This window comes from Bidens hawaiensis, unplaced genomic scaffold (genome assembly GCF_021521415.1).
Source record: "Bidens hawaiensis isolate Kalapana, Puna unplaced genomic scaffold, B.hawaiensis_p1.1 tig00035945_1, whole genome shotgun sequence".
In the NCBI taxonomy this organism is placed as follows: domain Eukaryota; kingdom Viridiplantae; phylum Streptophyta; class Magnoliopsida; order Asterales; family Asteraceae; genus Bidens; species Bidens hawaiensis.
The window spans coordinates 31,445-102,896 of record NW_027505390.1 but is presented as its reverse complement, the minus strand read 5'-3'; the positions used below and the strand labels follow the sequence as shown (position 1 = coordinate 102,896).

Sequence of the window (71,452 nt, the reverse complement as noted above, 5' to 3'; positions counted from 1 at the left end):
AAGACCCTTGGTGAGGGTAGACCAATTTCGACCGGGACCATGGCTTCAGTGCCATAAGTGAGGTTGAACGGGGTTTCTCCCGTACTGGCCTTTTTCAGCGTTCTGTTTGCCCAAAGGACGTGTGGAACTTCGTCCACCCAGCCGGATCTGTGTTCCAAGAGTCTTTTCTTTATGCCGTCGACGATGCTCTTATTTGCTCTTTCCACCTCACCATTACCCTGCGGGTGCGCCACTGAGGTAAAGGTGTGGGTGATATGAAGTTCTTTCAGCCACTTTTGTAGCTTCTTGTCAGCAAAGTTGGTGCCGTTATCGCTCACCAAATTCTGGGGAAGTCCAAAACGACAAATAATAAATTCTCAAATAAATTTTTTGATATGTTTTGCGGTTGCTTGGGCTAAGGGTTTTGCTTCTATCCACTTGGTGAAGTAGTCGATGGCTACCACTAGAAACTGAACGTTCCCTGCTGCTGTGGGAAATGGGCCTGTCACATCAATGACCCACTTCTGAAATGGCCATGAAGAGGTGACTGGAACAAGTTCATTCTTCGGGCGATGCGTGTTGGGTGCGTAGAGTTGGCAAGACCTACACTTTCTGATGTATGCCAGTGCATCCGTATGCATCCCCGGCCAAAAGTATCCCGCGTTGTTTAGCTTAGCTACGACAGCGCGTGGACCTGCGTGTACTCCACAGATGCCCTCGTGCACTTCCCTTAGGAGGTAGCCAGCATCTTGGTTGTCCACGCATCTTAGGAGTGGGCCAAGAAAATTACGCCTGTAAAGGATGTCATCGATGAGTTGATAGTTCAGTGCTTTACAGCGTATTTTTCTTGCCTGTGTTTTTGACTCTGGTAGTATACCCGCCGCAAGGTAATTTATTATTGGTGTCATCCATGTTTCTGTGCCGGTTTGGATGACACAGATTTCCTTGTGCGGGACTGATGGTGCTCCAAGGAGTTCAATGCGGATGTCCTTTCCCAAGTGGGTGAAGGCTAATGATGCAAGCTTGCTTAACGCATCCGCAGATTTGTTTTCGCTACGCTTGACGTGTATGACCTTACAATCGTTAAAATCACGCATAAGGGTTTTTGCTTGTGCGAGGTACAGGGCCATTGTGTCGTTCACGGCCGTGTACGTCCCGTTTATTTGGTTGGCTACTAACATGGAATCCACGTGGGCTTCCAAGTTTTTCACTCCCATCTTACGCGCAATTCTCAGCCCGGCCAAGAATGCTTCATACTCCGCTTCGTTATTTGTACTTGGAAAATCCAGTCGAATAGCGTAAGTGTATTCTTGGCCTGCTGGGTTGGTTAGTTTCAACCCTGCGCCTGAACCCTCGTTACTGGCTGCTCCATCAGTGTAGAGTCGCCAGACATCATCGATATCCTGTGCTGGAGAGGGTTGAGCCTCCTCCTGGCACTCTTTCTCCCGCGAAGCGGGGACTTCTGCAATAAAGTCGGCCAAGACCTGGCCTTTTATGGCTGGTCTTGGCTTGTATTTTATCGCGTATTCTCCCAATTCTATTGTCCATTTGGCTAAGCGTCCCGACAATTCGGGTTTGCCCAGAACGTTTGCAAGTTTGAAGTTGGTGAGAATGGTGATTGGGTGACCTTGGAAATATCGTCTTAGCTTGCGTGAAGCCTGTACAAGTGCTAAGACTAATTTTTCCAGGGTAGAGTACCGGGTTTCTACGTCTGTTAGGACACGGCTAACATAGTAGATTGGCACCTGGATGCCTTTTCGCTCTACTAGCAGGACTGCCCCGGTTGCTCTATCTGTGGCGGAAAGGTATAGAATTAATTCCTCCCCCGCTTCTGGTGCTGTGAGCGTTGGGAGTTCGATCAAGCGTGACCGAATTTCCTGAAAAGCTGCTTCCGCTTCTGGTGTCCAGCGGAAGTGCGTTTTCTTTAAACAATTTCTCAATGTTGACACGAATGGGAACGATCTATCCGCATGGTTTGCCAAAAGCGGTTAAGTGCGACTAGTCGTCCATTCAGTGTCTGAGCTTGCTTGATGGTAGTAGGTGATTCCATTTTGATAATGGCTTCGACCTTTTCAGGGTTCGCTCTGAAGCCATCTTTCGTAACAATGACTCCTAAGAACTTCTCTTCTTCCATCCCAAAGGAACACTTGCTCGGGTTGAGCTTTATGTTTATCTTTCTGAGCGTGTTGAAAGTTTCTTCGATGTCTTTCAACATCGTTTCTGGGTCAGGGCTTTTGATGACCAAGTCATCCATGTAGACTTCCAAGTTCCTCCCAATTTGGGCATGAAACTCTTTGTCCATCAGGCGTTGGTATGTGGACCCGGCATTCTTAAGTCCGAATGGCATCATTTGATAACAAAATGTGCCATCGGGCGTCCGAAATGCGGTTTTGTCCTGATCGTCAACGGCCATGTGGATTTGATGGTACCCCTTATACGCATCAAGGAAGCATTTAAGACGAAACGGTGCTAACGAATCTACCTTAAGATTAATTTCGGGTAACGGGTAACAATCTTTGGGGCATGCTTTGTTTAAGTCTTTGAAATCTATGCACATGCGCCATTGTTTGTTAGACTTCGGTACCATGACGGGATTTGCAACCCATGTTTGATATCTGCTAACGCGTACGATGCCTGCGTCAAGGAGTTCCTTGACTTGGGTTCTACACGCGTTAGCTTGTTCCGCCCCCATTACTCTGCGCTTTTGTATGACTGGCGTAAAAGCCGGGTCACACTTGAGCTTATGCTCTGCCTTACTTCGAGGTACACCAGTCATGTCAGCTGGTGTCCACGCGAAGATGTCAGCGTTTTTCTGTAGTAAGCGTTTGAGTAAGGTGCGCGTAGGATCAGTGACTGTTGGGCCAATGGTAACAGCCTGGTCAGGGTACTTGCCATTGAAGGCCCATTCTTCTGGTTCGGTGATGGTTGGTTTAGCTATCTTTGGTTTGGGTTTTGATGAGACAGATGCGATGCATACCTGGGGAATACCGGTGATCATCGCTACAACCTCAGCTGTTGGCCATCCCATCATGCCGTGGACTGAGGATACCACGGCATTGAATCTTGTCATCCCGTCTCTCCCGAAGAGAATGTCGTATGTGTGGTGTGGCTTCCTCATTACAACAAAGTCCACGTCTTCTGTGCGGGAGTGTTTCCCGTCCGTGAGAATGACGGGGAAAGATAGGATACCCAGGGGGGTGTTTGTGCTGCCGTCGAACCCTTCCATCGAGGCGTAGACCGTTTCCAGGAGTTCCTTGTCTTCGTCGTCTGGCTTGTCGAAGAACTGCCTGTACATAACCGTTGACGAGGCGCCGTTGTCAGCAAGAGCGCGGGAAGTGATGTAGTGCCCCAGCTGGCTTTTGATGACGATAGGGCCTTCTTTGCTGGGTCCTCCTGGCACTCGCGGGAAGCGCACCTCAGCTTCCTTCCACGCGCATGGTTCTGTCGTTCGTCTTTTTCTTCCTCTGATGTTACCATGAACCATGTGGATGCTGATGTCAACGGGCTTTCGTCCGTTGCTTTTGTATCGGTTATCATTCTTCCCTCCATTCTTGATTGATGCCACAAGGTGTGTAAGTTTTCCATCCTTGACGAATGTTTCAACAATATCCCTCAAGGATATACACTCCTCAGTGGTGTGACCCTTTGTCCCGTGGAAGTCACAGGATTTGCTCTGATCCGCGTTATGTCGCTGCCGGACCATTGGAGCTTTTGGCCATGGGAGTTTTTCGGTGGCAAATATCTCCGTGACGCTTTTGGTGAGTGGCGTCCAATGGGGGTTTCGGCTTGATGGGTGCGTGTTATCCCTTCCGCCTACTAGAGGGCGAGAGCTGGATGAGGTGTCAAAGTTTACCCTTGACTGCCAAATACCAAGCTTCCTCGTTTTGTTTTGCCGGGCGGTCCGGACGTTGTTTTCTCTAGTCCTCTGCGTGTAGAGGTTTGTACTCTGGGGAAGATCCCTACCCAGTTGCTTCTCCGTTTCGGCAAAGCGCTTGGCCGCCGTCATGATGGCATCCCATGTGGATGGCATGCTGTCTTTACCCGTCAACGTGCGGATAAGCTCTGGGTATTCGGCGCCCTGGATGAAAGCGGCGTGAACAAGATCTTCGCTTATGGTGCCCAGACTCAGCTTCTTCGAGTTGAAGCGAGTGATGAAGTCTAGTAAAGATTCATCCTCCTCTCTAACGCAGTTGAGGATCGTCCACTGCTCTTCAGTATATTTCCTCTGTTGACTGAAGTGCTGGCTAAACTTGTGTAGGAAGTCCGCCCAATCATAGATGTGGTGGACCGGTAAACGATCAAACCATGCCCTGGCCGTTCCAACCAGCGTCATCTGGAACATATAACACCACGTGGGTTCCGTCCAGTTGCTGACGGTTGCCCCCGCTATGAATCTGTTCAAGTGATCGTCTGGGTCGGATATACCATCATAAGTGCCGATGTTGGACATCTGTTTGGCACTCTTCGGGGCGATTGCTTCCGCAATGTCCCTTGCAAACTTGGACGTTCCCGCATTTGCAACAGTTGGTCTAAAGGTTTTGGAGAAGTCACGTGGGTTTCCCCCCGCGTTCCTTGGTTTGAAAGTTTCTCCAAAATTCCTTTTCGGTTGGAAGTCCGTTTCCTTGCACTTCCCTTTCGCCTTATGACGAGGGTTTGCGTCACTGTCGGACTCCTCCCAATCGTCGTCCAAGTACTCGCACTCATTGCTGATGTTGAGCTGTTGAGTGCTTCCGAATTCGTCAGCCTGTTGGAGTGAACGTAAGCGTTCATCCAACTCAGCTTGGAATTCCTTTTGACGTGCTTCCGCCCACGCTTTAACTTGATCAAGTGTTTGGTGGGGGAGCCTCGTCTGTTGTCTTTCCAACTGGGTATCGGTGAATCCCAGTGAAGGATTGTTTACTGCACTTGCCCCGGCTTGGGTAACCGGGGTAGTGTTCGTAAAAATTGTGTACTCGCCGGTGTTCCCCCCAGTTGCTGGGGTTTTGGTTACCGGGGTTTCTTGGTCACTCGCTGGCCTTGGCACCGGAGTAACCTTAACCATCTTTCCAGAGGTTTTGAAAAAACTGAAAAAGAATTAGTTCTAGCTTTTATGCACGGATGGCGCCAATGAAGAAACACTAAGTGACCCCGGCAGATTAAGGATAATCTTAGGGTTAAGTAGATGTTTCCCACGAGGGTTAGGTCCGGCAAAGATGGTTATTCTTCTGATGACCTGCAAAACAGACACCATGAGCTCGTCACTGAGAAGGGGGGGGGGGGGTACCTCCTTGTGACCACCCTCCGGCGTGAGAATCAGACTAGATTGCTCTGAATATAAGTGTATATTAAGAGAAATAGCTAGATAAGATAGTATCAGATGATATATGAGAGTATATGATGATGATACCGTTCCAAGGTGTTGGAGTATTTATAGCCGAAGGTAGGTTTCCAAGCAGGTACAGCCAGCTGTATAATATTCCTTTTTCTACCAACTGTGGGCTACGCACGTGCCATGCTGGTGGTTGGTGGGTAGGCAGCGGCTGATAGTGACATGGCCGGCTGTGTACTATTCCTTTTCCACCAACTGCAGGCTATGTACGTGCCACGATGAGGGTTGGTGAGTAGGCAGCGGCTGATAGTGACATTTTGTACTAGAGCGTGCTCCTCGTCGTACTGTTGTCAGTGAGCTGTCACCCTGTGATTGGTTCATGGGCTGCTTTGGTCAGATCTTGTCTATTTTGTCCATACCTTGGCAGGTATAGTACAAAAGATCTTCCAGAAGCGTACGGACTGGCTCATTTGGGCGGGAGTATTCCCGCCTTGCTCATTCCTTCTTCAGGTGACATTACTGAATTATTGAGAGTTAGTGCCTTGTGCGTGTAGCCTTACTATTAGTGCGGGTAGCCTTCCCTGATGGCTTGTATCCGCAGCTGCGGGAACAGGAGGGCTACTTCACCATTGGGAGGCTTTTCCTGCGGGAACAGCTAGCGTACTACGCGTAAGGTCTTCATCTCTCTGAGCATGGTGGGTCCTGCGGATCCAGTTGGTCTTTGCGTAGACGTCCCTCTTCAAGGTGAGTCTTGCGGGTCCAACTGGGCTCTGCTGGGACCTACCTCTTCACTAATATTCAACATTTTCATGTTGCCTTTTACTTTATCGCCACACCGGTTTCGTGTCTGCAGATAAAATCAAATACACTAGTTATATTTTTTGCAAGCAAAAATACAAAATGAACACATTTAGATATCTAGAGGGAGTGATCTATCGTTCATCAAACGGACCGTTTATAATAATATTTACAGGATGGAGTTTACTTAACATTATAGTAGTTGAAGTTGATCACAACAGCCTACTAACATTTAGTGCTTGTTTAATTTGGCCTTTGGATTCATGGGCAAAATCATAAAAGACAACATAATTTGATGAAATGACACATCCAGTCATTTTTACTTCATAGCAACAGAGTTTTTAGCTTATTTTTTTAGCATATATTTCATTCTTTCAATATAACTTTGGTATAAAAGATAAGATCTGCATACAAGTGATTAAATGCTCACTATTTTCTATGAGAGTTGCACCTTTGTATATGCTCCTCTAAACATCTGACGTTTGTTGGGTTGAATTAACTTGCAGACTGCTCCAGTTACTATCATTTTAGGTACCCACGTATGGGTGGAAGACCCAGCAGTATGTTGGATTGATGGACAAGTTACAAAGATTAATGGACAGGAAGTTGAGATCGAAACAACTAATGGGAAGAAAGTAAGACAAATATAGTCTAGACTTTTAGTTTTTTCAATTGAGAAACCTCGAACCTGGAAATAATGATTAACAACTTAAAGATAGTACTTCTTCGACTTTTTAATATAAAGTGGACATGTAGTCTTCTACGTACTTGCAAGTATAAACCTTGGTTAAGCATACATGCAAAAGAATGATTTTCAGTGTTCCTATCACTGAATTAGTTAAGCAGAAGTTCTTTCAGTTTTTAATGTTTAGACTAAAGCAAACTGCAAAAAGAGTTTGAGGGTATGAGTTACGAAAGTGAAAGTCAGAGGAGAAAGTAAAGTACTATTTTCTAATTTCTTAACTTTGGAAACTAACCCTTAACTGTGCACAGGTAACAGCAAACTTATCAAAAATATATCCCAAAGATCTTGATGCTCCAGCTGGTGGAGTTGATGATATGACTAAGCTTTCTTATTTGCATGAACCCGGAGTTTTACAAAATTTGGCCACAAGATTTCAACTCAATGAAATCTATGTAAGGAGTCTTTGTATCCAATTTATTATCTGTTTCTTACTGTTAATTTGGGCAAGAAAAAAGATGAATTGTTACTATGGTCTATGATAATGCAAAATCATGGTCTGATATTGTGGCAGACTTATACGGGAAATATCCTCATTGCCATTAATCCATTTCAAAGATTGTCGCACTTATATCAAACTCACATGATGGAACAATACAAAGGAGCACCATTAGGGGAACTAAGTCCTCATGTTTTTGCAATTGCAGATGTTGCTTTTAGGTAATTTTCCTTTTTTTTTTTGCATTGTAAAAACTAATGTTGTAATGATTATACAAACATTTTTACTTGAGATGAATCAGGGCAATGATCAATGAAGGAAAAAGCAACTCGATCTTGGTCAGTGGGGAAAGTGGGGCTGGTAAAACTGAGACTACTAAAATGCTTATGCGTTATTTAGCCTATTTGGGTGGTCGTAAAGGCACTGAAGGACGGACAGTTGAGCAGCAAGTTCTAGAAGTAAGATGGAAAGTTCTCCTATATTTCTTGATTTTACTGAATATTTATGTTCTAAAGTAACTAATTCGTGGACTTTATCATTAGTTACCCTTATTGCAACAGATTTAAGCATTTTTTTTGGGTTAATACTCATTTGCTGTTTATGCTTTCTGTGTTCAAAACTATTGTAAAATAGGCTCTATAAAGTTCTATATAAGTTGGAGCAGAAGGCTCTTAGCTTCTTTAGATTCAATGATGGCAGATATATCGAATTATATACCATAATTTGAAATTGTCTAGTCTTTATGAATACAAAAAAAAAAAAAAAAAAGAACATGTAAAGAATAAAATATTGGGCAAGGAATGTACCTAATAAGCTTAAGGAGTAGGTGATGATCTTTCAAGTATTTGCTTCACCAAAAGGCAAAAACAGTACAAAAAAGTTTATGCTTGCTGGTATTTTATTCGCTTTCAAATGCTAACTAGTAACTAATCTGACTCACGTGATTAAATGTTCGTAAACGCAGTCCAATCCAGTTCTGGAAGCATTTGGAAATGCAAAAACTGTTAGAAATAATAATTCAAGGTGCAGTGCTAAATTATATTACAAATTAAGCAGAACTTTTTTAACTGCATCAAATAAATTGTGAAATTAGTTCTCAATGATGGATCCTTTTTTTTTCCTGCTGCAGTCGCTTTGGAAAATTTGTTGAGATTCAGTTTGATAAACATGGAAGAATATCTGGAGCAGCCATCAGAACATACCTGCTAGAGAGATCCCGGGTTTGCCAGATTTCAGATCCTGAACGCAATTACCACTGTTTCTATCTTCTATGTGCAGCACCTCCTGAGGTTGGTTTACACAAAGTACACATTTCATTACTAAAATTCTATCTGATTATGAAATATAATTTTTTCAGGAAGTTGAAAAATATAAACTGGGAGATCCTAAAACATTTCACTATCTCAATCAATCAAACTGCTACCAACTTGCTGGTATAAACGAAGCTCAAGATTATCTTGCCACTAGAAGAGCAATGGATGTTGTCGGAATATCTGACACAGATCAGGTCATACAATCTTCACTATATATCTTATATTACATTTGAAATAGTGTATACATAGGCCAACAAGGTATTCAAAGTTTTCACCAAGGCCACCCAAATATTAAAACAACTTTAGGGATCACCCAGGTATCATTTGGTTTGTTTTTATGCCGGTTCTAGCAAAATACTTGCTGGAAATTGTAAACTGGAAAAATGCACCTAAATTACATAGTAACATCTAAAGTTGTATTATGACAAAGTTAAACTAGGAATAATGCTGTATATTGATTGTTTTAATGATAGGGTTACATAGACCTGTATATATAGAGTCAGTAGTAACATCTAAAATGTGATTAAATCTTCAAATTTTGGGGCATCTTGTCATTTTACAACATCTTTCACACATGATATTTAATATGCGTGAATCCGTATAAAAGAAACCAATTTGATAACTGGTTGACCTTTGAAGCTGCTTAAATATCAAGGTAGCCTTAATGAAAACTTCTGAATACATGAGTAATTAAACTGCAATAGCATGTTCTGTCTTCCAGGAAGCAATTTTTCGACTTGTAGCTGCAATTCTCCATCTTGGTAATGTCCAGTTTATCAAAGGAAAAGAGGTTGATTCATCTCTGCTGAAAGATGACAAATCGAAATTTCATCTGAAGATGACAGCGGACCTACTCATGTGCGTTTATATATATATTTCTTATGCTATGTTTACAAGAATATATGTATGTGCATGTCTATGCATGTATGCAAGTATTAACCTTTCTGTATTGCTGACTTGATGTTGTATGATTTGCAGGTGTGATCACGCGGCACTAGAGGATGCACTGTTAAAACGTGTGATGGTTACCCCAGAAGAAGTTATCAAAAGAAGTCTTCCTCCTGATGCAGCAACCACTAGCAGGGATGGTTTGGCTAAGACATTATATTCCCGCTTATTTGACTGGTATTTCGAGCCCCCTTTGCATAGTATGTTATTCTGTGTACATTTATTACAATTGACTTGAATTACTAAAGTGGTTCTGAATGTGCATGATTATTTAAATCTGCAGGTTAGTGGATAAAATCAATATGTCAATTGGTCAAGATCCAAATTCAAAATATCTGATTGGTGTTCTCGACATATATGGTTTTGAGAGCTTCAAACAAAATAGGTAAATCTGACGTGCAGAAATAATAATTATATACAAAGCTTTATCAGTGATGATCAACAGGAGTTGTCTTGTGCAGTTTTGAACAATTCTGTATCAACTTTACTAATGAGAAGCTGCAACAACATTTCAATCAGGTGCTGGCATTTTTTACATAAATGGTCGACGCCCTTTTTTTTATTTTTTATTTATTTTTATTTTCTGAAGATATCATTGATTCTTATTGTTCTTTTTTTTTATCTAATACAGCATGTGTTCAAGATGGAGCAAGAGGAATATACCAAAGAGCAAATTGACTGGAGCTACATAGAATTTGTTGATAATAAAGATGTCCTAGAACTTATTGAAAAGGTACATATAAATTCAAAATCCGAAATTTTCATTAAGGAATAGTTACTATGTGATCACTGGTACATGTGTATATATGTTGACATATTGTATAACCTACAGTCTAAGTTATATCTACAAGCCATGCTTTAATGGTTGCACTACATTTGCAGAAACCTGGTGGAATTATCGCTCTACTTGATGAAGCCTGGTATGCAGTATTTCACAGCTCAGACACATCTTTATATTGATCCTGTTTCTTACATATTTACTTGCAAGGGTGGTCTAGGAGAACAGTATTTCTGACTCGGCTTTTTGTTTCTGTTTCCAGCATGTTTCCCAAGTCAACTCATGAAACATTTTCGCAGAAGCTTTATCAGACATTCAAAAATCACCAAAGGTTTGTCAAACCCAAATTGGCTCGCAGTGATTTCATCATTTCTCATTATGCTGGAGAGGTAATTCAACTTTTCATTTACACTGTATAAAAGCTGTTAACCTTTGTAAAAAATCTGAAGTATTTGCTTTATATGTATGCTCAGGTTCATTATATGTCTGAACTGTTTCTAGACAAAAACAAAGATTATGTCGTTCCAGAACATCAAGATTTGTTGTTGGCTTCCAAGTGCTCTTTTGTAGCAGGACTTTTCCCTCCAGTCCCTGAGGAGACAAACAAATCTTCAAGCAAATCTGCTAAATTTTCGTCATTAGGTTCTCGCTTTAAGGTGACTATTCTATTAAAATGCGTTATTTTCTCCTAAAAAGATTTGGAGACAAGAAAAGAAATATGCCATGTGGGAACACATCTGGTTCTGACATTGTTTCTAAATAATGCAGCTACAACTTCAACAATTAATGGAAACTTTAAATTCCACAGAACCACATTATATTAGATGTGTGAAGCCAAATAATCTTCTTAAACCTTCCATCTTTGAGAATGCCAACATCATGCAACAATTACGTTGTGGGGTGAGCGAGTTTAAATTAATAACATTTTCCCTCGTTTTAGTAATTTTCGATCTCATATAGAGAGCTTTTCCCTCATCCTGATTCCTGAAGGGTGTTCTAGAAGCAATACGTATAAGCATGGCTGGATACCCAACTCGCAAGAGTTTTTTTGATTTCCTTAATCGATTCAGTCTTCTTGCTCCAGAGGTTTTGGGAGGGAAGTAAGTAGAATTCATTGTGATATCTAGTTAGAGCAATGCTGAATATAGGAATGCATATGCTATAACATTTAGTTTGTTTCTTATATCAACAGTCTTGATGCCAAGGATGCATGCAAAAAGATTATTGACAAGATGAAGCTTCAAGGGGCTCAGGTAACATAAGTTAGGGACTACTAAAATAATATGTTTACATAAAATACTTGTGTTTTCACTTTCCAGCCAGCAATATTTCATAATTCATGTACTAAAGAAGGTGTCTCATTGGTATGCCAGATTGGAAAAACAAAAGTTTTTCTTAGGGCTGGACAGATGGCGGACCTAGATGCACAGAGAGCTCAAATACTTAACACTGCAGCCAAGAAAATTCAAAGAAAGATAAGAACTCATATTACTAGGAACTGGTTTCTTGCTTTGAGGAAAGCTTCTATTTCACTGCAATCTCTATGTAGAGGTTTGTCTTTCCAGATAACTTCACTATTTTAAATGTTTTTGTTATGTAACAGAAAACTTCCAGGATTCTTATGCATTTGGATTTTATATGTTAAAACTTGTGAAAGTTGCATAAAAAGATAGCAGACTTCCATTTAATTTTTATTTAGGGTAATATTAAGTTTAATCACCCCAAAAATTTTGAAACTTTCAGAGGTTCTTATATAAGATAAGGAACTTAATTCTTTCCCATTTCATAATTATTTTTTAGTTTTTTTTCTAGCTTAAGGTAAGTTTGTGTCTGAATTTGGTTATTTCTGCCTCGTTTTCCAATTTACTACTTATCTATGTCAAGTTTTACAGCTAACCGAATAGAAAAAAAAAACTCTGAATTTACAAATTTTTAAGAGAGGAAATTTAATATACCCCCAAATAGAATTTTGATGAAAGTTCGAACCTTCATACGCACTCAGCTATTTAAAAATCTACAATCACATTGTCCTTATTATGCATGCATGTCCTGTTTCTTTTTTTTTTTTCCGTTTTTGTTATCGTCTTGAAATCTTCCACATATGTTTACTCCAAATTTCACTCACCCTCTTTTGTGTTGTTTGTAATAGGAAAGCTTGGTGTTAAATTATTCAAACACATGAAAAGGCAGGCTGCATCACTTAAAATACAGAAAAACTATAGGCGGCATTCATTAATGATGTGGTACAGCAAACTCAAATTCTCAGTCACTGTTCTCCAGACAGGCTTGAGAGCAATGGCTGCTCATAACGAATTTAGACACAGAAAGATAACTAAAGCAGCACTTCTTGTGCAAGTCAGTACTTTCTATTACTTGTTGCATGCTAATTGAAACCTTTTTCTTGTTACTATAACGAGTCATATTTTCAGGCCAACTGGCACTGTCATAGAGACTTCAAATACTATAAGAGACTGAAGAGGTCAGCAATTGTTGCACAAACCCGATGGAGAGGGAAAATTGCTAGAAAAGAGCTTCGGGATCTAAAACAAGTATGTAGCTCAAATTTTAGATTTAATCTTGGGTATTTATTGTGATTTTCTTAGGTGGTGTTTGGTTTGCAATGTAATGATCTAAAAACCCTAGCTCCTCTTCATTTTCCCTGTTCAGTTACATCAAAAGTCCCCTGCATTCAATTTTTAATTAGTTGCTCATTTTCAATATGTACAGAGAGCGAAGGACACAGGCATACTCCAGGAAGCAAAAGATAAGCTTCAAAAGCAAGTAGAAGACCTCACCTGGCGTCTACAGTTGGAAAAACGCATGAGGGTAATGAGTTTGGCACAATACACTTCTCAAGTGTAGCTACAAAAAAACATATGCTTGTATGTATGTTGACAAAATGTGAATGCCAAATGTGCAGACTGACTTGGAAGAAGCAAAAGGACATGAGATTCAGAAATTGCAGAACTCCCTGCAAGCCATGCAGGCCAAACTTGATGAAACAGATGAATTGCTTATTAAGGAACGTGAAGCTGCCCAAAAAGCAATCGAGGAAGCATCAACTATTGTTGAAAAAACTGTCCCAATTCACGTAGAAGACACAGAAAAGATTGACAAATTAAGTGCAGAGGTGGAAGAGTTGAAGGTAATGTTGGTTGCACATAAATTCTAAGTATTGACCTGATTTACCAAAGACAATGGTAAAAAAGCTGTTTTATTTTTTACTGCTTCTTTATGTCTTGAATGCAACCATGATGCAGTTTTGGTTAGCAATCAAGTGGCTCAAGGATTACGGAAAAGATTAATCAACATACTTCAAACCCAAAGGTTTCTTAATAACTTAATATTTATACACAATCAAATCCCAACAAAAGAAAAGCTAACGTCTTTTAAACATGTTCTAGAAAATAAAGATAAGGATAAAAAACACCAAAAGATAACTTGAACAAATAAGTGCTAAATAAAGTTTGAATTCAAATACTTCAACTAATTCTCGTCCGATCTGCAGGTGTTTCCATCCCATGTTCTTTTTATTAAATTCAAACTAATAAGGATTCTCCATCATCAAACCATACCCGGGTTAATATATTTTTATAATTGTTGTGATGCAGAGGTTTTTAGAATCAGTGAGAAACCAAGCTAATGAATCTGAAAAGAAGTGCACTGAAGCCCTTGAATCTAGTGAAAGTAAGCAGCAGAAGTTGGAAGAAACTGTAAACAGGGCAAATCAACTTCAAGAATCTTTGACTAGGTAACTGTTACAGCCAATTTTATCATAATAACAACACGTCTGATTTGCTTACTTTGTTAAACTATTCAAAATGTGAATCAAGAACTGTTTTAGTTTTGAGTAAATAATCCAACAACAAAATATTAGATAAATTACAGGCTGTAAGTAAAACATTCATTATTAGTTTCCATCACTCTTTTCCATTAATTTTAACATATAACATTCAAAGCTAGGATATTTTACAACTGTGATATAAATTATTCTTTCCAGGCTGGAGGAGAAGCTTGCCAACATAGAGTCAGAAAACAAGGTTCTTCGCCAGCAAGCTTTAACAATGGCGCAAAATTCCAAGCTACAAGCAGCAAGATCAAAATCAATAAGGGTACTCATAAAATTCTTCATTTTTGTCTTTAAAATTGATTATAATATTTACATCTCTCATCTTTCTTTCCTTTCCCCTTGAAACAATGACAGAGGACCGAAAGTATAAAAAGGGAGTCTGCGGTAAGTTGAAGTTTCTCAAATTTTGATTATGGTTTCTAACTTGCTATATGTTTACATAAATATGTATGTTTTTAAAAATATAACAGGAACCTTCTAGTCCTACAACGCAAACGAGGGATGCTGATGTGGAGGAGAGACCACAAAAGTCACTTAATGAGAAGCAACAAGAATATCAGGATTTGCTCATTCGGTGTATTGCGCAGCCCTTAGGATTCTCAAAAGGACGACCGGTTGCTGCATGCATCATTTACAAATGTCTGAAACAGTGGCGGTCATTTGAAGTTGAAAAGACCAGCATTTTTGACCGTATAATTCAAACCATAGGCCAAGCAATTGAGGTATAAATTTCAGGGACCATATTGTCAGTCTTTTTTGGTATAGTTATTATTCTTAACGTAAGTTTCCTTTTCCTTTTAATGAAGACACAAGACAACAATGAAGTCTTAGCCTATTGGTTATCCAATGCATCAACTTTGCTGCTACTGTTGCAACGCACATTAAAAGTTAGTGGTGCTGGCGGGGCCCCACCGCACCGAAGAGCAACATCAAATACCTTATTTGGAAGGATGACTCAGGTAAACCAAAGAAAAAGAAACAAACTAATTTTATTTGATATTTAAAGTATACTAGCATTTGATGGTTTGTAGAGTTTTCGTGGAACCCCACAAGGTGTAAACATCTCTGCAATAGATGGAGAGGCAAATGGTGGATCTGACACGTTACAGCAAGTTGAAGCCAAATACCCTGCTTTGCTATTTAAACAGCAATTAACAGCATATGTTGAAAAAATATATGGAATGATACGTGACAATTTAAAGAAAGAGATTTCTCCATTGGTTGGATTGTGCATTCAGGTATCAATCAATCCCTTTGCAAATTAAGTTTCGTTTTCTAAATCTGTTTGAAGCTTTAACGTCTTATTATTATATGTGAATGGTTGATTTAGGCACCAAGAATATCCAGAGCAAACTTGCTAAAGGGCACGGCTGTTGCACTAGCAAGTGCTGCTTCTCAGGATATTCTGATTGCTCACTGGCAAGGGATTGTCAACAACATTGGATGCTTCTTAAACATGTTGAAATCGAACAATGTCAGTGCACCATTTCTCACATGTTTGTTTCACTATTTTCATATAATGCTGAAAACTTTGCTCACATCACATATTCTGTCTTTGTAGGTACCGCCATTTTTGGTTCGCAAAATCTTCACGCAGATATTTTCCTTCATCAATGTACAATTATTCAACAGGTTCTGAGATAAGAGCTTCTAAGACATGTTTACATACTTACATGGGTGGAAACTTGTTCATTTATCTTTAATTTTTTTTAAATTACACTTGCAGTCTTCTGTTGAGACGAGAGTGCTGCTCTTTCAGTAATGGAGAGTATGTCAAGGCAGGATTGTCTGAACTAGAACAGTGGTGCTACAAAGCAACCGAAGAGGTAATAATGATTTATATATATTATTATGTTTATAGTGTAGTTAATATATGGGCTTGATCATGTAACTATTTATACCCCATAAGTTTCACTGACTTTTGAGTAAAATCAAATTTCAGTATGCAGGATCAGCATGGGACGAGCTCAAGCACATAAGACAGGCTATTGGGTTCCTGGTATTTCATCTTATTTTCTACTTTTTGTACCATATCTCATATTATATTATTTGTGAGGTTTCGCTCAACAATTTATATTTACTGGTTTCAGGTTATTCATCAGAAGCCAAAGAAGACACTGGATGAAATAAGTCATGATTTGTGTCCTGTAAGTCTCAGTTCCCATATTTTAATACGAACAGTAGACGCTGATTCAATATAAACTGATGGTAAAACCATTATTTCCCCTGCAGGTTCTTAGCATACAACAGCTCTACAGAATCAGTACTATGTACTGGGATGACAAATATGGCACTCATAGTCTTTCTCCAGATGTATGTATCATTTTAATACTTAATATATATATATATATATATATATATATATATGCACACCCATGTGTTTCATTTCTCGTATCAAGACATTAGAGAGAGCAAAATGGGCGGCTCGGGTTGGTTGACCAGAAACGCTTTTTGTCCACTTTCTTACATTGGTCAAAATTGCCACGTGTGCTAACAGGTAATTTCCAACATGAGGGTGCTGATGACTGAAGATTCAAACAATGCTGTCAGCAGCTCATTCTTGCTGGATGATGATTCAAGGTTCAACATATCAACTAAACAGTTTTGATATTTGTTTGTGGCTCTAAACTAATATTTCTGTATCTTATGAAACATTTGATGTGCAGCATACCATTCTCAGTTGATGACCTCTCCAAATCAATGGATCAGATCAATATAGCATATGTTGAGCCCCCACCACTTATCCGTGATAATTCGGGTTTCAGTTTCTTATTGTCACGTGCTGAATCATGATCATTCTGGTTTCAGTTTCCCATTATAGTTCGTTTTTCTGGAAGTTGACCTTTGATGGCAGGTTTGATTTTAGCAGCATGTTTAGTGATTTTAGTCCGTTTGTTCACAGATGTTATTTAAATCTCATTTTTTTGATCCAGAATGCTATAGATTTTGATTTGTGAAGTTGTAGTTTTGACTTTCTTTAATCCTTGATGTGGTTCTAGTGGTTTTGGTCTGCAAAATCAAGAAAGAGGAGTATTACTCATAATGAGTGTTACAGTGCAAAATCACGAACAATGCCGTCAGCCTAGTCCGACAATGCTTGGTTATGCAAGAAGAAAAACACTATATTATTAACCATGTGATTTTGAACAAAATAGTATGTGCTCTTCATGGTTTTATAATTTTGTAACACAAGTTTAATGAAACTGTAAACACGAACACAGAATGTTAATTATTTTGCCTTTCAAATTGTTTGTGTATATTATTCAAGGATTACTAACATTTTTCTTAAATATCTATTAATTAACCCAAAATTAAAGTCAATACAATATGTAAGCAAATAAAAAGCTTGCTTCAGCAATTTCATGTCTGGATTCACTTGATAATTTAATGAAATATTAAAACCAAAATTTAACGTAATTAACCAATTCAGAGAACTGTCGAGTTTCAAATAAACGAAAAGAAACTTAATATGTCCAAGCCAGATGTGGTGGCAGGTGGCTTTGTGATCGTTGTTGTCTTCGAGTACACAGTCCAAAAATCTTGGGGTGTTTCTAGGCATGAGCGTATAACGGGTAAGGCCCATAGGAACTGCAAGACCTGAACCAATCAGACACGGTTATACTACAATAGGGACGGTTCCTAGGTCTTAAGAATGCCATTAATCGGGTTCAGGTCGGGTATGGCAGGCAAGACCTGTTTGCTTCTATAGGAATGAGCATAAACCGGGTAAGACCCGCAAAACCCGAACCGATCAGACCTGGTTATATACAATGGGGTCAGTTCCAGCGTCCTGAGAATGCAAGTGTTTCTACGCCTGTTTGCTCACCCCTAAGTGTTTCTATACGCCTACCACCATCTCAAAAGTATCGGGCACATATAATTTTCTTAAGATGCCATATACATGCTCTGCACATGCAGTCGTTTAGCATAACACGTATGCCCTATACAAGCGTTCAACCTACCATGCGTATGCCTTATGCATGCATATACCGACAAATTGTACACCTCTATTTGACCGTATAATATATCTTAGTTATGGAGTTATTTAACTACATATATAATATTCGACAGATTGCCTAGTCTTATAAACCCTAGAAGCAAATTGATCAATCTCTCATGGGCCAAGGCCCATTCATTTCTTACCTATAACTATAAGTATAACTTCACCCTCTATGGACGTTAGTAGATGGTGAAAATGATGATGTTTATAACGTCAGCACTTGTTGTTAGCTGCCTCCCAATAATTGTCTCATATTTGATACTTTTGTATGCATTATCAAGTGACTCTTACCTCGTACATCTCATGATCTCTAGGCTTGCCAACCAAGAATATTATTCCAACATAGTTAAGGTTCTCATAAGATTCTCCATATTAGTCCTGGAAATCAATCATAAAATACTTTCATTTCCCTCTTTCTTGTTCTCCCAACGCACCAAATTATCATCTCCTCATGGTGTTCATCAGGCAAGTAGTTAATTAATTTATATATAATTTCTTTTAATTAATTTCAAACATATATAATTGTCAACTCATTTTGGGTATACATAATATTAATGCAGAGGTCACAGCAATCTGATGAAGATTTGGTGATTGCATGCATTGCAAAGCCCCAAGGATTCTCTAATGGCAGACCCATTGCTGCATGCATCATCTACAAATGTCTCACTCTGTGGCAGTCATTCCAAGACCAAAAACCCAACATTTTCGATCGTATAATTCAAACCATAGATCAACAGATTCAGGTTATTCATTTCATTTACCACCAACACAATTATTATTATTATTATTATTATTATTATTATTATTATTATTATTATTATTATTATTATTATTATTATTATTATTATTATTATTATTATTATTATTAACACATTTAAGGTTTGTTTGTAGACACATGAAAATGACAACAATGTGTTGGCCTATTGGTTATCCAATGCATGCACGCTGCTGGTACCGGTATTACAGTTGCAACTTGAACCTAAATATCCTGCTGTGCAAAATTTCAAGCAGCAGTTAACAGCATGTGTTGAAAAAGCATATCGGATCCTACGTGACAACTTACTGAAACAAATTAATTCATCCATTGAATCATACTATCGGGTACGCACGTACTAACTCACCGCGCTATTTGTAGCCTTATATATATATGAACAAACCTAAATAGTTTATTTTTTTCTATCAGTAGTTCATGTTTTTTAAAACTTAAAAACCTTTAAACTAATCTCTTCGATCATATGAGTTTTTTTTTCTTGTAATTTCATTGTTAAACGTGTACCTACACATGTGTAGGAAATATACCTACATAGTACATACACATGATTTACGCATGTAGGTTTTATAAATACACGAGTTTTGTTTATATATTTTCTTAATCTTTGAACAGATGAAATAAACATTAATTTCAACATTTTTTTTTTTGCATTTTAACATTTTTCATTGGAAAAATAAATGATTTATTTTGTTCTTTCTGTTATCGCAAAACATGTCTTTTGCGTAAACAATCCCCTAGACATATAATATATGTATATAAATCTTATTATGTTGATTAGGCATCAAGAAAAAGCAGAAATGATGATGATGATCATTGGCAGAAGATTGTCGACAGCAATGACCGCTTCCTGGATTTGCTCAACTGTAACCATGTAAGCACAACATAAGTTTATCACATGTTTAGTTTGCTTCTCTTTTACCATGTTTAGTACTCATATCTTTTCTTAGTAATAATGAGTACTAAACATGGTACTAAACATAGGTGCCACCATTTTTGTTCGCAAGATCTTCACACAGATTTTTTCTTACCTCAATGTTAAATTATTCAACAGGTTATGAGACAAGATTTAATTGCTTCTAGAGTTCTAGTACATACGTACATACTTACTTTTAATTTATAAAATATAAATGGCGCTTGCAGCTTTCTATTACACCGAGAGTTCTGCTCTCTGAGTAATGGTGAAAACGTCGAGGCGGGATTGTCTCAATTGAAACAATGGTGCTCTAAAGCAACTGAAGAGGTAAACTTTGATGATTATATATGTTGACAGTTTAAGTGTCTTCTAACTATCTTGGATGACCGGGATTTATGCGCTCATTCAACATTATTATAACTTCCGTACTAAGGAATTTTTGAGGTTGTAAAGGGGTTCCAAGGGCGACGCCCCTGGATGGGGACGATGTTTTCGATTTTGACTTAAAAGTGAATTATTGGTTGGTAACACATCGGATCAGCATGGATGGTTAAAAGTTGTATGAAAATTGATCTTTAAAAGTGACTAGAAATTAGTAGCAAGTTGCTAGTTAGAATCATATATATTACAATTCCATGTGATATTATCTCTAATTGAGCTGCCACCACTTGTTCTTGAGCATTTGGGTCTCGGTTTCTTGTTTTCGCATGCCGAATCATGATCGATTTTCTCATTGCAGTTTGCAGACTAGAGATCATGATGTCTCAGTTATCTAGACTGGTGAAATCTTAAGTGAATTCTATATGTATAGTAGATAAAATTACAAATGTGTGGTTGTTACTCTTCAAACATTTAATTAAAATACCATTAAATAAATATGAAGAGAATTGTTCAATCATCTTAACAACAATTATATACATAAATTATTTATCACATTATATTTTATAGTTTTTTGCAATTTTAAATTATAATGTAACAATTTGCTGATAGTGGTATTTTTAAGATTAAAAATCGAGTAATAGTTGTGTTAAAGTTAGGGAGAATTTCTTTATAATTTTTTTAAGTTTAAGTTTTATATTATTATTTTTTTTCAATGTGTCTCTAAGTACGCCTATTACTTCTTATTACTAGATTGGTGACGCATTCCCATTAATGTTTGACCAATTCCAAGTAAGAATTAGTCCAAATCTTGATGAAAGATCAATCTATTAATTTGAACAAGAAATAATGGAGCTTATTAATTAGGAAATCTATTGGTCTTGTCTCCCAACACTTTTCAACTGCTTCAAGTCAAGCAATACTTCCCAAACGCCTAAAACAACTAAATTTCGCCAAAAACAAAAATAAAATAACTAGATTAGGTGAGTTTGTCTCTTTAGATCTCCCTCTAATTGTGTATATAATTCAGATCCACACTTAAAAGTTTAATAATCAATTTTGTGCTTTCTTAAAAATATGTAAAAGACACTCAATTAATTTTTTTTATCTTTAACTTGACTATAATATTATTACACTCTTTGTTAACTTTTTATTTTTAAAAAATGTTGATGCATTGTTATTACAACAGGCTTGTAAACTAGATCGGTGCGTCCAAGTTCTAATGGTTTGACGAGTGAACAAATATCACGGTTACAACTAATGACGTGTCTAACTCATTACAACGAATCCACCTTCATCGTATAACACATGTGCTACCTGCGAGCGACTTCATTGACCTTTGTTCATATTTACCAAACTAGTAAGGATACAAAGATTCAAAACTATTTTTCAAAGCGCGCTAATTACGTTTCCATTAGTCCACACGATAAATGGTCGTGGTCGTCTAAACACGACAACCTGATTATCACAAAATTCCACACACGAAAGACAAACTATATATTAAAAATCTAGGTGCGCGGTGCTTATACGTCGCGAAATTTGGAAGCATAAGACAACACATCAGTCACCATTGAAGGTATATTTAAACATGGCCGGCTGATCAAGAACAAGTCATGTTAATAGAAAAACCAAATCCACAAATTCCCCACTACAATCCCTTAGAGCTCTGTGATTGTTCTTCCTTAAGTGCATAATGCTAAGTCACAAAGATCAGCAATCATATTCAATCGAATCGGTTCATGATGATCAACCTGAGTTGCAAGACGAGCGGACCTACGAGTGCACATACTGCAAGCATGGGTTCACCAATGCTCAAGCATTGGGTGGACATATGAACGTACACCGCAGAGAACGAGCCAAAAAGAGGCTTGATTCGACTAACAACACTAGCAGCACTAGACTATCCGAGCCGTGGTTGATCACAAGCTGCAGCCATGATCATAAACAAGAGAGGATAACTCGGGAGTTCATGCTAACATCGAGCCAAGTGCTGTATGATAGTAATAATTTAAGCAAATACACAGGTCCAATATCTCAAGAGGAAGTGAGATTGAGCTTAAGTTTAAGCTTACAGTTCGATCGATCACACGAAGATGAAAGCATTCAAGGAGCCGATGAACTGGATTTGGAGCTTCGTCTAGGGTAATATCTTGAAACTGTGTATGCATTTCTATGCATATATGTATGTACATATTCATATATCATGTGGGTATATGTTTTATGGTTTAAAATGAAAGCATAATCTATTTGAAATTCAGATTGAGTACTTGATTTCAAAATTAAGGTTGTAAGAGGTAATGTTTTTTATTCGGTTTCATTAATCACATATTTAAACATGAATTAGATATATATGGGTTTATTGCATGTTCATGTATGATGAATTAACCAAACACGAACACGAACATGGGCACGAATGTATAATCGAACACTTTTTTGTTTGCATTTGTTCATTAGGAAAATGGGCAAGTTCTTGTTCATTCATGTTCGTTTAAAACTAACATAAAGAAGCAAGTTCAACGATCAAAGTGGAACAAACATAGATGAACACAATATATTGACCAAACATAAACCAACATAAGTTAGCATCAATGAACACAAACAAACAAGTCTATTACATCATAATTCATCCAAACATATGTGTTTACGTTTATGTTTATTTATGTTTATGTTTATGTTTATATTTATATAAATATAATTGTGCTTATGCATTTATTAAAATTCAAATGAACATATACAAGTGTAGATAAATGAACGTTTACGAACATAAATGAACGAACAAAACATCTGGTCATATGTTTGTTCATTTAGGTAAATGAAAAAAATTTGTTCATGTTCGTTCGTGTATAATTAACAATTCATGAATGTATGGTTCGTTTACATGCCTAGCCTTTGTGTTATAAACAACAAGCTAAATGATTTTATTGTAATAAAAAGTTCAACAAAGATACAAAACATCAGCAAAATAATATATATATCTAGTGTAAACTTTAAGACCTAAACCTTCAACATGATGAGGATTTATCAGACAATTGAGAACGAGAAAAACGATCGGGAGAACAAAGATACAAGAGATGTGACTAGGATTCGACTGAAGTTCTAGCGACCTTATAAAGCCCCAACTCCCCATATAGCCCTCCAGGTATATTCTACATCCTTCCCAATAAGCCATCAAGTACTACTTCATTATTTGCACCTTAAAACCATTAATTATTACAAATACACATGATAGGAAGAACAAAAGGCAAATTGGATTTTAATAATCCCAAATTTATAAGAGAGTTAATAGCCATTTTCGTCCCTGTGATTTGCTACTTTCGCCACTTCAGTCCAAAGTTTAAAATTTTGTCAATTTAGTCCTTATAGTTTTAAACATTAGCCAATTACGTCCCCCCGTCTAACGGCATTCAACTTAGGGGTATTATTGTCTTTCTCCTATTTATATTTAGTTAATGGTCAGTTTCGTCCCTGTAGTTTGATACTTTTGCTACTTCAGTTCAAAGTTTGAAATTTGTCAATTTTATGTTTAATTTATTCAGTTTTTTTTGTTTTTTTTTGTTTTTGTTTTTGCTACTTCAGTCCATGATGGAATTCATTGGTACTTTGGTAGGTGGTCAGGGTAATTCCCTAAAACCGAACTATATCGAAAAAACCAAAATCGTTTCTCTGATTAATGCATGATAGTTAGGGTTTAGAGATTAACATATCGTAGCAAACATTTGGGTCGAAATCAACATCAGGAGGTCGAATATCCCGTATTTCCATGTTTGCTCAAGAAATTAATGCACTAAATCGCATGTGTGTTCTTCAAATCGTGGTATTGTTCTTGAATTCGTCGGATTCAACCCCAGAATTGTAGTCGATATGAAGAATTCAAGAACAACACCACGATTTGAAGAACACACATGCGATCTAGTGTATCGATTTCTTGAGCAAACATGGAAATGCGGGATATTTGACCTCCTGATGTGATTTCGACCAAGATGTTTGCTACAATATGTTAATCTCTAAACCGTAACTATTATGCATTAACCAAAGAAACGATTTTAGTTTTATCGGTATAGTACGGTTTTAGGGAATTACCTTGACCACTTTACCAATGAATTCCACCATGAGGGAGAGTTTAGAAAATGTCTAGAAACTAAATACGAGGGGGGTATGATTATTGTTATCGACAGAGTAAACGTAAACCTGTTTTGGTCGATGCTTGATGGTTTTGGGCTTGGCTTATGCTCTTAAAGGCTATAGACAAAAAAAAAGAAAAAAAGCTGAATAAATTAAACATAAAATTGAAAAATTTTCAAATTTTGGACTGAAGTAGCAAAAGTATCAAACCACATGGACGAAACTGGCCATTAACTAAACATAAATAGAAGAAAGACAAAAATACCCCTTAAACTAACGGCATAGTTGGATGCCGTTAGACTAGAGGACGTAATTGGCTAATGTTTAAAACTATAAGGACTAAATTGACAAAATTTCAAACTTTGGACTGAAGTGGCGAAAGTAGCAAACCACAGGGACGAAAATGGACATTAACTCTTTATAAGAAGAAAATTATATTGAGATAAACTTAAACCTTTGGTAAAAACATATCGAGTTGATTTTCATACTCAAGTTAGCAGTGTTAATCTAACTATAGTCAATTTTAAAAAACTTTGTTTACTCGTGAAATATTGGGTTTGCAGCAATTAACAATGTTGCATTGTTATTACATATCAAGCTTACTGCAATTTATTATATAACTCTGAATAAAAAAATTCACAGGGGTCGATCTACCCCTACACTTATAGTGTAGGTCTGCCAATGAGTCAATGGGTAACGATCTTTGGACTGCCCGCTATGGGCGCTATTCAGAGAGCGCGGAGGGCGCGGAACACCGCTGCGGGGCGCTGTCGGTGGGGGCGCGGAGTGGAGAAGCGCCAAGAGGAAGGAGTGATGGTGGGCCCTCTCTTTCTTCATCACTCACACACACATACATATATATATATATATATGTATGTGTGTGTGTGTATATTGGGGGCACCCAAGGAGCATTAAACCATAGCGGGGCGGGCTTTGAAACCGCGTTTTCTACGAGGCGATGACGTGACACCTTGGAGGGGCTTCGAAGCCCCCACCATAGCGGATAGCCTTATAGCCATTTAGATATCTAAGTTCTCTTACAACAATCTATTGGTTCAGGCCCCATAACACAAATGAATAACTCTTAGTCTCTTGTAATTTCATTAATTCATCAAACTTACATAAATAGAGACCAAAATACTTGCACCTAAAGACATGGGAAATAATATAACCACTAAACCGTTTACCAATAAAGAGACCTATGTTCTAATTAAACGGGCATTCAAAATATGTGACTAATTAAATAAAATCCTGCTGACCATATCCATCTTATCTTTTGCATGTTTTCATTTACCCGGTTTAAAAACCCGTACCCATCAAGATTAACCCAACACAATCTGCATATGAAAACTTAATGAACAATGCATATTGACTCAAATATTGCACATAAATCAAATGAGATAGATTGAATTTCCAACTATTTTTTAATACCAAGTAAAATTTTCCAAAACTGAATTGCAAGACTTGCAATTTCTTCATTACAAACAAATTTTGTAGGCGGAATAAGAAGGAAAAAAACTGAAAGTGTATTTTAACAATCTTTGAGTATCTAAATGTTGAAGTTTCATGACATTAGAATTTTTAAAATAGTGTGCCAAATAACTTCAATGTATTTAAGCCGGCATGATTGCTGGATCACATGCTACTAATTAAACTTGGTGAAAAACGTAACAAACAAGTCTGGGTGGTGTAGTCAGTTATCACGCTAGTCTCACACACTAGAGGTCCCCGGTTCGAACCCAGGCTTAGACATCTGAGTTAATTTTTTGCTATTCATTTTTTAGGGATATTACACGTTGTTGCATCTAAGGATTATCCTATCCCTATATCTATATATATCATATAATTACACTAAAAAACACTACATTTCTCTCTCCTGTTCAATTAAATAATATTTTTTATACCTTTTTTATTACAGTTTTCTCTCTCCACCATACAATTTACAAAAAATCACTACCTTTTATCTCTTCACCCTATAATTTACACTCACAACCCCACCCTATAATTTACAAACCTTCCTCACATAATTTTAGGGGATGGGTTGAGAATGCTCCTAGGGATGGATATTTTATAACCTTTGTGTTTGCTATCCCATGAGCTTATATAACTCAAATGCTATTGTGTTAACATTAGAATAAGAAGAAATCGCATTTGCATAGAGGATAATATTTTGTTAATCTTTAATGATACGTTAGCGTTGAGTTTGTCAAAATCTATAATCTATATAACCGAAAACCCTAAAATCCTACGTGTCGCGATGTGGTCGTTTCCCCTTTTTATGGAAGCCACCAGATTGCTTGATTTTTAAATGGATGTCTCTTATTGGATTTAACCCAAATTTATGGGCATGGGTCTTACCAAAACCATATAGCTCTTAATCGGGTTATAACATCTCAATAAATAAAAAATTAATCTTATCAATTATTTGATATGAAAATCCTATAAAATTGGGATATACTAAAATTTAATATCCAATTAAAAAGAAAAGATATTATTTATAATTAATAAATAATTTTATTGTAAAAACATAAGCGGGTCATGGGTCACCAAATCCATATAGCTTTTAAACAGGTTGTAACCCTTTTATCATCAAACCCTATGCATATTATTAACTTTCTTACAATAAAGATAATTAAAATCCAAAAAATAAATATTAAAAAATGAAAAATGTAAAACAGCCATTCTCTCAAGCCATCAGATTGCTTTATTTGTAAATGAAGATTTCTCACGCACTTGACCCGAATTCACGGATAAAGGTCTCACCAAACCCAGATAGCTCTTAAACGGGTTATAACATCTCATTATATTAAAAATTAATCTCATAAAATATTTGATATGAAAATCCTATAAAATAGGTATATACTAAAAATTAATATCCTATTTTATTTAAAAAAAATATTATTTATAATTAAGAAACAATTTTATAATAAAGAAAATAAACGGGTAATGGGTATCACCAAACCCAGATAGCTTTTAGACCGGATTATAACATATCATTTATTTGTGAAACCATTTTATCATCAAACCTCAAGTATATTAATTATTAACTTTCTTACAATAAATAAAATTAAAATCCAAATATACATATATAAATATTAAAAACGAATAATGTAAAACGACCCCCGTAATACGGAGGATAAAATCTAGTAATATTATATAATACCTTATTGCCTAAAAAAGTTGAATTGTCACTTCATCAAATATTAACAAACTAGTGTCTGCTTGTCGCATTGAGCCGTGACAGCTGGTAACCCTAACGTTAAAACCCAGGGTGTTGTAATACCGCGAGTGTTACAACAGTAAGTCGACGTAAATTCAGACATTATCTGTTATGCTCGTTAAGGTATAGACACCGTTGGTAAAACCTAAACGTTAAACCCAAAAAATAAATTTGTCAAATTAACATATAAAAGTAAAATATCTGATGTTTATTTGGTCGGTAAACCTGGACAGTGGTAAAACCAAAGCATTGTCGGTCCAGGGCCTTGAGGCGGTAACTCGACCTGAATTCGATCGGTTTAGGTTACTTTCGTTATGATACCGAAGCTAAAACTGGTAAAATTATAAAAATTGAGATAGAATAATGGGTGGCGTTGGTCAGTAAACTTGGACGTTGGTTTAACCCGAACGTTGACAGCCACACAGGGGCGGCCCTATAGTATACCCAAGTGAAGCTACGGCTTGAGGCCCCCGAAAAAATAAGGCCCCCATTTTAGAAATTAAGTATTTATATATTTGCAGAAAACCATCTTAAAACCATGTAACTGAAACTTAATCTAACAATGTATGATGGCTGAGTGGTTTAATTAATAGTCATCTACTTTTAACTTTTAGCCAGCATTCCTACTCAGGTTCGAGTTTCTAGGACTGCTTTTCATTTTTTTTTTCTTTTATTTTAGTCGTTTTTATTTTTCGTTTTTTCCTATTTCCTTCCTTAAGTACAGCATTCCTATCCAGGTTTGAGTGTAAAGTACTGTCCTTTATTTCTTCTTTTTAGTTGTTTTATTTATTTTTTTTCCCATTTTGTTTCTATTTTCTTCTCTTGGTATGTATAAAATTTTTCATTGTTGTTGAAAAAAGTAAAAGAAAGGTGGTTATTCTATGATTTTTATTAGACTCCTTTCTTATAATAGTAACTTTAAACTTTGTGATTTCATATATGAAGCACAACAATAAAAATTATAAAAATAAAAAAATTATAAAATATGTAATTTCATCTCTCTAACTCTTGGTATGGGCTCCGATTTTTTCTTCGATTTAGGTCTCAAAAATGGTTGGGCCGCCACTGCAGTCACAGTCTTAAAGGTTGTGAGTCTACGCGAATTCATTCCCTTATGTTCGTTATGGTACCGAAACTAAAACAAATAAAATGATAATGACTAATAGGGTGCCGTTAAGTGGCCCAATTGACGCTTAGCGGCACCAAACTTTATAATGTAAGAGATAATTGGTAATTATTTTAAACATTTTTCACAAAAGTATATGCATTTTAGCAACTATATGCGGTTTTATATAGCAAAATTAGGTTGCAAGACTTTTTCATACTTTTTTTAAACGTGTTTAGGACTTTAATATTTCAAAATGAATGACTTTTCAAGCAAATGGAAATATAAGTTGGTTTCTTATGATACCAATGATTTGTGCCGTAGTTAGAAGATGCTTATACTCGATATGCAACAAAATTTTCATTTGTATTGTTGCCAACACAACTAAGATATATATAGAATTAGTCATAAATCTGTAAAAGTTATATATATATATATATATATATATATATATATATATATATATATATATATAAATGTAAAGGAGATGTTCTTATTTTTAGTGTTGGCACAATTGTTGTTTGGCTCAAGTGTAAACCCAGCCCAAGAATTATTAGGGTTTATTATATTTAGTAATGTCTTGACTAGCAAGTTATGTTATTTTATATAAGCCGAGTTATGGTTAGGCATTAGAAAAAAGAAGTTGGTGTAACCAAGTTAGGGTTCATCAATAGTCAAATCGAGTTAGGGTTTGAGAGTTGTAATCAGTTTTTTGAGTTATATTTTCTGATTAGTATAAACGAGAGTTATTCGTTTACTTGGTGTTTGATTATCGATCTGGGACTTGAATTGGTATCAAAGCCAAGTTCAAGAAATCGATAATCGAGCGACGATCGGTGGCTTTCGGAGAAGCTATCATTGGCGCATATCGGAACTGAGTTGGGTTTCCGAATCGGAGTGTATTTTTGTTAAAGCGGGTTAGTCGGAACTGTGTGTCGGTGGTTCTTTCCTGTCCGACGGAAGTGATAGGAAGAACACAAAGGTTCTCGGGTTGTGTAGCTGGAGTCGGCGATCGGATTGTAAGTGATTGTCGGCGGCAGGCAGCGAGGAGGTTGTTTGTACGCCGACAATTAGGAAACAAGTTGGTTTCCGTCGAGGCACGGCTGGTTGTTGGCGACGAGCAACAATCCGTTTGTGGTTATTTGGAATAGCTCCGGTTGCGTACGTTTGCCGTCTCAATTTTCTTAACTGTGTGGTCTTATTTGACTTTGTGATTAAAGAAGTATATTAGGTTCACAAAAGTAAAAATAATTGAAGTACGAGGCAAGGAGGATTTGGAGTTTATTCTCGAATTGTTTTTTTTTCTCAACGTAAGTAAGAAAAAAAAAAGAAAGAAAAAGTTCAAGAAGTTTTAATTGATCATTATCGTTGGGTTTTTATTTGGGTTGAACAAGACGGTTCAATTCAGAGTTCGTATTTTATTTGGGTTGAACAAGTAGGTTCGATTCAAAGGTTGTTTTTTTCCACGGGTTGAACGAGTTAGGTTTTACCAAAGGTTTGATTTAATTTTGTGAGCAAGTTGGTTCGGTTATGAAAAGTTGTTTGGAATTGATTGGCTTGTATTTTTTCAACGAAGTGGAGCAAAAGGGGTTCTACGTCAATGGCAGGTGACGAAGAAAGACCGGTAATCCAACCCAAAGCGAGTGGGGGGATTTCGTTACAGGTTCCAAAGCTGAATGGAACTAACTACATCACATGGGCGATTGTGGTGGAAGCGATATTGGATGATCAAGACCTATGGGAAGTTGTTCAACCAGAAGAGGGTACGGTTATTGATGCGAAGAAGAATAAAACAGCAAGATCGTTTTTGTTTCAAGTGGTGAATGGTGATATTCTTCTTCAAATTTCTCAATACAAGAATGCCCGGGGTATATGGACGGCTTTGAAAGCACGGTATGTTGGGGCCGAGCGAGTTCAAAAGGCTCGACTGCTAACTTTGAAAAGTGAATTTGAGAAACTCAAGATGGCGGAAAACGAGACTGTTGATGAGTTTGCAGGAAAAATAACAAGTATGGTTTCAAAGGCAACGAGTCTAGGTCACGTGTTCGAGCAAGATGTCTTGGTGAAAAAGTTATTGGATGCAGTTCCAGATAAATATTTCCAACTCGTAGCCTCAATCGAGCAAAGTGTTGATCTCGATAGTTTGATGTTTGAAGATGCTATTGGAAGACTTAAGGCGTTTGAGGAACGTCTACGAGGGAGAGAGCGCGCTTCAAATTCACAAGGTCAATTACTTTTTAATCGATCGGAAGGTAGTCATAAAGGCAAGTCGTATGATCAGTCCAGTAGCCGAGGTAAGGGTTGGTCGAGTTCACAAGGGCGTGGAAGAGGCCGTGAAACCGTAGGTCAAGACCGAGACGATGAGGACCAAGATGGTTGCGAAAACTGAGGTGGTCAAGATCGTGGGTCAGGTCATAAGGGACAAAGAAGAACGAATGATCGTCAAAAAGGAAGAAAGTAATCTAAGAGCAAAACTTTGTAGAAACATTATCTATATTTATTTCTAAAAATAAGCCACTACTCGGTAGGTTTTTTATTTTTTTTAAATGACTAAATGTTATACTTTGCACGGATTAAACCATTAACATTCTATTATACACTCTGATCGTCTTACCATCATATCAAAATGTAAATGACAAAAAAATGCTGAGATTTAGGTGGGACTTTATTTGCATTTTGAAATCATTATAAAGGCTTTAGCATGCACATAATGATTTTTATTTGTAGGCAGATTAAGGCCAAGATAAGTGGTCACACCAGGTACCCTTCTCATCATTTTCATAATGTCATGTCATTTATCCCATACACTATTCTAAAACCACTTAAACAATCGGCAACACTCCTCTCAACCAACTCAACTCTCCCTCTCTCCACTCACGCATCCATCGAGTACTAGTTAAACATATCACTCTTTCTCTCGCCCTACGGAAAAAGAAGTCAAATCAAAAGTGTACTTTTAACAATAAGTTCAAGGTCAGGCTGGCATGCTTCGTCTGAGTTTGTCACATGGTTCTAACTAAGCTATGCAGAAAATAAACAAACAAGTCTGGGTGGTGTAGTCGGTTATCACGCTAGTTTCACACACTAGAGGTCCCCGGTTCGAATCCGGGCTCAGACAATAATTTTTAAATTTTGGTATTATTTTTTGTTTGTTGGGATTCTAAGGAGGCCACATGCTTTTGTGTTAACACCACCCACACGAGCTTTCTGAAATGACATGTTAGCCAAAATTGTTACTACAAAAGTTGTTGCGCCTAAGGAGTAGCCGATTAGAGATGAGCTAAACCTTTGTCTTTGCTTATTCATGAACCTTAATAATTAAAATTCCATTGATATTAGCATTAGAATAACAATCATTTCCATATAGGTAACTTAAATAAATTTTATTTGATATTCCTTTTCTCACATATTGTAAAACAAACAATATTTATTTCATATTAGAACGATATAATTGTGATATCCTTTCCTCGCACATTTTAAAACAAACGATATTTATTTCATAAAGGCAAGGCGAAAGTGTTCTACTTGGTATGTTTAACAACAATTTGGAGTGTGTGTAGGGCAATAAGCGCACTGGAATTGACAACAAACCAGTAAACTTGTGAATCTAATTAGTGAAACATAAGCGTTGAGCTATTTATGGGTGCGAAATAGATCAAGGTGGTTGAATTTATCCTGGGAAATGTGGTGATATTTTAGTTTTAATCATTTGTATTAGGATGGCCAGTGTAATGGCTTGTATTGGTTATAATGGAGTTTCCATCTCTAGCAACTTGTTAGAGGTGCCTTATAAAAGTTATATTAATGAATAATGTTTCGTTGGTTGTTAAAAAAAAGAATAGAACTTGATAGCACATGTTTGAAAAGGTTATGTTATGAGACAAGTGCATGGTAAATACACGATTGGATCACATACAATAATCTATGTAGTGCTATTGACATATTTTGCGAATGGGTTTTCTTTAAAGGAGATGGTTAATACATGACACGAAAGTGGCTTCATTTTGCCCATATAGTTCATATTTTTGGGGTGTTATTTATTAATTTGTTTTGCTAGTAAAGTCATGTAATCACTTAGCTTTTTAGGTAACGTTTATAAACTGTGTTTATTGGTCATGGTTAATTACACACATAGCATGAAGAAAATTTTTGACTCTTTAAAATGAGTTTGTATTTTGGAACTTCACGTGAAACCTCTCTTTTGTATGCGACAACTTTATATGTACGCGTTTGAAAAATGTATAATAGAAAAACATTTTACAAATGTATGTTATGGTGAGTGGTATTATTTTCATACATGATATTGATATAATTTTATCTTATGAGTTGGTAAGTGACGATAAGTTTTAAAGATGTAACACTGATGCATCATGGTCATTTTAACGCACATTTGGATCACCTTAAGCAATAAATAGTCTTATTGATCACCAAGACACAGGCCATTAACGCACCAGTGGTCTAGTGGTAGAATAGTACCCTGCCACGGTACAGACCCGGGTTCGATTCCCGGCTGGTGCATATCTTTTTGCCAAACCACATTTTAATTTAATAAATTCATAATTTTATGTAGTACCCTTTCCATACCCAAAAGTTGTACATATAGATGATACTATATAAAACCGTATTGCACATACTTGACGTATGCGCTCGGCTCCAGAGACCTTATAGCCTTGTGCCTTTCAAAATCAAGACTACCTCTATACTCTCCTCAACTAGTCATTATACATTCACGCAAGTCTAAGAAATCATGCAACAAGATACAATATTTTCAAGTTACCAAAGTCTAAAATGAAATTATCAGATTTCATACAGACAATGCTACTTTATGTGACTTTGATAAGAAGAACAACCATGACAAACATACATGTCATCAGAAGCATGACAAGCCATGTGAAGCATGAAGTCTTGGAACTCTCAGAATATATAGCCATTGCCTGTGTGTTGGCTCGCCCCGTGCTGGCTAAGCTACGCTCAACTGCTTCTTCGGTTGAGTCCAGAATCTGTACCCCAATCATAACAAATTAACCACTTTGTTAATGAAAGTACATAAACCGTTTCTGAATGAAACATGAATTCTAAAAACATACTTTTTCAGTGTTTTTTATTGATTGATTCATTATGAGTGTGCTCTCTTTAAGCTGTTGTGCCAACCCAACCATTTCATCAGTCAAATCTTCTTGAAGCTTCCTGTTCGAGTCAAACAATAACATAAAGCATTGTGTTCTAAATTATAAGCCCATTTAGCCATGTGAATGTATGCATAGATAGAGAACCTGTGCTTTGTAATATGGGCCTGTGCTGCAGCATCCAATTGTATAGCATCTGAATCAGTTGCGTTAACTGTATTTTGGCTTTTGCCTTCAAAACTTGACGAGGGTCTATCAAATCATGATAAGCCAATAACATAAAACACGAATTCATTATTAACGGAAAATGACATAATAAAGAATATTACTCACATATTTCTTCTTCTCAACCCTGCAGAAGGGGATACACTTTGTTCTTCAGAATTTGGTGCTTCTGGAGATTCTAGGCTTTCCAACTAATAAATAAAAGGAAAATTAATATCTAATTAGATGGCATTTAAAGTCTGGTTACACCCGCATTTAAAGTCTGGTTACAAGGTGTGACAAAAATGTAAATAAGCAGCTAATAAGATAGAAATATGCTCACTTCTAAGGAAGCCAAAATGGCGGCAATTGCTTCAATTTTCTCAGAGAATTCACTTAATGTAGCTTTCGAAATCCTACAATAACCAAAAGGAAATTAAGAACACTTATCGCATTGAGTGCTTTATAAAGATTGAGGCCTCAATTGCCATTGGGTGTGCAAAAACCGAACCATAACCGGAAAAATTAGCCAAAATTGACCATAGCGACAAAACCAATCAGTTAATGTTAAGTGAGTTTAACCGACCATTTGGTTATGGTTACGTTTACGGTTGCGGGTAATGTGTTTCATTACCGGGCCGAAACGACCATTATATGCTTGTTTTTTTTTTATAATTTTATACCTCCATTTCTAGATTCGAACAATTATATTCATGTTGCAACTGTCTATAGACTATAACCGAGCTTAGAAAACCATAACCAAGCTTGCAACCGGCATATTTCAGCTTCAAAACTTCATAAGTGAGCTTGGAAAACCATAACCGAACCATTTTCAACCAAAACAAAGAAAACAATAATAAAAAAATATATTTGATAATTAACCGAAATCAACCCATAACCAACCACCTATGGGCTATGGCTAACCAAACATTTGGTCATGGTTACGGTTAAGCAATGTTCCATAACCGAACCGAACTTTGCACACCCTTAACTGGCAGTAAAGTGGAAACAAAATCAAACCTCGGTAATCCTTCGGGTGTTTTCTCTGCAGCAAGTTGCTCCAGCTGCTCTCTCAAAGTACCAACATACTGCAAAATTAGCAGTTTATATAAGCATGATTAACCTAATAACAATTAATAAAATCAGCAGCCATATATATAAAAATCAAATCAACAATCGGATACATGAATAAGTTTGGATCGGTGTTGTTGTTTTGGAGCAGCTGCTAACAATCGCCTAAAATTGATTTCAGTTTTACTCATTCCCATTGTCAAACCCTAGAAAACATAACATGAGCAATTTAATTTAATTTAATTCAATCGACTCGTGTATATGAAATATAAATTGAAGTGAAATCGTATAACATAAACTATAACAACATACAAAAATGATTTAATTGTTTGAAGTAAGAGAGAATTCAGGAATAATAATATTAGAGGATTGACGCACCTATGGAGTTTGGAGGCTTGCGATTATTATCGTGTTGTGGTTAAAGTGAATAACTGAATATCAGTTTCCGGTAATCGGATCGGTGAGAGATTATTGAAATGGATCGGCGAGTTTGAGTGGTCCGGTGGGATGGTGGTAAGGGGTTACAATTTTCTTTTCTTATTTTTTTTAATGGTTAAATAGTAAGGGTAAAAATGTATTTTAAACGGATATAAGTGTAGACGGAGTGGCTCGGGGAGGGACGGTGCCGCTCACTACCGCCTAAAAATATCCACACCTCGATATCTTGGATAAACAAAGAAGAAATTGATCTCTGTATGGTGAAATTTCGGGATGGAGATGATATTTGGGATGGGATGGAGTGGGAACAATGTTTCACCTCTCTAGGGGCGAAGCAAGATGTTCGGTTGGTGAAACCACTCCTGCCACCCTAAGAGATGACTTTAACAAACAATCAAAAGTAAGGGTAATCAAAAGGTATCAGTTGGAGCATCTCGGTGACAATATTTTAATAAATGATTGCTTGTAATTGAGTCTATAATGAGTATATATATTATGTTTATGTTTGAAGTAGGCTGGGAGTGAACTTAAAGTCAAGCGAAGTTACTTAAGTTAACCTAATATGTAATAGGCGACCTTGTGTAGTATATAAACACAGGTTCGGCCTAGGTTTTGGGAATGATTCTCCATCCGTTTTGCAGTGTGCTTGGTCTTAGAATAGTTTTAACAGTGTTCTACAATCAAAAAGAAGAGTTCATAGTAGTAACCTTTGTTCTTGTTATACTCATTGTGATTCTCGTGGTGATAACCAAAGGAATTCCTCACCTTTGGTAGTTCATAACAGTCTCGTCAAGATCCAACTAGGGATTTACAGTATCGATCCCGAAAATCACCAAAATGGTATCGATACCGAAAGTGTTCAGTTAGTAGCATTTAAAGGTAACTCATGAATACCCAAGTTGTGTTTTATCAACATTGAATTGTGTTTATAAAAATGTAATGGGATTATATCTAGTGTTTTCGCTAATTCGACCTCATAATATAAAGGAACATTGGTTTTTATTGGTTTCAACTATTCCATTTTGTCGGCGCTGGTCCCAACTTTCATTTTGGCTGGCAACGGTCCTAACTTTCACATACGTTTCTTCCACCAGTCCGCGACTAATGGAGTACTAACTCCGTTATGTCATTGCTGACGTGTCAATCCTACTTGTCAAAAACGTATGAAATGATAGCCTACGTGGATGTTGATTATATTTAAGCCCTAATCTCTATCCTAATAAACATAACATTTTAGATAACACATTCAATGATTAGTTTAGTTGATCACACCTCACTCATTTGTTTACTCAAACTCAACCTCTCCGACAACAAACAATATCCAACATTCTCGCTGCCTTTATCAGCTCTCCATTGTTCTTCCAAACCCACATCCCAAACCCCTCTTCGCATCTTCCCCATCACCAAACCCCCATCAAAGTCATTCCTTCTAGTCTCTGCAACATCTGACAACGGCCCGGGAGCCTCAGGCTTAACCACGGATCGCGTAATCAACAACGGAACCAAACCGACCACAATTACCACTGATTCGGGTTCAATTGAGGTGGATGAGGTGACAGAGGCCGAGCTGAAGGAGAATGGGTTTAGGAGTACCCGGCGGACGAAGCTCATATAATCAAGGAGAATGTTTATTGAGTTATGATCAATTTGGGGATTTTAAGAATTAGGGCTTGAGAGTGAATGAAAGTTGGAAGAGAGATTAGGGCTTAAGTATGATCAACATACACAAACATAATATCCATGTAGGCTGCCATGTCATATGTTTTTGACAAGTAGGATGGACATGTCAGCAATGACATAACGGAGTTAATACTCCGTTAGTCGCGGACTGGTGGAAGAAACGTATGTGAAAGTTGGGACCAGCACCGACCAAAATGAAATAGTTGGGACCAATAAAAACCAATTTTCCTAATATAAATAGTAAAACTCATTTCCAAGGACCGAGTATATACTAAATACATCTACAAGGACCATTTATGCAACTTACCGAAAACCTAAAGTGTTAAACCCTACGCCGTCCTCACATCTATATATACTTAGGCGGTCTGATAAGTGTTTCAATATTAAACCCCAATACAATTTGCGCCGTTTTACGAGCAACTCGTTTTATTTTATTTTTGTTTGATTCTGAAAGTGAATGAAATAGAGATGATGATGGAAATTGTTTTCCCTATTGGTTTGATTGCCGATATGATGGCGACAACGTATTAGCTCTATCTGATCTTCTTTTTTTCTTGGTTTTGTATATTATTTTGATTGAATTGTGTTTTGATAGCTTTTGGTGTTGAACAATGGAGTGGTGAATGAGGTGATGATTAATAGATTCCCTATTGGTTTGATTTGCCAGAATGATGGCTCAAATAGTATTAGCTCTGTCTGATCATTCGCCCTCCATTATTGTTCTAGTTTACAATTTTTTAAGCCTTTATTTTTATATTTTTCAAGTGTTTATTGTTTTGCTGTTGTTTATATTCTGTTTGTTCACTTTTTCTTAAGTAATGTTTTATGATAATGAAAACCTTCGTCTATTGTGATCATTTGAAACAGTTAAAAATATTAGTAGATTATTAAAAATAGATCTAAGTGCATTCATATTAGTTTGATTTCTGATAATCGGGTGTACCCGCTACCCGGGAGTTTTAATAACTAGTAGATTATTAAAAATCTAGTTTACTTTTGTGGTGTTGATGTATAGAATTTGCAGAACAGTTATTAAATTGCTACACACACAAACAAGATGGATGATTCTGTACAAAACCAAGAAACGTATATACTTGCTATTTGTTTTACTCTTGTTGAAGAGGTCATTGCCTGTGAAGTGTTATTCAGTGTAGTGTTATGTATCTGTTCGTCTGGAAATAATTGCGTAAAAATTGAACATTTGTACAATAATATTTACGAACATTTTTTTCTATAATCCTCTATAAATCACCAAAGTCATTTAAAAAGTCAATGCAAGTACCAAAATGATCAATCTCGTTATTCATATAAATATCTTCATAATCTGCCATAATATTGAAATGTTTACGAAGCTAATGAAGCTTACCGACCAAATATTATTGATATTTATATTGTTATCTAGCCATAGAGCTTGATAACTTATTCGAGAACTCCCAAAACCTTTACTTGATTGCAAGAAATTATACCGACAAATATAACTTTATTATGGTATTTACTGATTATAGACTAAACTAAACATTAGCCAAAGTCTATTGCTAGACTTCATGGATAAACCAACTTGTTAAACCTACTGAATTATCCATCTTGTAGGTATTCCCAACCCAACTCCAAACCGACTTATTTAGAGTCGAGAACTAATAACGCTCAACAACGGCTTATTTTAGGGGGTGTTTGGGATTTCTTATTTTACCTCCTTGTAAGTCGTAAGTTAATAAGTGACATGTTGTGTCTTGTTAACATATCCTCTCATATAAGTGACGATGTTGTGTCTTGGTAACTTATCCTCTCATAACATAAGTAAAAAAATGGTGAAATTAAGCAATCCCAAACTCCCCGTTGGATGGAATAATACTTTTGAAAATGCTAGGCTTGCAATCACATGTTTAATGCCTTTGGTGAACGGTGTTGAATGAACTGATTTTACTTGCTTAACTAGATACTTAATATAGTCATAATACTACCACTTAAAATTGAATGAACTGATTTTACTTGTTGAATGAACTGATTTTTAAAATAAGAAGGCTTAGAATCAGACAGCTAAGTTCTTAACATAGTCTTTTTAGGGCGCGTTTGTTTCACGGATTTTTTTTAAAGGATTTGAAATTGGAATTGGAATGGAATGGAATGTTTGAGAATCCCTATCATGTGTTTGGTTGGTTATTATGTTGGAATTGCAATCTTTTTTTGTTTGTTTTTGGTCGGTTACGGATTCGTTTTTGGCCTTCTGTTTTGTTGTGGTCGGTTTTTTTAGTTTCATTTCTGTTCGGTTTTAGTTTTTTTTGTTTCGTTTTGATCGATTTTTTCGGTTTCCATCAATTCGGTTCAATTCTTGGTCTTTTTTTAAGAGCGAGGGCAAAGGCGGAAACCGTTTTAGTTTTTTTACATTTTTCGTTTTTGATTTATATTTTGAGTTATGATTTTTTTATTAATTTTGGAGGGGTTTTTATTTTCCATAATAATCCTTTAAAATAGGTTGGATTTTAAAATCCCATGAAATGTGGAATTTGATGGAATTTAGTTTTCAATTCCATTTTTTCATTTAATGAAACGCCATTCTTTAGAATTTCTTCCAAATCCTTGAAACGAACAGGACCTTATAAAAATTTGGTTTTCACATAGTCGGCGTAACGTGTATTATTATGTAAGATATATGAATTTTGGATGGAAAGTATCGATATGAGATATTTATTGTGTAAACAATGTTATACCCAAAAGTAACTTGAATGGTAAGTAGTACACAATTATATGTTTTGTTCACATGCCCGTGTGTTATGAGTATATCACCCTCTTTGCATTCATTTGGCAATTCATTAAGCGTGTGAAACCTGGATTAGATTTTAGCTAGGGGTTTACATGGTTCAATTCGGTTATTAGTCTCAACCAAATTAACCAATCGTTTTTACGTTATTCTGTTCGGCTTATTTGGTTAATTTTTTATAACTTCGGTTCTGTTAATAGCCAAAAACAAATTTATGCATAAAGAATTTACTTTAAAAATACATAAATAGATGCATGATTAAATGATAAAATGAAGGTACAAGTATATGAAATGATGCAATATATACATGCAATGGTGATATAAAACACAAAATACATAAAATGAAGGTATAAAAGCTAGAAATACATGAAAATATTAAAGGTTAACTGAAGGTACAAAAATTAACCAATAATCAATTTCGGTTATTCAGTTATTGGTTAATTTTGGCTTGGTTTCGTCCGTTTTCGGTTCGATTATTGCTCACCCCTCGTGGCAAACTGACAATACATGAAAATATGAATAGTTTGGTTCGGTTAATTTCAATTACCAGAGGGTACAAGATAATCGATAACCGATTCTCGATTAATTCGATTACCGGTTAATTTCGCTTAGGTTTTGCCCCTAAATTGCGTCTAATATATAAAGGCCTATGAAAACCCTAGTCACGTGTTCCCTATTTAAAGGGCACTCCATCTTCATGATAATGTAACTTTTACCCTTTCAATGCATTACACGCTAAAATATTTTATGATGATATGAATCCAACACTGACTTGAGCGTCGGACGGTGGTTCAGAGACTCTTGTCTCTGACCTCTTATATTGAGTATTCGTGCTTTGCATATACGAGACGAGACAAAAAAGATGAGATGTGGTCGTTTTCATCTTTATAATCATTGGAGCACTTAACTGATATTCTGGTACTCAACAAATATTATTAAAACAAAAATAGAAACCACTTACAAGGGGCAAGCAACCCAAACAATATAACGGAAAATAAATAACATCAACAAAACATACAATCACTTAGACCATCCTCTGTGGAAGGGGGCAACGTTGCCCCTCTACAACGCCACGCCACTGCCACGTAACAATATTAATAAATTTAAAAAATTAAACACAAACTAAATAAAAAAACTATAAATATTTTATTCGTCGTCATATTTTGTTTGTTCTCCCAAAGATGTTCAATCAAATCCGATCGAAGACTTTGATTCGTTACCCTTCTTCGCGTTTCTAATACATTAGCAAGTTTTTCATCAACGTTTAGTGTTGAGATCGACTCTGGTACATTGTTGTAGTCGTCTTGACAAATAGCTCTGTCCGAGACCTCCAATATCATATTGTGTAAGATAATGCAAGCATACGTTATGTTTCTTAACTTATCCTTTTGGTGATTACAAGTGGCAGATTAATGATACTCCAACGTTTCTTTAATACCCCAAATGCCATTTCGACGCCCTTTCTTGCCAACTCGTGTTTTTTCTTGAAATATTGTCGTTTATTGCCAGTTGGGCATGTAAATTTAAGCACCAAAGTGGCCCACTCCGGATAAATACCGTCGACTAGATAACATCCATATTCTATTCGTAGTCGACACCATTTGCTGAACATGAGGAGTCGTGTGTGTAACACCCCGACCAAAGGCGGATTATACATCGGGGCGCCACATATTGTTTCATTACTCGTGACACTATTGGGTGTCAATATTTAATAAATATATTCATTCACGCATGCGCAACGTATACATAAGATATAAATAAACCAACATAAATCAATATATTATAAATCAAAATATTTGAACAGCAATAACTTGTCTTGATACATTTTAATCTAGGTCCAAAAGTAAAAACGTCCTATGTGTCCACAAGCTCCAAAACAGCTACTGCAAACCTGAACATGTGTTAAAATAAACGTCAAACACTTGCGTGTTGGTGAGAAATCAAGTTTAATACAATACATAGATAGCAATAAATCTGCGCGCAACACGTGTATGTCTGGTGTTTAACAAGGGTGCAATCAGATTGTGATCAAGCCTAGATAGATCATAGCTCATAGTTCATAGTTCAATCCGTGCTCCCAATTGAGCACAAAAACGAGAAAACATCTGTGCAAGTGTAAACAAAGAAAACCGTAAACGATAGGTCTCCCGTGTTCATCTAATGGATCCATGAAAACTTCGGAATAGGCCGAACAAAGCGGTTAATGATACACACATACAAATAAACAGCCAAGTAAACGTCCTCAACACATGGGATACTGCGCGACTAAAGTTCATAAACAAGTTTTAAGACTAAGTTTGTATGAACACATGAACATCCCAAAACATTTAAAAATAAAAAGGGATTAGGTACGAGATTACTCACTTGATAAACGATGCGGTGTAAGATAAAGCAAGAACCAACTTTAAACAAGCACAAGTTAACCTATAAATAAGATTATTGTTTTAATGATTTGTTTTAAGTCTTGATTATAAGTTAGCATAAGTAAATTATTATATATATATATATATATATTACCGGAAAAGCAGGACAGAACAGGGAGGAAGACGGAGGCAGAGAGGGAGGCGGCAGAGAGAGCAAGGAGAACAGGAGAGATTAAGTGTTTGTGTGTGTAGTGTTAGGAAAAATAATACTATTATTTATAGAGAAACCCTAGGAGACACAATCCCTAGAAAAGGGGAAAAGATCTCAAGACAAACAGAACAAGACAAAACAAAAGATAACAAAAGATATCAAAAGCAAGTTCAGAAAAGTAAAAGATATGGAAAGATATGGCAGCTGCAGGGGGCAAGATAAAGCTGACAGGGAACAGTAAAAAAAAGCATGGGCGGTTCAGATAAAGGTATTGGTCAAGCAAGGCAAAAGCAGATCTCAAAAGATTATGTCAGTCACTTTATCTGTCAACCAATGGGGTTGGTGCGCATGCTGCGCCAAAAGTGGCTTTTCAGACATAAAGCAGATTAGGTCAACAGCTCAAAAGATAAGACAACACAAAAGCAACGGCTAGATTAAACAGAAGGAAAGACTCAAGACATAGCGCGAGAAGGCTGGAGCGCGAAGGCAAAAGTGCGCGAGCGCGAAGGCAGACAGAACTAACGCGTCGCGGGAAGAATCACATTTCTTAGCGCGCCGCGGGAGGAACTAAAATTCCTAGCGCGCCGCGGGAAGAACTATAATTCTTCGCGCGTCGAGGGATGAACTACGATTCTTAGCGCGCTGCGAGAAGAATTACAAATCCTTAGCGCGCTGCGAGAAGAGTTCGTCTCGCGAATCGCTGTACAGGTGGTCTTCACGCAGGATTCCTTGTAAGGGAGTCTGGCGCGTGGAGCTGCGCAGACAACCTTAGGCGGGAAGGAACAAAGGACAAGCAAAGAGTTAGAAGAAAAAGAGGGAAACAAGGCGGGACGGCGGAAAGAAAGAGAGAGAAAGAGGCGGGAAGGAAAATACATTATTATTATTAAAAGTAAAATATAAGTATTAATAAATATTAAATCATAAAAGAAAGAGATCGGGTCAGAGAAACGGGTACCTGAGTCGGGTCGGATCGGGGCAGATGTCACAGTCTCCCCTACTTTAAGAAATTTCGTCCCGAAATTTATCTCGAAGTAGGTTGCGCAGAGAACAGGTGCGGGTACTTGATCTTCATTTGATCTTCCCTTTCCCATGTAAACTCGGCTCCGCGCTTGGACTCCCAGCGAACTTTAACAATAGGGATACGACTGCGCTTGGTTTGCTTAACCTCGCGATCCATAATCTCAACAGGCTTCTCAACGAAATGCATAGTTTCATCAACTTGAACTTCATCAAGTGGAATGTGAAGGTTCTCGTCAGCTAAACACTTCTTGAGATTGGATACATGGAACGTTGGATGCACATTACTGAGCGCGGGTGGCAGGTCAAGTCTGTAGGCAACTTTTCCTACACGCGCGAGAATCTTAAATGGTCCAACATATCGAGGAGCAAGCTTACCCTTCTTCCCAAAGCGGACGACACCTTTCCAAGGCGACACTTTGAGGAGAACAAGATCATCAACTTGAAATTCGAGAGGCCTTCGCCTGCGATCTGCGTAACTCTTCTGTCGGCTTCGGGCAGTCAGCAGATGATCACGGATCTTGGCGATTTTATCGGTTGTCTCTTGAACAAGTTCGGGTCCTGTGATTTGAGTTTCACCCACTTCGCTCCAACAGATCGGGGAGCGGCACTTACGACCGTAAAGTGCTTCAAATGGGGCCATACCGATACTGGAATGATAGCTGTTGTTATAAGAGAACTCGATCAAAGGCAGGTGTGAATCCCAATTACCTCCAAAATCAAGAACACAAGATCGGAGCATATCCTCAAGAGTTTGAATAGTTCGCTCAGACTGACCGTCAGTCTGAGGATGATATGCCGTACTCATGTCCAAACGAGTTCCTAGCGCAGATTGGAGAGATTTCCAAAAGCGAGATATAAAACGGCCATCGCGATCGGATATGATGCTCAAAGGAGTACCATGGCGGCAGACAATTTCCTTGACATAAAGCTGCGCGAGTTGCTCAACACGGTAGTTTTCACGAATGGGCAGGAAGTGAGCAGACTTAGTCAAACGATCCACTATTACCCAAATGCTATCATGTTTGCTTGCTGTCAAAGGTAACTTGGTAATAAAGTCCATCGCTACACATTCCCATTTCCACGTAGGAATTTCAGGTTGTTCGAGCAAACCAGATGGGCGTTGGTGTTCAGCTTTCACTTTAGAACAAGTCAGACATCTAGCTACGAACACAGCAATATCCTTTTTCATACCGGGCCACCAATAAGTAATGCGCAAATCCTTGTACATCTTATCAGCGCCAGGATGAATAGAATACCGAGATTTGTGCGCTTCACACAGGATATCAGCGCGAAGATTCTCATCAAAGGGAATCCAGATGCGATTAAGATAGCAGAGAATTCCACTCAGATTAGGGACAAAGAGTGCTTCCGCGCCACACGCTAACTCGGCGCGAAGGTTACCATTACTGATGGATGCGCGCTGCGCGTCACGAATACGCGATTCAAGGTTGCTTTGAATCTGCGCGAAGTGAGGCTGGGTGCGCGGCAAGATACAGTTAAGCTGGCAGGGTTTTCGGCTGAGCGCATCGGCTACCACATTAGCCTTACCAGGATGATACCGGATCTCACAATCGTAATCGCTGATGAGTTCGTTCCATCGGCGTTGCCTCATGTTGAGTTCCTTTTGATCAAAGATATGCTGAAGGCTTTTATGGTCAGTGTAAAGGATACACTTAGTGCCATAAAGGTAGTGTCTCCAGATCTTTAAGGCAAAAACAACTGCACCAAGTTCGAGATCGTGAGTCGTATAATTCTTTTCATGAACCTTAAGTTGCCTTGATGCGTAAACGATAACCTTGCCTCGTTGCATAAGAACACAACCGAGACCTTGGTTGGATGCATCGCAATACACGACAAAATCATCATTACCCTCAGGTAGCGCAAGAACAGGAGCTTCACACAACAATTGCTTGAGCGATAGAAAGGCTTCTTCTTGCTTCGAGCCCCAAATATACGGTTTACCTTTGTGCGTTAGAGCTGTTAAAGGCAAAGCGATCTTCGAGAAGTTCGAAATGAAGCGCCGGTAATAACCAGCTAAGCCCAGAAAGGAACGGATCTCGGAAGGAGAGGATGGCGTAATCCAGTTCTTGATTGCTTCAATTTTGGATGGGTCGACATGAATACCCATCTTGTTAACAACATGGCCAAGAAACTGTACTTCATCCGACCAGAATTCACACTTGGAAAGCTTAGCATAGAGTTGCTCAGCTCTAAGCTTTTGCAATACCAATCGGAGATGTTGCTCGTGCTCGGCCTTGGTCTTAGAATACACCAGAACATCATCGATAAACACAATCACGAATTTATCCAAGAAAGGCCTACACACCCGATTCATTAGATCCATGAAAACGGCGGGTGCGTTGGTTAAACCGAAGGACATGACCAAGAATTCAAAATGGCCATAACGAGTTCGAAAAGCAGTCTTCGGAACATCTTCATCGCGGATGCGCAACTGGTGATAGCCAGAGCGGAGATCAATCTTCGAGAAACAAGAGGCACCTTGGAGTTGATCAAAGAGGTCGTCAATACGTGGTAAGGGATACCGGTTTTTAATTGTGAGTTTGTTCAACTCGCGGTAATCAATACACATGCGAAACGATCCATCTTTCTTTTTAACGAACAACACCGGAGCACCCCAGGGCGAAGAGCTAGGGCGAATGAATCCTTTAGCAGTCAACTCTTGAAGTTGGCTGGCCAATTCTTGCATCTCAGCGGGTGCAAGACGGTAAGGAGATTTAGCTACGGGGGAAGCACCAGGGACAAGATCAATACGGAACTCAACTTCACGAGCGGGAGGGATACCAGGAAGATCATCAGGAAAAACTTCAGGGAAATCACGCACAACAGGGATATCGCGAAGCTTCTTTTCTTCAGCAGGTTTGACCACATGGGCTAAGAATGCAATACACTTCTTCCGCTTGAGTCTTTGGGCTTCGGCGCAAGACATAAGTTTAAGACCACTGGAGGGTTTTTCGCCGTAGATGTGAAGATCACCATTTTCTCGAGGAATGCGAATCAACTTCTTGGCGCAAATAACTTCGGCGCGATTATTCGAGAGCCAGTCCATACCAATAATAACATCAAAGCTCCCAAGAGGCATGGGGATGAGGTCGATCAGAAAATCGTTTTCGTTAAGGTTAAGCGTGCAATCCTTAATCACCGAGTTAATTAAAACAGTTTCACCGTTAGCCAATTCAACTGAAAAATCTTCTTTTAAGTTATCGCGCGGTCGCGCAAGCTTCTGCTCAAAGGCGCGAGAGATAAAACTTCGATCGGCGCCAGTATCAAAAAGTACAGAAGCATAAAATCCGTTAAGTAAAAATGTACCATTAACTACGTCATTATTCGCTTGCGCTTGGTGCGCGGTTATGTTAAAAGCTCGTCCGCGTGTCACTTGGTTCGAAATCTGGTTCACCGGATTCGCTTGCGTAATCTGAACTTGTAGTCTCGGGCACGCGTTCCGGAAATGACTGGGATCACCGCAGTTATAGCACGACCTGGGTCGTGGGTTTTGGTAGGTTGGTTGTGGGTTCTGCGGGTAGACTGGTGGTGTTGGCGCAATTGGGTTGGCGAGAGGGACTCTACAGTATTCGGCAGAGTGACCAACGCGGCCACATCGGTTACATTGTCGACACGGGGTTTGGGTTGGGTGGTGAAGTCTACAGGTTGGGCAAAAGGGTTGATTTCCTGTGTAAGGTTTCTTAGGTGGCGGGGCAGGGAGTGCGGGATTGGTTAAGGCATAGTTGTGGACTACAGGAGGTGTTGGGTAGGCTGACAGAGGGTTAGGCGCGTAAACTGGAGGTTGATAAATGGGTTGCTGGGCAATGGGCGGGTTGGTAAGCGCATAGGCCTTGCGCCTGCGCTTGAGGTTGTTACGGTTTGAGGGTTCAGGTTTGGTTTCTGTTGGTTCAGGGACAGTCTTGGTGGGTTTGGTCTTCTCAGATCCCCGCAGGAACAGGGTTCCTGCTCTGACATGGTTGTCGCTGAGCACAGCGGCCAACTCGATGGCGTCAGAGAGGGTAACTGGGTTTCTAGCCCATACAGAATCTTGAATTTCCATGGGGAGACCCCCAAGGAATTTCTCTATGGCTCGGCGGGAAGGGGTAACAAGGTGAGGGACAAGCAGGCTTAGTTCATGGAAGCGCGTCGCGTACTCGCGCGCTTCACCGCTGTACTGCTTAAGATTCCAAAATTCCTCCTCCAGGCGCTTAACTTCGTTGGGAGGGCAGAATTCACGCGTAAGAATTTCCTTGAATTCCTCCCATATCATGCTAGAAGCAGCCTCTGCGCCACGCGCATGAGCTACTCCATTCCACCATGTAAGCGCTCTGGATTCCAGGACACTGGAAGCATACAGGGTTCGTCTGTCTGAGGGGCATTGGGTGTGGAGGAAAGTGTTTTCTATCTTCTCAAGCCACTGGAGCATCACGGTGGCTCCTTCAAGACCTGTGAACTTTGGAGGGTTACCCGCGTTAAAGGACTTAATGTTATAACTGGAGGTATTATTTTGGCTCAAAGCTTGGGCTATTGCGGCGGCCATTTCCTGGGAACGTTGCTGTCTACGCATGCGCGAGGCTTCTCTTCTCTGAAATCGGCGAGATAGCGGAGGCATTCTATAAAAGTTTTAATTTTAGTTAATATCTTGGTTTTAGCACAAAGTTTAACCTCGAAAAGCTTGGTTTCACGGAGTCAGTTACTGTTAAAAGTTAAAGTAAAATAAATGACCCTAAATGCAGACTTAATAAAGGTAACAAACTCGAATCAAGAATCGACAATTCATGTATCACCATGACTTTCCGAATTCCCAATTTAAAATATACGAGCAAACGAGTATTGGAGATTGACGATTCATGTATCACCATGACTTTTCAATCTTCAATATAAAACATACAAGAAAATGAGTATTGGAGGTTGACAATTCATGTATCACCATGACTTTTCAAGTCTCCAACCTCAGAACATAATCATAAATGGAAATTGAAAATCAACTATTCATGTATCACCATGACTTTTCGGATTTTCAAACCCAACAAACGAATATGTAAGAAAAATCAATCGAAATTCAACAAAAATCGAAATATCGTGAAATAAAATCATATACTGCGCAAGCGCGAGCATATTCATAAATAACGAGTAATTAACAATAAGCGCGCAAACATGAGATTTCTCTCATGCGCGAGAAGGGACTCTTAGGTATTCTAGGCCGTTACGTCTAACCACCTATCCTAAAGTCAACGAGCTCTGATACCAATCTGTAACACCCCGACCAAAGGCGGATTATACATCGGGGCGCCACATATTGTTTCATTACTCGTGACACTATTGGGTGTCAATATTTAATAAATATATTCATTCACGCATGCGCAACGTATACATAAGATATAAATAAACCAACATAAATCAATATATTATAAATCAAAATATTTGAACAGCAATAACTTGTCTTGATACATTTTAATCTAGGTCCAAAAGTAAAAACGTCCTATGTGTCCACAAGCTCCAAAACAGCTACTGCAAACCTGAACATGTGTTAAAATAAACGTCAAACACTTGCGTGTTGGTGAGAAATCAAGTTTAATACAATACATAGATAGCAATAAATCTGCGACCAACACGTGTATGTCTGGTGTTTAACAAGGGTGCAATCAGATTGTGATCAAGCCTAGATAGATCATAGCTCATAGTTCATAGTTCAATCCGTGCTCCCAATTGAGCACAAAAACGAGAAAACATCTGTGCAAGTGTAAACAAAGAAAACCGTAAACGATAGGTCTCCCGTGTTCATCTAATGGATCCATGAAAACTTCGGAATAGGCCGAACAAAGCGGTTAATGATACACACATACAAATAAACAGCCAAGTAAACGTCCTCAACACATGGGATACTGCGCGACTAAAGTTCATAAACAAGTTTTAAGACTAAGTTTGTATGAACACATGAACATCCCAAAACATTTAAAAATAAAAAGGGATTAGGTACGAGATTACTCACTTGATAAACGATGCGGTGTAAGATAAAGCAAGAACCAACTTTAAACAAGCACAAGTTAACCTATAAATAAGATTATTGTTTTAATGATTTGTTTTAAGTCTTGATTATAAGTTAGCATAAGTAAATTATTATATATATATATATATATTACCGGAAAAGCAGGACAGAACAGGGAGGAAGACGGAGGCAGAGAGGGAGGCGGCAGAGAGAGCAAGGAGAACAGGAGAGATTAAGTGTTTGTGTGTGTAGTGTTAGGAAAAATAATACTATTATTTATAGAGAAACCCTAGGAGACACAATCCCTAGAAAAGGGGAAAAGATCTCAAGACAAACAGAACAAGACAAAACAAAAGATAACAAAAGATATCAAAAGCAAGTTCAGAAAAGTAAAAGATATGGAAAGATATGGCAGCTGCAGGGGGCAAGATAAAGCTGACAGGGAACAGTAAAAAAAAGCATGGGCGGTTCAGATAAAGGTATTGGTCAAGCAAGGCAAAAGCAGATCTCAAAAGATTATGTCAGTCACTTTATCTGTCAACCAATGGGGTTGGTGCGCATGCTGCGCCAAAAGTGGCTTTTCAGACATAAAGCAGATTAGGTCAACAGCTCAAAAGATAAGACAACACAAAAGCAACGGCTAGATTAAACAGAAGGAAAGACTCAAGACATAGCGCGAGAAGGCTGGAGCGCGAAGGCAAAAGTGCGCGAGCGCGAAGGCAGACAGAACTAACGCGTCGCGGGAAGAATCACATTTCTTAGCGCGCCGCGGGAGGAACTAAAATTCCTAGCGCGCCGCGGGAAGAACTATAATTCTTCGCGCGTCGAGGGATGAACTACGATTCTTAGCGCGCTGCGAGAAGAATTACAAATCCTTAGCGCGCTGCGAGAAGAGTTCGTCTCGCGAATCGCTGTACAGGTGGTCTTCACGCAGGATTCCTTGTAAGGGAGTCTGGCGCGTGGAGCTGCGCAGACAACCTTAGGCGGGAAGGAACAAAGGACAAGCAAAGAGTTAGAAGAAAAAGAGGGAAACAAGGCGGGACGGCGGAAAGAAAGAGAGAGAAAGAGGCGGGAAGGAAAATACATTATTATTATTAAAAGTAAAATATAAGTATTAATAAATATTAAATCATAAAAGAAAGAGATCGGGTCAGAGAAACGGGTACCTGGGTCGGGTCGGATCGGGGCAGATGTCACAGTGTGCAACCCCGTCTATGATGTCGCTAAAAATAGGAGACGAATGTATGACCGCTATGTCATTGTTTGCGCCGGGCATACCAAAAAACGCATGCCATATCCAGAGATCAAATGATGCGGCCGCCTCAAGTATAATTGTTGGACCATCATGATCACCCCGATGATGCTGACCTTGCCAAGCAACTGGGCAGGCTTCCCAATCCCATGTGTACAATCGAGGCTACCAAGCATCCCTGGAAAACAGTGTCGTTATTGATGAACCTCGTATATTTTTTGTATGTCACCTTGAGTCGGACTCCTCAAATATTTTCGCCCATAAAGTTCAATAATAATAATAATAATAACAATATTAAAAACTTTACCAATAAAAAAATTAATAAATTTAACAAAAACAATAATAAATTTAACATTCATTGATAATAACACTCACATTTGCAGAACATGTGAAGGGCCTTACGAGCCACTGTTTCCGACATCTGTAAATACTCTTCCATGACGTCGCTCCCAATCCCATATACCAGCTGACGAATAGCTGCCATGCATTTTTGTACATGAGAAAATCCTAGCTTACATCTCGCGTCCTCTTTTTATTGGAAATATTCATACTCGCGTTCTAAATCACCAACAATTCGTAAAAATAGTTTGCGACTTATCCGAAAACGGGGCTGGAATCTTTCGAAATAAAAAACGAGTATGTAGAAAAATAGTCATGAGTAGAGGTGTACAAAAATACCGGTTTGGGTTTAAAACCGGTTGCACCCAAACCGGTTCCCAAACCGACCCAAATCGCCAGTTTCTGGACCGGTTCCCCTTAAGATCTACCAAACCGGTTTTAAAACCGAACGTATTTGAGGAAACTGGTTAAATCAGTTTAAAACTGGTTTAACCGGTTTATAAACTTTACCGAACCGACGTGACCAGGCCGGCCTATCTTACTTCTAAATCGGTTTATAAACCGAACTGGTTTGAGACAAACCAGTTTTGTGTAACATCCGTATTTCGAGAATAGTAAATAATAGAAAGTTTTATTATTAACTGTGTGTTGTTAATTCAATTGTGTGTTGGTAGAGATGTTCAACGAAACCGGTTCCTGGAACCGAACCGGTGGACCCGAACCGGACCCGAACCGGTTCCTACCCTTTTTTTGTAGGAACCGGACCCTATCTGATTCAACCCGATGATCCGTGACCGGTTCTTGCATTTCTGAGTGGGGGCGGGTAGGAACCGGAACCGAACCGGAACCGGTTCTGGAACCGGAACCGAACCGGAACCGGTTCTTAACCGTTTTTTTGGCCGTTTTTTGACCGTTGGGGTCAAAAATAGCCGTTTTTTGACCGGTTACGGTACAGGAACCGGTAAGAACCGGTTAAATAGGTTAGGGGTCCGAGGGTGAGAGAACCGGTTCGGTTCCCTAACCGGTTCGAGCCTGGAACCGGTTTAAAAGAGGGTTTTGAATATAGGAACCGGTTAGGAACCGGTTCCGGTTCCTAGTCCCAAACCGTTTTGAACATGCCTATGTGTTGGTATGTGGATTATGATTAAGATTGGGCTATGGCCCAGGACCCCATATATAAACCCCAAACACTCCTCTCTTTTCTCCATTCTCATTTCTTTCATAACACACACTCAAGAACACATACTTTCTCTCTCAAGCACCCGGATCCAAATCTGAACCAGAAGAAGGAATAACCTCGTGTGTAAACACCATCAAACAACAATAAACACCATTAGATCCTCGGGTTGTCCAGAATACGAACCCGAGACCAAAAAGGTGATTTTCGACAAAAAGGTTAAGTTTTATGGTTGGATTCGACATGCAACCTGATATATTAGTAGATCGGGTTGTAAGAAGTTAGAAAAATGCAAACTTGATGGGCCGAGCGTTAATGGCTTTGTTATAGGACAAAAAGGTGATATCCGAACCTCATAAAACATGGGTACACGAAGTTGGTGCGACCCAAAACCCATAAAATGGGTAAAATCGAGTCCTAAGGAAGAGTCACGAAGGAAAATGGTTTTAAAATGGTAAAAACGAAGAAAAGAAAAGAATTCACATCGCACAGCCCTGCGAAGCGAATTCTCATGCGAATCATTTCAGAATTGTTGTAAAACGTGACCCGATTCATTTTTCTGATGCATTTTTATTAAATGACTATTAATGAAAATAAAATTTTTCCAAGCTGACCTGGTAGCTCGACCCCAGCTAGGGGCTCTGTCCCTTGGACCCTGCTAGGGGCTGCCGCCCTAGACCCCGCTACCAGGGGCGCTGCCCCCGGACCCCCGTTAGTTGAGGGTTTCATTAGCATAGACGTAAAGAAGTAGTAGAAACATATAACTGACGCTCGTAACTTGTTAAACAGTTAGCCATGCCTAGCTGAGAAGAGGTGTAACCATAAACTCCGAAAGAAACCGACTCCAGGTGAGTTCTAGCCCTATTTCTCTTTGAAATGTTTTGGGGCTGTGTGCATACTTGTAAGACTAGAAGTATACATTTATATACATAAATGTTGAGGGAGAATAACTAATGCAAGAACGAAAGAATGTTGTAAGAATGTGTATGTGCTTAGTTTGATAACTAAATGTGATTGTAAGAGTCAAATAGAATATAATGCAAAAGTCAGGGTGGCAGACCCTTCTAATACCTGGGCAAGAATAGAGTGGCCGACTCTATGATATCGATGCAAGAGGTTGGGTGGCAGACCCTTATAATATATGTGCAAGAGGTTTGGGTGGCAGACCCTTATAATATCTGTGTAAGAGGTTGAGTGGCAGACCCTTACAATACCTGTGCAAGAATGTAAGAATAGTTGTATGCTATGTAAGAATAATGTAAGAATAGTACTAAATAACATTTGTACATAAATAGAGGACGTGTAAGAATAATCCTATAACTTGATATACTAGAACTCACTCAGTGTAGCTGACTTTTAGTATGCACGCAGATAAATAGATTGATGGAGCTGGCTTGAGGATGGCACGTGGCAAGGACTGGAAGAGTGGCATCTTGGGAAGAAATGTTTTGAATTATTATGTTATGTTTTAAGACAAGTTAACTTTTGTTAAGACAAGATTCGATATTTTGTAATGTAATGCACGAAGTTTTAATTATTCCGCGAAAGTTTTAATTAACTCTGATTTTAGAACTGTGTTTATGAGTAAATCCAACACCAAAGTAGGGTTACCGGAAACGGGGCCTTACATTTTGACCATCCGTTGACCAACCCGGTTCGGTTTGAGTTTAAAACCGGTTTTGTACACCTCTAGCCATGAGCACCTTTACGATCTCGTTCAAGTGATGGTCGTTGTCCTTGCGGTTGTGACCTTTTGTGTGTTCGACTAAGAGCTTAGCAGCCTCTCGAACCGTTGAAAAATCACTTCGTCTTCTGAATCCAAATCCAAAATAGCGTCGGATCCGTGTAATAAAAGTCGTGTGTGTAATCTAAAAAAATAATTTAAAGCCCATTTACAATATTAGCCCAACGTCCATGTCCACAATTCTAAATCTTTTATGTACTCATAATCACTAATTATTCGTCGACTCAACGACAGTTCCATATTTTATTGTGGCCTTGTGGTTTTAGAATGTATATGTTGTGCTTGTTTATTTTGGCCATTAACGTTTGTTCGGATCCGAAACAAAAGCAAAACTTAAATTCAAGCTAAATTGCTGCTTTGGATGAATTCAATTAATACGTTTGAATCAATTTGTTCGTTTTAACCGAAACAATTCGGTTCGATTACGTTTCGATTTTCCCCTTTTCGAATTTGGTTAGGTTTGATTTTCGATTTGAGGTACAAAATCTCATTACCGGACAAATCAAATAAATCGTCATCCGAATCATTACACCCCCTAGTTTTAGTATTAGATACATTCCCCGTCTCTTTCTCTTACTGCTGATTGACGTCGATGACCACGACGATGACGGCAAAGATATTAATAGAAGTTTGTTAGATAGCACTAATAATAATAATAGTCTCTTCCTCTCAGCTTCAGCTTGACGTAGGGTTGGTTCAATGGCGTTCACTTTGTTCATCGGAAGGCTTCTCTTTGCTTCCTTCTTCATATTATCTGCTTATCAATTGTAACTACTCATCTTCTTACTCTCCGATTACTCCTTTTATCTTCACAGATCTGCCTCCGTTATCCTGTTTTGGTTTGTAATTATTGCATATCAATTGATATCATAGATTTTGCCGTTAGTTATGCTGAGCTGCTTCTCGATGTTGCGAATATGCGAAAGTAATTGATTTATAGGTTGCTCATGTCTTAATTAGCTTGATCCACTTGTTATTGTTGCTACTGTTTGGGCGTTAAGACATGATTATCTGTAATGCTAGACACGAACACGACATGATAATTAATCGTGTCATTTTTAATAAACACGAACACGAACCTGTTTAGAAACAGGCTACTTGACGTGACCTGTTTAGGAACACGATAAATATCACATGTGTAGAATTGGAGCACGAGAACTGTATTCAACAGTAAATTTATGGTTTGGTTTAGGATGTAAGGGGCCAGGCCGGGGCGTAAGGTAACTAAGCCATAAGCCATATATTGTATTTTTTATTTTAAAGTTAAAATGTAAATAGGTTTAAACAGGCCATTGACCAACCTGTTCGGACACGAAGTTAATCGTGCCGACTTGTTTAAGACACGGAACGTGATAGCTCAAACCCAAACTTGTTTTAACTCTGTCATTTTGTGTCGTGTTACAGGTCCATGTTAGAAATTGCCAGCTTTACTGTTATGTTGCCTTTATTCTTCAATTTTTGGACATCAATTGGAGTTGTATTGTATATTAACCAAAAAAACCTAAAAACTTTGCTTTGCTGAGAAGTTTTAGTTCTAGAAAAGTTGTTAATATGTGAGTATGTGACTGCCAGAAGAAAATGCAAATTGCTTGTTCTTGTGCGGGCAGTACTTTTTGCTTGTTTATGAGGAACTATGACGTGTTTGTAACAGTACGAGTTCCTGTTATATTATCAACTAAATCAGGACATTAGTTACTGATAAGACTGTACAATTAGCCATACTTGAGTTGGTTTATGTTAACTTCTGCAAATATCAGTTGACAGAAAGAGGAGTAAATAAAAAAAACTTCTAATTGCGTATTATACTTATTGGTATGATTTCATCTTTTTTAGGTATCAGGAATTTGGAACTGATGGAGGACCAGCTGTAAAGGTTATTGAACAAAAGCTTAACGTGTTCACTAAACTGATTACCTCCAAAGTTGGCATAAAAGTTCCTGGAGTCGATGTAAGGATCTCTCCATGCATTTATGTATATACAGTTTTAAGTTTTTAATTTATTATTTCAACTTTTTCTCGGTCCATCTTCATTTACTTTCACATTATAGTATAATATGTATTTAATTTATGCAAGTAAAATCAAGCCTTGTTTTAAACAGACCAAACATGTTGTAGCGACAATGATTGTTCTTCAAGGCTTAGGTGGTGTTGGTTTCATATTTGGTAGCTACCTCGGTGCCATTTTGCTGGTAAATACCCATATTATTGTGTCACTTGAAGCTCTTCTTGATAGTTAATATACTTTTTCAGTCTCGTTAATTCTTTGATTCGCCTACAGGTTCTGCATCAGCTTATGTTTACACCTGTATTGTATGATTTCTATAACTATGATGCTGAAGACACAGAATTCGGTCTACTTTTTTCAAAGTTCACCCAGGTTAACTTCTTTTTGCCTCATTACTTTTAGTAAAATGTTTTTCTTTAATTATTGTCATTGTAGTTCCATTTTAAACCAAACAACAAAGATATAAGTGGCCTATTTTACAGCAATTCATGTATTGTTTTTTAATATATTTTGGAATGGTTTTTACCTTTTGAATTCAGAATATGGCTTTGCTGGGAGCAGCGTTATTTTTCATAGGGATGAAACACTCGATATCACTTCGGAAATCAAGGAAGATTCCCAAGGCCAAAACAAGCTAGTCTGTCAAGTGTTTAGCTCAGACATTGTACTTAAACTGTGGTTTATATTTGACTATCCAAAAAGTGATTTGTATTAATTAATTACCCTGTACAACATTAGAGGACTAGTAGGGGTGATTCATAGTTGTAACAAAATGGAATGTTTGATGTTATCGTTAGTGTTGTACTATTTCCGTATTTGGTAATCATAGCCGCAATTGTCAAAAACCAAATGTTGCTACGATGGCATGCACAAAGTTGTAAAGCTACTAGTACTACTATCTATTTTGGCGTCCTAGATATCATCAACAACAAAGATGGTAATTTGTCGGGTTTGGGATTGGCTTTGATATATGCAGCCCCATACACCATTATAAAAGCGTAAGATATCCTCGTTTATGTCTTGGTGGCTAAACTTATTGTTGGGACTTCGATCATCGAAACCTGCTCTCAAACTTGTCAAATTCACTTTAAAATATCAAATTCTAACAATTCCAAATTTTAATAAGTTTAAGTTTATAACAAATTTAAAGTACCATGTAAAAATATTTTTAATGCTATATAATATTGGGTTTGATTATTAAATTCCCTAAGGATGCCAACAACTTTTGTAGTATGGACTATGACAAAAAGTATGATATACCAAAAAAGCTTGTATGTCTGAGCCCGGGTTCGAACCGGGGACCTCTAGTGTGTGAGACTAGCGTGATAACCGACTACACCACCCAGACTTACTTGTTTGAGAGCATGACAAAATTAATTAGAAAGCATGACAAAGCATGCCTACTTGACTTAATGCTAAAATACACTTTTGATTTGCTTCTTTTTTCTTAATCTGCCTACAAATAAAATTCATTTTTAACAGGATAAAGCCTTTAAAATGCTTGCAAATAAAGTGCCAACTGCCACCTAACATCTCAGCATCTAGTAAGTTCTTTATAGAAAATATAAATCATGTTTCTAAAAGGTTTTGCCCTAAGCTTTACTTTTAAGCCCTTATTCACCTTGAGTCCTTGATTATAGTTTCTGAAATATAAAAGATTCATTTTGATGATGAAATGGGTTATGACTTACTAGAGACGATGGGAGTAAATGACAACACAAATTGGTGACTTTACTACCAGTCAGACAGATAGAGTGTAGTGGGCTCATGAGCACCATTACACAACATGTACGGGCGGCAAAGGGGCAAGAGCGCCAATCTATTGGTGGGTGTGAGGGAGTGGTGTTGGGCTAGTTCTTTTCTTGGCCAATTGAATCATTTTTCACATTACGCATCTTTTATGAAAAAGTTAATGGGAGCCCCAATGCCTACATGGTAGTGACGTGACATGATGTTTTTCACTTTTCAATTAAATTAATACATATAATCTCTCGGACCAATACAACTGTAATTCTATAAAAATGCATCTACTACAAGGGTAACCGAAGAAAATATTCCATGAGACCATGAATACTTGGGTAACAAATACATCATAATTTTTGATAACCCGAATACAAAGAGTGTGAAAATTGATATATGTTTAAACAGGAGCAAGAGTGTAAATGTTTTAACAGTTTTGGACTTTATGGAAATCTAATTAATATATTAAAGCAAAACCATTTTGTTCACATATCACTTATCCATCTAAGCTTCCATATAATACAATTTCCATATATATAATTGCCACATCAATCACTAATTAATTTAAATCAAAAATCAATTCTTAATCCATAACTTCTAAACGAATACACATGCCCATTTTTTAACCCGATTATGATCCATTTAATTTAGTAACCCATTCATTAGGTTTGTTAAAATCAATTCTAAATCCTAATATCTGAATTAGTCATCGTTATATTTGATGTCTCCCTTCAATCATTATTTCAGGCATCCCAAACACCCTCTGATGAAGAAGGTTTGTGCGTTCCCTCAGCCAATTGGAACTCTAAAGGATTGGTTTGTATTATGTGTTAAGAAATCGAACAACAACAATCAATTGATTCACATATCCATGCGTTCCGTATTCATCAAATCTGTAAGCCAACTTCCAATTTCTCCCTATTTTAATGTTATTAGTCTACTACTTTGTATTTTTTTTATTTGATTGGAACCATATCTGGAAAGACATGTTAAATGATGAACAATTAAGGATTGATTTGTTTAAAATTTGAGAAATCGATCTTCAATAATCAATTGAGGACAGAGGCCAACGCGTTCTGTCTTCTTCATCAACGCTATAAGCCATGTTTCAATTTTTCGATCTCTTAATTTTATTAGTCTATTAATTGAGGTTTTCTTAATAAACAGAAGCTTGATTCATAAAACGATACATCATTTTGTTATGAGATTTTTAAATTTTCAAACATATGTGTTGACTATAATTAAACAACATTTGGAATTGGCTATAAGTAGTTTGACTATAATTTTTTAAATTTTGAAATCTTTTAGTTTTGACTATAATTACAGTATTTTTGGAATTTTCGATAATTATGTTGACTGTTTAACATATTTAGACTATATTTGATAGTGCCAAAATCAAGCATCCGTTTATTTTATAAAATCCATTCCATTTCTCATACCATTAATTTGATTGATTATTCTAATTAATATCAAATTAAAACTGTTTCTAAACTTAATAGTTTTTACAAAAATAAACGCCTACAGGTTTAATATATAACATACATTCCAAGATGTATTCTCCACATTCTATCCGCTGTTTGCCTTTGAAGCTTCTGTCTACAATCAATGTAACTTCTTTATCCAGTATTTATAAATTTCACATTCAAATGAAGTTATAAATCTGATGGTTGTTATTATTTTATTATTTACAGCTTTAATGAAGGTTCAGAGTTTTACAATGCTTAATGAAATTGATGTTCTTAAAACTTCTCCATCCGGTAACAAAATAGTGATTTAAGATTCTAACTATTGTGCATAGATTAATAATTGCCAGGGTGATTCTATAATACTGGTCTACATCATTGAGATTTTTTTAATTATGAAGTTTCATCCAACTTGATTTAAATTGTAATTACTAATGGAACTTACACTTCTTGTAATGTAGCCTCCTCCTACTACATATGATGAAGTTTTATTACAATATTCATCTTGATGGAAATGGATCTCTATTGTGCATTGAAAATTTTAAGAGGTAACAGGTAAATTTTCTCTTAGAATCAAAATGATTCATATATGCTTTATGATGAAGTTTTATTATAATATTCATCTTGATGGAAATGGATCTCTATTGTGAATTGAAAATTTTAAGAGGTAACTGGTAATTTTCTCTTAGAATCAAAATGATTCATATATGCTTAGTTTTTTACAAATTATTTAGGGTTCTTCTTTAGATCTAGCTGTTGTTATATTTTCTTTAATTGGTGTATTTTGAATGTTAGAAGAGGTAGTTTGCAACCCCTAAAGTTGTTGTTACCATATGAAAACATTTGGATAATTAATAAATATTTACAATCTATCCCTGCACCAGTTAACATAAAGATAATGTGTTAAATTTCAATATATTTTGACTTTTACCTTAATAATTTTTATGCTGTCTTTATCTAAACTTGTACTGTATTTTATTTCACATGTCAGTAACTAACATGCCTCTATGTAAATACTAAATTGTCATAATTTTTATACCACTAGCTTTTTAGCTCATTATGGACATATATTTATACAAAATTGATCATTGGAAGGAAAAACTCACCTAGACATTTATAAATAGGTGATGGGTAGTTCCTTTTGCACGAAACGACAAATGCATCTCCATTCTTTTTTAAGTGTTTCAAAAGTAGTTTACATTTGACTTTTATAAAGTCAACTCTGTTAGTTACAGACTTATTATTTTTGGAAAATGGCGAGAGATCTAGGGTAACAATGTTACACTTGATTAAGAATCTCATGTTTGTGTTAGTTAAAAGATAATAATATTTAATTGCCTTGAATATGATCACAAAAATGAAGACTATGTCAAGTTTTTTAAATGACTGGAGTGCTTACGTTTCATAGTATTACAATTCATATATGCTTGAAAAGATTTGAATAATATCATTTATACCGATTGAAACAATTATTATCACAACATTGATCTTTTAAGGTGGAAGAAGCCAAGAGAAATTTAAGACCATCAAGCCTTAAGGATTTGCTTGATTTAAGTTCAAGAAGCAATGCCATTAGATCATTGTCTCCTCGACAAGACTATTTCTTTTCTTCATGGGAGACAGGACTATTTCTTCATGTATATGTTTATGTTTATCATGTTTATCCACTTGTATATACATCATTGGAAATTGTAAATTTGTATAGATGAAAGAACCGAATATTAAATCTGTTTCCAGGTTAGCAAGGTCATGAATTGTATGATGAGATTGGGTTCTTGCCTGATGACTTTCAAGAGCTTGTACATTATTTGTCATATGTGTAACTTTGTATCATCTAAATTTTATAATATTTATATTAATATAAAATTTAGGAATTAATGTATTTTGTTTTGTCCAATTTTAATGTCCTTTACTTAATTTTTAATTATTACAAGTACTAGAGAAGTATAAATAATACTATGCATATTTTGCTACAATTTCTCTTTGTATCAGAATCATACTTCACCGCTTTGTGTTTTTTTTTTTGCTACCATTTCTCTTTAATGAGCTGTGATCCCACCAAAGAATTGTAGGTTTTAATAGTTTCTAAAATTTATCATTACAATTTATTGTAGGTTCTTATGAAATTTTTCATCATTGATGTTATTAATATTCCAAATATATTAAAAAGGACATTTTGCCCTTGAATTTCGTAAGGTTTTCAACTATCACAATGTTTGACCATAACAAACTTTTATTTCATATGTTTACTAACTGAATGTAACCCACAATTAAATCTTTCCAAACTTATTTTATTTTCCCTTTTATATGATGAACAGTATAGTAGCAATTTTTTTTCTCATGCCATTAAGTCTGAATTTCAATGGTTTGTGTATATATAAAATTTCTCATTCATACCTATCTTTTCTAAACCTTTGTGTGTCTACATAATACAAGGTAAATAATTATTTTTTATAATGAAGTTCTAGATTTATACTTTACTTTTGTGTTTCCTTCTGAAATTGATGTTTGTGGGGTTATATAATTTCAGAATGAAACATGTATATTTTCCACATCTTTCATACACATGTATTTAAAGATAACACAAGTAAATTATCCTCTTTTTTTATTATTAATAAATATGACATTTGTATATTTTTCCACCCGTATGTAACAGGAGTCCAATATCCTAGTTAAGTAGTATGATAAACTAGTAGGAGGCAGTAGTTAAGCTTTGGTAGGGTTTTAAAACAACGACAGAGACCGATGCCAAACACCGGTGCCGTCGCTAGTAACGTCAAGTTTTTCAATGGTTCGCAGTTGATAATAACCAACAAATAAAATTTCAACATAGTTGTATCCAATTGGCTCCATCTATACACACACTCTAGTGCCTTCGACCATGTCTATACGAGTTACGACTCGTATGGGCCTATAACTTTTGAAAAGTTATTTTTAAGCAAACGAGACAATCGAGTCGAGAGTATACGAACAACTTTTTTTAAATCTTTTTGCAATTATCTGTTTTATTTTTTTATGTTACACTCATAGATACTAGTGTTAGTGAAACTTTATTTAGATGTTAATCGACGTTGATACTCCATTACGTTTTTCGTGACAACCAAATTGTGTTTGAGTGGTTGTCAATCATCATGTCGCTTTCTTTGTTGTTGATTATACGAGATTTGGTATTAAACATATTTGGGCTATATTCATTCCATACTACTCGTATAGGGTCACATGACTCGTATGAAAGTTTGGTTAACTACAATTCTAACAAGTCCATACGATGTCAGGTAAGAAAAAGTCACACGACTCGAATGAATCCATACAACTTGTGTGGACGGTCTCCGGATCCTGGGCTAGGTTGTTTCCCAATCAAAACTATGATTTTGCTTATAAAATCCGGGTCTCAATGCTTCATATAACTCACATCCAGCAGGAAACTTGTAAGAATTTTTGTTTTTGGTTTCGGTTTCTGAAAATGTGGGCATGGAAAAGTCCTGCTTTTGATCATTGAAAGTTGTTGATTGGACAAAATCTACTATCGGGTTTTCGGTTTCTTGATGGCTGGTGATCGTTTCAACTTCTGTGACATTTGTCAATTTCGGGTTATTTTATACTTGTATTCTTAATGTAAACCCGACCCGTTTTGTATCCCGAACCTTTCGATATTATCAAAATGATGAATTGTATGTTAAATATTTGTTTTATAGTTGTTGGATAAAAAAAACACCCTTCTCGGTTCTTAAAATTCCCTGAAAACGCTCAAAACGAACTCCAGGAACTAAAACTACCAAAATAGAGACTTGAAGGACCCATTTGTAGTTTGTGCTTCTTGGGTCTATAACCAACCCATTTTCATGAAACATCCTTTATGAAAGACCCATTCAACTTACTCTATATATACACACCCATCTTCTTCATTTGTGCTTGCTCATTTCTTCATTTCTCTCTCAAATTCTTGAATTCTAAGGTTGTTCTTCATAAGCTAATCTTTCATTTTAACTAACTTCTCAACACTTAAAGCTTGATGTTACAACATATATATAATATACACTCCTTGTTTACCTTCGGTCTTTCATTTCTCCGGTCTCGGCCGGTTGAAATGTCGGGCTAGTAAGGCAAGGTTACATGGAGGACTTTGTAGTCCTTGTTTATATATTTAACAAATCTAACCATATAACTTGTTATACTTGCTTAACTTCTACATATTTTAGTTTATTGTTCATATTTTTCAAGTTCCATGGTATTGGGTATGTGGTGACTAGCCTCGGTTTCATCCCGAGTTGAGAACCGAACCAAAAACCGAACTTTTGTTTAAAAGCATTATTGTTAACTTTTTGAATGTAAAACTTGAGTATTATTATTTATAAGTTATTTTACAAGTTCCATGGTAATTGGGTATGTGGTAACCATCCTCGGTCTTATTCCGAGTCAAGGACCGAACCAAAAACCGAACTTTTGTTTAAAAGCTTTATTGTTAACTTTTTGAATGTAAAACTTGAGTATTATTATTTATAAGTTATTTTACAAGTTCCATGGTAATTGGGTATGTGGTAACCATCCTCGGTCTTATTCCGAGTCAAGGACCGAACCAAAAACCGAACTAAACCGAGTTCACTCGCTTAAGACACACAAGTGTGTTTTTAGCCACCAAAACTCATATTTTTCTTCAAGATTATATTTTTAAATCAATTTTAGTTAGTTTCTAAACATACTTGGCATGTCGGTAACCAACTTGATCTTATAACAAGTTCGAACCGATAAGGTCGTATACTCGCTTAACGAACGTTAAGGTTCTTCACAATAGAACTACATACTTGGTTAATTCTATTTTGATTTTATTGAGTTATCTCATAACATTTATTATTTTGGGAAGTTAACTGTGAGCTTGGTCAATTATCAAGTCTCGAACCGACAAACCCGAACACTCGTTTAAACCTCGTTTTGGGTATTCTTATAACCAAGGGTTTTGCGATATCGCATTTTAACCCACATTATTACTTAACATAGGTTGAGTAAAAAAAAGAAAAAAAACTAATGAATAGAATACCGAGACCCGGTTTCGAGTAAACTTATTTTACAAAACTCGTTTCTTTAATTTCTCAAATATTTACATTTTAAATCCTAAACTTTATTTATTTACTTTATTTGTCATGTATTTTATTTTAATCCCTTCTACTACCTACTAACACAAGACCCGTTTAATATAGGTCTTGCTCGTTAAACCGATCTCTTCGATTATTCACGACACTATCTTTCAAGTTACTTGTTAATGTGAGTACTTTTTCATCCCCCGTTTTCCATCTTTCATTTTGGGGGTGGCATTGCATACTTATTCAAATTTAAATGATTTATACTTGAGTCTTAAACCACAACACGTATTGTATATGTTTACTTAAATAAATGCCCGATTTGGTGTTATATGCTTTACATGATTATGTGCAAATTCTAGAATGGTAAGGCGGGTAGCCTCATCAAAGTATGATCATACGTTAATTCCGAGTATATATGGTATCCCCATATAGAAAGGTGTCGTCAATGTATTCTTATTGACGATTTCATTATTGTCGTCAATGTATTCTTATTGACGGTTTTATTATCTAAATTGTTGCTATTATTTATTGTTTTCATATACTTGTTGTGGATTTCATACTATACACTTATTGTCCAAAACTATGAAAATTGCTCACCAACCTTCGTGTTGACAAACTCTATTTTATGCAATGTTACAGGTTTGATGTTAGCTTGATTGGATTACTTGAAGAAACCTATTATCTTGGCTTTAGGATATTAGAAAATAAAAGAACAAGTTATTTGTTTATCTATCTATTTGGCATTTTGTATGAACAATTGTTGTGTTATTTATGATGATATGGATTTAAATGAGTTGTTTAAATATTGAAACTTTATAGTGTCATTGTGCAATGAGCAATCATGTCGCGCCTCGATGTTTCCGCCTTCATTGATCGGGGTGTGACAACTTCCATCCACTTAATCGATTCTCTATCTTTGATTGTTTACATGTTTGTGAAATCTCACTGAAGCTGAATTTGTGGATATTTATGCATGATAAACAATTTGCAAGGTAAGATTTGGATTTATTTAACTCTTCGTGTTGACAAAAAATATGGGTTGGGTCACCAATCAGTGGCGGAGCCATGTTAAGTCAACCGGGTTCGGCCGAACCTGATGTTTTTTTTTTGGTTTTATATATAACCAATAGTATCAAATTAACGAGCAGGCCCATTTTTTTTCGACGAGCGAGCCCAGTATCATTTAAAAAAAACATTTGAACCCACTGATTATGAAAATTTTAGTTAAAACTTTTTTAGCAATAAATATTTCTTTTATAATAAAATATAAAAAGGCTTAAAAAAACTATAAAATCACTAACAAATGTTATAAATGTGCCTATAATAATTCATATATATAATAAAAAAAGCCCAAAATAATTAATGGATTTGGTCAATAAACCCGACCCAATTAACATTGTTAAAAATAATACCTAATTAATTAAATAAAAAAACGAAAACAATGTCGAGTCAATTTCTGTTTCTATCGACCAGATGAGTACGTCCTTCGTCTCATCGCCTTCGCTAGTTCGCCTCAAGGCTTCAACCATTGCCTCACGGCCTTAGCACTCACTGTTAGGGATTCGGGTATTGCAACACACACACAAACACAATAATACTGCAAGAGAAAATAATAAACGAAGATGACATGCGAGATTTACGTGGTTCGGTCGGCTGACCTACGTCCACAGGCTGCAACCAGGATACTTTTCTTATTGCCTCTGCCTCACTCGTGATGAGGAATTACAAGTACACAACAAATATAAATAGAGAACTATCTAGGGTTTACAACTTAATCCCCAAGAAAACTATAAATGGGCTATATTAATAAATGGGCCAGGCCTGCCACTAGTATTCAATTTAATTAATCAGCCACAAAGATGTCTTCTAACCCGGGCCCAATTAAGCCTCCATAAACCCAACAATCTCCCACTTGGAGGCTTGATAATCTTCAAACTGCCATCAGATATGATCACTTGTACCTCTTGTAATCTTCCTCGTCTTCCTGGTTGCATCTGCCTTCTTATCAGTTAACCTGAAGGTTTCGTTGAAGCTCCCCCAAGCTCCAACACATCAGTCATGGTTACAACTGCCATTAACTCATTCTCTATCCCTACCGGCTCCCACTTACACGAACTGTCGGATCTTGGAATACCTTGAGAACAAACAACACTCTCCATATTAAGCAGGTAAGTTTCTGGAGAGACTTTAACCACTGAAATACCAGTTCTCTTAACCCACTGTCTGGTAACTCTGGCTAAAGCTTTAACTGGTCAACTGCCAGTGCTCCCACTGCCACGAAAACCCCTGACTGGTTTCTCTGAACCTTTTATAGCACGTTCAACCTGAATTTGACCTATGGCTCTAGGTTTATCTCTTACAAAACAAACCTTCTTCTGCCCACTAGACTCTATGAACCGAACTTTGGTCTTCTTCTGAACTGGGCCGGCTACTCCCTCAGACGATAAACTGACCATATACAACTAACCCCTCTTTCTTCCTCGAGTTATGACAAGATTTCCCTTAACAACTTGCCACTGCCCGTTCCCAAATTTAACCTCATGTCCCTGTTCATCCAACTGCCCAACAGAAATCAACTTTTTCTTTAAGCTTTGAATCACTCTAACATCCTTCAAGGTCCATGAACCGACTGAAGTAACTAAATTCATGTCACCCATGCCCGTAACATCAAGAACATCATTGTTCGCCATTCTAACCTTACCAAAATCACCCTCCTTCAAATTCTGCAATGTTTCACTGCTGTGGGTAGCATGAAATGAAGCACCAGAATCCATGACCCAGGAATCAATATTTCTTTCAACACTAAGAACTAAAGCCTCATCCTCTGAGTATTCTTCTGCTGTGTAGACTTCTTTCTTTTCATTCTTATCATTCGGAGACTGATTCCTAAAGTGTCCCGTCTCGTTGCAGTTCCAACATAACACATCCTTTCGAGTCCTAGACCGACTCCTTTTCCTGTTCCCGCTCCCACTACCTCTGTTATTTTTTCTGCCTCTGCCAACATGCATTTAATCACCCAATGATTCACCTGAATTTCTTCATCTGACGTCTTCACCTAGAATAAGATCCCGAATCCCATCAAAAGTGAACTCACTGGTAAAACTAGTAATCGCTGTAACTGTTCCCGACCAACTATCTGGCAATGATGATACAGTAGTAGAGCCTGGACCTCATCCTCGAATTTGATACTAACTGACCCAAGTCTTGACAAAATCGAGTTAAAGTTGTTGATGTGCACTGTAACTGAACTTCCTTCTTTCATCTTCGTGTTCACCAGTTCACGAATCAGAAAAACCTTATTAACTGCCGAAGGCTTCTCATACATATTAGACAAAGCATTCATTATCCCACGCGCCGTGGTTTCCTTCAAGATGTTGAACGTAACATCCTTCAATAACGACAATCTAATAACTGTCTTGGCTTTCTTATTCAAAGTTTCCCACTCATCTGGTTGTATCTTCTCCGGTCTTTCACCCAATACCATGTCCAAATCCTTCTGAACTAGCAAATCCTCTATTTGCATTTTCCACCAACCAAAATCTTTACCATCAAACTTCTCAATATGAAGTTTCCCATTCTCAACCATTATCTCAAACTAAGAATTCCTAACTTTGAATCTAGGTAACACAATCAAAAAAATAATCTCTGACAAACAAAATAACTCTCGCTAATCACCACAAAACCACCTGGCAAAACTGCCCGATAACCGCCAAAAACCCGATGACCAAAACCCGTTGCACACTCACGAGCCAACGCCAAACCTAATCAATCAGAAACTGAAACGAACAAGAAACGCAAACCTGTTTTCTCCGGTTTCTTTCTGATCTCCTATGGCTAAAAAATAAAAAAAAATTGCTTTTCTTCCTGTTGATCGATACTCCAAAAAGAACAACAGCTACTTAATTGATAGATGATGCAGTGGGTTATCTCACAACAAAAAAGTAATATAATAATGCCAAAAAAGGCACAACGATTCACATAAGGCAAACACCTAAAAAAGGTAATTTCAAGAACTTTCTTTTTGTCTTATCTGGTGATGAAATCAAAAATCTTTGGGTTTGTAGACTAGAATCTTACTATCGAACACTGAGTTGATGGCGGCTGCCAAAACACTAAACCCTAGTTCGACCCCAACTATCCTCTCGCTATCGTGTTTCTCCGGTGTGTAACCGTAACCTTGGCTCTTGATACCACTTCTTAGGGATTCGGGTATTGCAACACACACACAAACACAATAATACTGCAAGAGAAAATAATAAACGAAGATGACAGGCAAGATTTACGTGGTTCGGTCGGCTGACCTACGTCCACGGGCTGCAACCAGGATACTTTTCTTATTGCCTCTGCCTCACTCGTGATGAGGAGTTACAAGTACACAACAAATATAAATAGAGAACTATATAGGGTTTACAACTTAATCCTCAACAAAACTATAAATTGGCTATATTAATAAATGGGCCAGGCCCACTAGTATTCAATTTAATTAATCTGCCACAAAGATGTCTTCTAACCCTAGCCCAATTAAGCCTCCATAAACCCAACATTCGCCTTTCGGACGTCAACTAGACAATTACGGTCCGCCGACTCTTTCTTTTTTAGTTAATATGACTTTTTGTTTTTCGAATGTTAATTATCTACTTTTGTTATGATAGTGATATTACATTTTATTAGTCTGACGGAATGACCAACCCAACCCATCCGGGCCCGAAAACTTTGACACCAGAAAAGAATCAAGCACCAAAATTCCTGATCCCATAGGAAAAAATTTCTAGCTCCGTCATTGTCACCAATAATATTGTTTTAGAATGGTAACTTGGTATGAGTCGGGAGAGAGATACCATGCAAGGAGAATAGTCGTGTAGCTCAAAAAAGAGTTCTCAATATGGTTCACGAGCTTCAAATCATCGGTGATCCACGTGTTTTATATTAAAGACAAAGCTTAATATAAAGATTGATACCTGTTCACGTGCCTAGAATGCAAGCATTAATTTATAGATAAATACACGAGGTAGAAGGTAACAGTAGACTTTGTCTTACGGTTTTTAAAGAGCAAAGTTGTACAACTCGGCATAAACCTACAACAATAACGACAATGGTCTGCATAGCATAAAGACATCAAATCACATATTATTTCATGAATACGATCAGAGTGGCAAAATGAGTGGATAGAGCTTGTTCCTTAAAGAGTCAAAATGGGGAGTTTCAAGTATTGGTCCATAAATTATTAACATGTTATGATTATCGAAACTATATTATTTCAATAATGCTTCAAATTTGTTAGATGGAAAGTGGTGCACCCTGATCCTAGCTATAAAATTGTTTGAAATAGATATTAGTTTGGTGGTTCAAGAATTGATGTTAAGTTGCATTTTGTTCTACGAATTGAATGTTGAATTGCGGTTTTGTCCATTACACACTCATCATTTGAGAGAGACTCCGTATTAATAAACACATTAAACCCGTTGATATAACCATCTTCTGACTATGATACACGTCACAAAATAATGTGTATAAATATTATACACATCTAACATATTTTCTTATTTATATGAAAAAGTAAATCTAACTTAGCTTTGTAATATTTAAGTCCCTAAACATTTCAAAGGGAAAAGAAAAGGTTATCAACCCAATTTGGTTGTATGTACTTTTGAAAAAATAAATATAACGTAATGCCTGTTCTCTCTTAAATTTGCAAGTATTTTATGAAGTGGCAATTAGTTTTTGACACATAAAACTTATGTAACTTATATTGACGAACTCAAGAGATACCGACTCATTAATGATTTAGTAAGTTATCATTTTTTTGCAATAACCAGCCTTTAAAATGCTTGCAAATTAGGGATGGCAAAAAAACCCAAACCCGATGGGGAAAACCGAAACCCGCCCCGAACGGGGCGGGTTCGGGGACACTTAATCGGGGACGGGTCCGGGTTCGGGTTTTCCCCGTTTAAGTTAATCGGGTTCGGGGCGGGTATGGTATAGCCTGTACCCGCCCCGTATACCCGCCCCGTATACCCGTTTAAAACCCGTTTAATTAAATATAATTTTTATATTTATATATAATATATTATTTATTATTTATTTTCCCAATAAGGCTGCCTAACCCATTTTCCCGTATACCCGTTTAAAACCAGTTTCCTACTTTCCCATTTGGCCATTTACCCTAACCCTAGAACAACCTCCGAGGCATATTGCCAAACTATTGAATATGATTGTGACGATGGTATTGAGGTAATACATATATATATGGTTTATCGTTTACATTTTAATATGGTTTAACATTTATTCTTATATAGTTTCCAATTAATATGTTAATGTTTGATTATCATAGCAATCCGGCGTGACAAGTGTTTGAATGGTTGAATGGGTGCGGTATGGACGTGTAAGAAGGATCAATCATGAAGTTAATTTCCGTTGTGATGGGAGAAATAAACATTTTTATGTATTAATAATGTCTTTTGTATGTGTAATGTGTTTGGATATTGAACTTTTTGTGTATTAATATTGTATTGTAATTTTGTATCATTTTCTTACAATCGGGTTTTAAACGGTGAACCCGACGGTTAAATGGGGATCCCCACGGGGAATTTAGCCCGTTTAAAAACCATTTATGCTAGACGGGTTCCCCGAAAACCCGCGGTTTTCCCCGAATCCCCGATGGGGATTCCCCGTTTAGTCCCCGCGGGTTTTTAGACGGTTTTGGTAATGGGTTTTATAAACCGGGGCGGGTATGGGATTGGCATTCCCCGCCCCGAAACCGCCCCGTTGCCATCCCTATTGCAAATAAAGTGTCACCTAACCTCTCCGCACCTCTAGGGTGTGTTTGGTATAGGGTAATGGAATAGATGGGGGAATGGAATGGACGTGGTAATCGAATAGGCAAAGGAATAAAATTGATCATTACCATTCCATTGTCATGTTTGGTTACCATGTAAGAATATAATGATTAATCACTTTTTATTATTATTAATATTTTTATTAGTAATAATAATAAAAAATAAATAAAATAAAAATAAATAATATTAATGATAAATGAATATTCATAATAACTATTTTTAGGGCTCTCAAGCTACAACGAGATCGTTATACCGTATACGCGTTGTGAAATGTTAACTTGTCAAATTTCAAA

The 71,452-nt window shown here is 37.2% G+C and overlaps 4 protein-coding genes and 6 non-coding genes across 12 annotated transcripts; 8 read left to right on the top strand and 2 right to left on the bottom strand.

The window, feature by feature from the left end:
• Positions 1-7,129: 7,129 nt before the first annotated feature.
• Positions 7,130-17,020, top strand: LOC143612882 (myosin-9-like). 3 transcript variants are annotated; one of them, XM_077086751.1, is made up of 36 exons: positions 7,130-7,222; positions 7,342-7,487; positions 7,568-7,724; positions 8,231-8,289; positions 8,396-8,555; positions 8,624-8,773; positions 9,301-9,437; positions 9,558-9,704; positions 9,811-9,912; positions 9,989-10,046; positions 10,159-10,260; positions 10,410-10,447; positions 10,568-10,694; positions 10,779-10,961; positions 11,074-11,205; positions 11,296-11,405; positions 11,498-11,558; positions 11,679-11,856; positions 12,455-12,660; positions 12,735-12,854; positions 13,033-13,131; positions 13,226-13,450; positions 13,917-14,056; positions 14,306-14,417; positions 14,510-14,539; positions 14,626-14,877; positions 14,962-15,114; positions 15,187-15,393; positions 15,486-15,629; positions 15,717-15,787; positions 15,882-15,981; positions 16,098-16,154; positions 16,246-16,302; positions 16,388-16,468; positions 16,653-16,735; positions 16,822-17,020. In XM_077086751.1, exons 1-36 carry the CDS (start codon positions 7,145-7,147, stop codon positions 16,946-16,948), a joined length of 4,389 nt encoding a protein of 1,462 aa, XP_076942866.1. In that variant the 5' UTR covers positions 7,130-7,144; the 3' UTR covers positions 16,949-17,020. The 3 variants fall into 3 exon arrangements, with proteins under 3 accessions (XP_076942866.1, XP_076942865.1, XP_076942867.1); XM_077086750.1 differs by lacking the exon at positions 14,510-14,539 and having other exon boundaries at positions 14,306-14,475; positions 14,630-14,877; XM_077086752.1 differs by lacking the exon at positions 14,510-14,539 and having other exon boundaries at positions 12,735-12,858; positions 13,037-13,131.
• Positions 17,021-21,911: 4,891 nt separating this feature from the next.
• Positions 21,912-22,364, top strand: LOC143612879 (uncharacterized). Its single transcript, XM_077086748.1, has one exon. It carries the CDS (start codon positions 21,912-21,914, stop codon positions 22,362-22,364), a length of 453 nt encoding a protein of 150 aa, XP_076942863.1.
• Positions 22,365-26,018: 3,654 nt separating this feature from the next.
• On the top strand, positions 26,019-26,092 carry TRNAV-CAC (transfer RNA valine (anticodon CAC)). The gene has a single exon. It is a non-coding gene; the product is annotated as a tRNA-Val (tRNA).
• A 5,617-nt stretch (positions 26,093-31,709) lies between these two features.
• On the top strand, positions 31,710-31,783 carry TRNAV-CAC (transfer RNA valine (anticodon CAC)). The gene has a single exon. It is a non-coding gene; the product is annotated as a tRNA-Val (tRNA).
• A 1,329-nt stretch (positions 31,784-33,112) lies between these two features.
• Positions 33,113-33,183, top strand: TRNAG-GCC (transfer RNA glycine (anticodon GCC)). The gene has a single exon. It is a non-coding gene; the product is annotated as a tRNA-Gly (tRNA).
• A 305-nt stretch (positions 33,184-33,488) lies between these two features.
• Positions 33,489-35,367, bottom strand: LOC143612888 (uncharacterized). Its single transcript, XM_077086754.1, has 7 exons — positions 35,180-35,367; positions 35,016-35,083; positions 34,339-34,411; positions 34,125-34,207; positions 33,939-34,043; positions 33,753-33,852; positions 33,489-33,665 (listed from the first exon to the last, which is right to left on the bottom strand). Exons 1-7 carry the CDS (start codon positions 35,261-35,263, stop codon positions 33,489-33,491), a joined length of 690 nt encoding a protein of 229 aa, XP_076942869.1. The 5' UTR covers positions 35,264-35,367.
• A 2,278-nt stretch (positions 35,368-37,645) lies between these two features.
• Positions 37,646-37,731, top strand: LOC143612891 (small nucleolar RNA Z102/R77). The gene has a single exon (XR_013150020.1). It is a non-coding gene; the product is annotated as a small nucleolar RNA Z102/R77 (small nucleolar RNA).
• A 74-nt stretch (positions 37,732-37,805) lies between these two features.
• LOC143612890 (small nucleolar RNA Z102/R77) lies at positions 37,806-37,890 on the top strand. The gene has a single exon (XR_013150019.1). It is a non-coding gene; the product is annotated as a small nucleolar RNA Z102/R77 (small nucleolar RNA).
• Positions 37,891-54,618: 16,728 nt separating this feature from the next.
• Positions 54,619-56,801, top strand: LOC143612889 (uncharacterized). The gene is made up of 5 exons (XM_077086755.1): positions 54,619-54,804; positions 55,871-55,985; positions 56,137-56,226; positions 56,316-56,414; positions 56,582-56,801. Exons 1-5 carry the CDS (start codon positions 54,737-54,739, stop codon positions 56,678-56,680), a joined length of 471 nt encoding a protein of 156 aa, XP_076942870.1. The 5' UTR covers positions 54,619-54,736; the 3' UTR covers positions 56,681-56,801.
• A 515-nt stretch (positions 56,802-57,316) lies between these two features.
• On the bottom strand, positions 57,317-57,390 carry TRNAV-CAC (transfer RNA valine (anticodon CAC)). The gene has a single exon. It is a non-coding gene; the product is annotated as a tRNA-Val (tRNA).
• Positions 57,391-71,452: the final 14,062 nt, after the last annotated feature.

Coding starts and splice junctions, on each gene's coding strand:
- LOC143612882 (XM_077086750.1), top strand. CDS start 7,145: ATGACTAAGCTTTCTTATTTGCATGAACCCGGAGTTTTACAAAATTTG. Junction 8,774..9,300: donor GAATATCTGACACAGATCAG/GTCATACAATCT, acceptor TCTGTCTTCCAG/GAAGCAATTTTTCGACTTGT. Junction 16,303..16,387: donor TAAGTCATGATTTGTGTCCT/GTAAGTCTCAGT, acceptor TTTCCCCTGCAG/GTTCTTAGCATACAACAGCT.
- LOC143612879 (XM_077086748.1), top strand. CDS start 21,912: ATGCTAAGTCACAAAGATCAGCAATCATATTCAATCGAATCGGTTCAT.
- LOC143612888 (XM_077086754.1), bottom strand. CDS start 35,263: ATGGGAATGAGTAAAACTGAAATCAATTTTAGGCGATTGTTAGCAGCT. Junction 34,208..34,338: donor CCATTTTGGCTTCCTTAGAA/GTGAGCATATTT, acceptor TTTATTTATTAG/TTGGAAAGCCTAGAATCTCC. Junction 33,853..33,938: donor GCCCATATTACAAAGCACAG/GTTCTCTATCTA, acceptor TGACTCGAACAG/GAAGCTTCAAGAAGATTTGA.
- LOC143612889 (XM_077086755.1), top strand. CDS start 54,737: ATGGCGTTCACTTTGTTCATCGGAAGGCTTCTCTTTGCTTCCTTCTTC. Junction 54,805..55,870: donor ATATTATCTGCTTATCAATT/GTAACTACTCAT, acceptor CATCTTTTTTAG/GTATCAGGAATTTGGAACTG. Junction 56,227..56,315: donor ACCTCGGTGCCATTTTGCTG/GTAAATACCCAT, acceptor ATTCGCCTACAG/GTTCTGCATCAGCTTATGTT.